The sequence below is a fragment of the Sylvia atricapilla genome, chromosome 21 (genome assembly GCF_009819655.1).
Source record: "Sylvia atricapilla isolate bSylAtr1 chromosome 21, bSylAtr1.pri, whole genome shotgun sequence".
In the NCBI taxonomy this organism is placed as follows: Eukaryota; Metazoa; Chordata; class Aves; order Passeriformes; family Sylviidae; genus Sylvia; species Sylvia atricapilla.
The window spans coordinates 5,944,659-6,016,747 of NC_089160.1; the positions used below are offsets into that span (position 1 = coordinate 5,944,659).

The window sequence follows — 72,089 nt, forward strand, 5'->3', positions numbered from 1 at the left end:
GACAGACTTCTAGTGTGATCACATATAACTAAAATTGCAGAAGGAAAATGTGAATAACATTGTGTTTCATTCTGGTGCAGGGTTCCATGTTATTTTTCACAGGGTCATTTTTGCCATGAACTTCCTTCTCTTCCTTTCCGGTTTGCCCAGCCTGGTCTTTAGCTGATGTGCCCCAACCCCAGATTTTTCAATGGGTTTAACACGTTCATATTATAGCATTAGGAGAGTTCTGGATGAGGATCACCATAACTTTAATATTCCATGCTTATCCACCTACTGTGACATCAAAACAATGGGTAAAGAGCACCCCAATTACTGCTTTTCCCCAGGCTCTCAGGGCTCCTTGCTTCTGATAGTTTTTCATAGAGAGCATAAGAGCTCCTTCCTTCAAACTGAGCTCTGTTGTTATTTCAAGTTATCACTTTGGTATCTGGGAAATAGAAGATGAAATATCAGCTGTCAGTGCACTCAGTGGTAGGAACGGGAATGAACATTTCCCTGTCCTTCCTTGAGGATGATGGGAAAAGGCTCCTCACACGGCCAACCACAATGACTATTGCAGTTCATAAGGCCCTTTTTAATAGAAGAAATTGCTTTTTGGCAATGCTGCTGCCTACCTGGGGCATTTAACTGAAGCATGGCTTTTCCATTAGGCAATGTAGGCAAGAGTCTTTTATACCTGAGCATTATCTCCCTGCATCTCCCAGCTGTGCCATAAGTCCTATGCACAGGTTCTGCCCTTTCTGTTGGCTTTTCCATCCCGTATTTGCCACACACATCTTGTGTGTTGCTGCTGGATCAATTACCTTGAATATGAAAATGTTTAAAGCTTGGAGAGTCAGTGAAACACTGAAAGGGGCCTGGGCAAGAGTGCACTGCTAATGGCAAACCCAGATTCCAGGAAAGTTTCTAGAGGAAAACAACTTTCCAGAGGAAAGTTGTTTTAATCTTTTCATTTTGACTCAGCTGATGATCCACTCAAGGTGGATATTGAACAGCTGTAGCCTAACAGATAGAAAAATCACCCCCTTGAAAAGCAGGGAGATGGAGACAGCAGGACAGAGCATCTGTAGGCACACTTCCTTTGTAGAGGGACCTCCCTGTGGAATTTCCATCCTTCTTCCCACACTGCCTGAACTGTCAGCTGGCACAGCCAGTGTGGCCTGATAGTTCTGGGGCTGAGAGATTTTAGCCTGCTGGCAGCTGCTGACTTTTTCCCAAGGAAAAAAATTCTCAAGGAAACTTCTTTTCAAAACAATCTTGGCAAACAACTCTCCCTTCTCAAAACAACCTTTCTCCAGGTGGTGGTTTGCTGTGTCTCTGGTTTAACCAAAGGGATCAGAGAGGTGTTGTTCCTATTCACCAACCATGGTCAGTCTGTGTGGGAACACCTTATAAAAGGTAGTAAGAATTAGACAATAAAAGCCTTTTTTCTGTGCTCTTTGCCTTCTGGAGTCTTTAATTTGTATCCTACAGTGACAAGCCAGAGCTTCAGAGCCACCAGGACAGAGGTGATGGTTGATGCTGGAGAGAAACAGATGCTGCAGAGTGAAGGGAAGCTCTACTGCATTTACCTGGACACAGAACAAAACATACACGTGCTCAGAGGTTTCTCCACTGGGGTGGGACAGACACACAGGACGGTGAATTCTGTGAGGGAGCAGTGCAGAAGGAAACATGGCTTTTGTGAAGGGGCTTGGAAACAGTACAGTGAAACTTAGATTAAAGCAGTACAGCTGTGGACAGTTTTCCCCTTTCATCTGGCTAAAACCATTTTTTCTCAGTGTTTTGTTAGAACGAAAATGTTTTGGAGCACAAACACCAGAAGGAAAATTGAGTTGGACAGAATCAGTTGCTCCACTGGGACCTTACAGGAGAACACAAAACACCTTTTCCAGAGGGACTTTTACACTTCATTTTAGCTGTGCATCCAAGCCTAGGTCAGCAAAATCATAGCAACCATAATATTTAAAAATTATATCCCTTACATGGAAATAATTTGGGAAAGTATTTGTTGACTAATGAAGTACATTCTTCTCCCATATCTGCACCACCTGGCATGGCATGGATCTCAGCTGGGTAAAACAGGTCTCAGAACTGAACTTCAAGCCTTCAACAATACAAGTTCTCCAGTCACAGAGATTTTGCTTAAATACAATCCTGTATTTGGGCTTGGATTTTCGAGCTTTGCAGTTCAAACCTATTCTCTCATCCCATTGTATTTATTTTTTACATTCAATTCTCATGACTTTGAAAGCTTTCTAAAGGTCAGGAGAGAGAAACACCAGATATTGCCACAATCGCCCACAATGAAATGCAGTCATTTCACATGGCTTTAAAGCTTTCAAAGAAAACCATGGTGAGTTTTCATTTCAGGGAGTGTGGCTAAAGAGGGAACAGAAAGTGAACCGAATCCTTTGCCTTCAGACGTGGTGCAGGCTCTGGGTGCTGTGATCAAAGAGCTGTCCTGCTGTCCCTGTCACAGCTCCCATCTCTGGGGCAGCAGCATCCACTCCTACACACAGCTTATCCAGCATCAGGCAAGTCGTTTAGCCTAGTATTTATTTAATCTTTGTGAAGATAAAGAAGGATGTTCCACTGAGAGCTCTTTTGTTTCACCCTCTATCAGTTCAATAGGAGGGAGAGCAGAGCTAAAGCCACAAGCAATGGTTTGTGTATCTTGTAAGTCTTCTAAAGCCTTGTCATCATAGGCTGTATTATGTTGTCTTTTTTACTGAGTGACCATTGCTCTATTGTACACCATCTGCCTTTTTGTGACTTGATGAACCACACTGTAAAAGGCAGAAATCAATAAAGTTCTTCAGAACCCAAAACCTGGGCAGGAAAAAAAAATGTTTTCCTGCAGCACCATCTTGTGGTCCCCGATTTTATGTCCTGAAGATGTCCCTCCCTCTCTCTGGGCCGGGAAGGTTTTTCTGCAGACTTGGGAACCACACCCAGCTTTCAGCAGCTTCTCTTTTAGCCCCAGAGGTACTGTGAGGAGCCTGGCAAAAATGATTGCTCCTTCATGTAGCTGACCTGGACCCTCATCGAGTTGTTGGAAGGGATAGAAGGGACAAAGGACAATTGAGTTTGGCTCAGAAACATGCAGCTTGATATACATGATACAATCAGCAGCCCAGGCACTGGGGAAAAGACAGGTTTCAGTTAGATGTGAGGTAACCCCACGATGAAACTGTTCTGTAATATGCTTAGCTCCAGGAGCACAAAAACAAGCAAATAAACAAAAAAATTATGCAAGGGATCTGAATATTCAAGTGTAAGCAGGCAACAAGTCAGCTGATCAAAGCATCCACCTTCTTGTGACACTGTCAGTGCAGTTTGCATCACACACAGGCCTGTGATAAATATCTGTGCTTTGGCCCTAAGGTGGCAATCGTGACCTTCAATAGCAATGAAATAGCTGTTATGACATTCTAGGCACAGAGAGCAGTTTTTAAAGGAATACATGGCCTGAAAGCTCTTAATTAAATGCATTCTCCAGCTAACTGAGAAATTAAAATGTAAAATCAGAACTTTTGTCTTCTTCAGCTGAAAAGCCAAACTCCCAGGTTTTTATACCTTTACAGCAAAGCTGCTGCATGGAAAAGGACAGGCCCACGTTTGTGCACTGCGCTCTAAGAGGAGCACAAACCTGCCTGTGACTTTTACATCTCACCTCCTCTCTAACAGAACATTTTGCTTATGCTCCTCTTGTCCTGGTGCTGCCAGATCCAGCCACTGCAGATGGCTCACTCTTACATAAAGTGGTTTCTTCAGAGTGTCCCTTTGTCAGGATGTTATGTGACATTCAAACCAGTTGTGCTGCCAATGATGTGGCAACTGGAGGAATTTATTGCCCTTCAAACCAAAACCATGGAGCAGCACATGAAAGCCCAGCTTCCTCTGGAGCACAACTCTCTGTCCATATTCACCAGCCACGAGGATTTCTCTGGTTTGTCACCTGCACAGTTCAGCTGTGAGAGTGCCTTGGAATTCATGCAGCAGGAAACTGTTTTTTTCTTTGTTAAAATGTCTATATACATACTTCACCTTCTAATCTTTTCAGATTTAGAAAGCAAACAGTGCCCTGTTCAGTTTCCATCACTCTGTTGCTCCACATCAAAAAGAGTGTAACACTTTTGCTTGCAAAATTCTAACCAAATCATCTGTAACACAATGCTTCTGGCAATGGTTGCAATGTAGGGCTTTAAACTCCTGCATATAGTTACATCTGATCATCAGCAAGCACTCCAACACCTTCCTGAGATCACCCATATGCATATTCCACCCACATTACACTTGGATTTTAAGTGATCCCCTTTTTAGGACTTAGGAAACTAAGGAAAATGTTTTAACCAGGGAATTCTGAAAGAACAGAGTTTCTAAGAATCACTCATAACATTTACACTCCAGCTTGGGACCAAAGCTCCATTCCTAACAGTTGTAGCTCTTGGAAATTCTGCCACATGGACTTCACAGCCCCAGAGAAATATGACAAGTGATTGTGCTATTATGGGTGATACTGACTTCTGCTGACATTCTTTTAGGTGCTCACTCTGCACTCAGCTGTCGAAAAGTGTTACACATCTGTTTCTTTTATTTTTGTTACACTACAGAGAAATGGAAAGAAATTGCATTTTGGAATCACCTACTTTGGGAGACAGGTCAATAAAAGATCAACGAAAGTGTGGTGCAGTGATACCCAGCAGAGAGAACAACTCCAGAGACAACACTCTCACAGTTTCCTTAAGTACTTTGTATTTCTGGCAAGAATACCTTTAAAGCAATTTCCCAACAACAGATTTCCCAAATCCTCTGTAGCCTAGGAGAGAATTAGCTGTTCTCCTCACGCTGTGCTATGGAGCCATCCAATATGGAACCAGAGCAAGCTTCCTCTCCATCCCAATTTAATGAGGGACAACCCTCCCTCCAGCTTTTTCTAAGGCTGACCCCTAAGTTGAGATGGACACATAACTGATATCTTTATATCCCTCCACAGGGATGCTGCTGTGTGAGAAAACCACTGCCTTTACTCTTCAGGGGTTGCCATGAGCAGTTCGCCTTTCAGTGTTGCCAGTTTGGTGTTTTTTTTTTTTTTTTTTTTTTTTTTTTTTTTTTTTTTTTTTTTTGTACAGGAGGTGTGGAGTGAGTGCAAGAAACTAGAATGAAAAAAACCTTTTACTGCAAAATCAGTAATATTATGGAAGGTTAATAACTTCGTATTACTTCAATGCTAAAATAAAATGCGTCATTTTCTAGGAGGTAGTCAAAATAATCCTGGTGTCTTCTGCTTGATCTTCAGGATCAGGTGGATGTTCCTGTACACCAAAGGGAGAAAAAAAATCCCAAACATGAGTATAACTTAATTTAGGGCCACCTTTACATTTCTGCCCAATCAATACTTTCACTGAAACATTTTTTGTTGTCTAATGACCTCCCTGACACTTTTTTATTTCATTGTGACCTTTAGTAGGCTATAGTTTGGTATGGTGACATGAAGTAAATAGCATTTCACTCTCAGATTAGATTTATTTCAGTAGTCAATTGCTCCTCAGCATTGAGGAGGAATGCCAAGAATGCCAAAGTGTGGAGCTATGGGAATGCCTCATCTACAAACCACCCCTATCCATGCAGAAAAACAGGCAGACCAGCTTTTCAGTGCCTCTAAATGGACCTGCCTCTCCTGAAAGCAGCAAACCCATTGCCTTTCCACTTCCTCATGCTGCAGTTTGCACATGAGACAAGGAACACTCCAGTGGCAGAGGGCTTTAACCTCAGACTGTCCATGGCTCTGCTGTCAGTGGCAGCCCAGGACAGCAACTGAATTCTTGCAAACTCATTACCTGTCCCACAACAGCAACTGAAGGTGATCCCTTGTGGGCCTGATATTTCTAAATTAAAAAATTTTAGCCTGCTAGCAGCTGCTGACTTTTTCCCAAGGAAAAATTTCTCAAGAAAGCTTCTTCTCAAAACAATCCTGGCAAACAACTCTCCTTTCTCAGAACAACCTTTCCCCAGGTGGTGTTTTGCTGTTTCTCTGGTTTAACCAAGGGATCAGAGAGGTGTTGTTCCTATTCACAACCATGGTCAGTTGGTATGGGAACACTTTATAAAAGGTACTAAGAATTAGACAACAAAAGACTTTTTTTTCTTTGCTCTTTGCCTTCTGAAATATTTAGAGTCTCTCATCTTTCGTGTCCTACAGCAGCAATCCCTGACAAGGAGTGCCTTTGTACAATGGGCACTGCACTGGCAGGCAGCAGGTGTTTGTTAGTGGATATCTTCAGAATTCTACACAGACTCAACAGAACAACCCTAAACTCAGAACAAAAGAATACCCCAAAGATATTTTACCTTCTTTTTTTTTTCATCCTTTTGGTTCTTCCCTCTTAAGTCACTCCAGTAAGTGGCGATGGATCTCCTCATCTTGAGTCCTTTCATCACGTGCTTTTTTTTCCCGTGCAACTTTCTGTACTTTTTTACTTATTTTTCGTAAAGGATTGATGCATGGACTGCAAAATATTAAAGCAGATGGAATTGGTTGAGTTCCAAAGTGGGAATTTAGAGAAGGTCACCTAGACCTCAACCATGAAATCCTAGCTCCAGTGAAAAACCTCAAAAAGCTATGGTTGAATTCAGGGGTCACCATAAGGTTTATCACCAGAAGAAAGATTAAGGCGAGGAGAAGCATTTCAATGCTTTTCCCATTTCTTACATTTTCCTCATGACTTCCACCTTTTGGCTCATATAGACTCACAGAATCATTCAGGATAGAAAATACCCTTAGGCTCATCAATCCCAACCATTAACCCAGCAGTGCCCAGTCCACACAAGGCACACACGGGGCTGGGACACCCCTCACTGCCCAGCTCTTCCTGACAGAGGAACTCCTGCAGTTCTGCTTGTCTCATCCCCAGCAGGCAAGGACAGGGAGACAATGCAACCATGACCAGAAATTTCCCCAGTAACAAGCCAACAAAATTCTCTGGGCTTCTTACCACAGCTGTTCTAGGGATGTAGTGGGCAGGAATGAAGACTTCTCTATTCTATTTTTAAAATCCACATGATATTATTCAAAGTAGCATTGTTTAAGTGCACCTGCATTTTTCTAACATTTATGGTTTTAACCTCCTTGTCCTTGCATGTGGTTCTTAAAGAGGACTAACAAAACTGAGAGGAGTAAGACAGGCTGGCACAGTTATGGACATAGCAAAACCATCAGAGAACAGTTCTAGACAGGAGACACTGTGCTGATAGCACACAAGGGAAATTGCCAATTGGCAGGGAACAGATGTGTGGATTCTGCTTCCTGCATGAAAAACACCATTGGAAGGAGGCAAACACATAGTTTGTCCATGGGGATGTGGAAAGTAACAAAGCCTCACTGGCTTGGGAAATTAGATCAACTAGAATTGATCAAGTGTGGCAAGGAGAGGAGTACTCAGCTCCTTCTAGCAATTTCACAGGAATTTCATGTTCCTACATTTTCTTTGTGTGCCCATGGTGTAGAAACCTTGCAATTTGCTCTAGAGGAGGCACAGTGGAGTTAAACAATTATCCCAAATTTCATCAGCAAAGTCAACTTGGGTTTTTTGATAACTCTAGAGAAGTGTTTTTACTTTTGTGCACACCAGTTGCAGTACAGATTTGGCATTGTGCATAGGACTCTCTCAACAATGACTGCATAATGTTGAAAACAAAAGAATTTCTATCCAGAGAGGTTTTTGGCTTATTAAAAGAATGTTTCTCAAAGCTCTATCAACTGTCTCTAAAACTGGTAAAACTCAAAGTTACAGCACGATAGAATTGCACCCTTCATCGAACTTAAATATGTGATGTTGGAAATTTGAACCATTTAGCATCTGCTTAGTTACTGCATTCAAAGACAAAGCAAAAAACCAAGCCATAGGCACAAGAGCAAAATTCCTAGTTTCACTGGCTATGAAAAACTAGAGTAACGATCATTTAAACACTAATGTGAATTCTCCCAAAATGAACACATATTAATTCATTTTCCAGAAAATTTATGATAATTTCATGTTGATTCTTTGCCTCCTGCTTTCAGAGTCACTGATGACTCAGTGCAGCTATCTGTATGCTGTGCATCAGCTGTTGAGCACAGTGTAAGATGTAATGCGGAGATTTTCACAGCAGGTTTTGTCAAAATGTGGAACTCCACAGCCAACAGCCATCTGCCAAGCAGCCTCATTAGTAAAGTCTATGTGTGTGTGTGCACATGCATGTCTATGATCCCACACAGACTAGATCTTAGAAGAGCAAAAGTTTAACGCTTGGAGGAAAAAAAATCTTCACTAAAAAGACAATTCTGTCATAATAACCAAGTTGTAGCAGCAGCCATTCAATGTGAACTAGTACCAAAGGAGAATAAAGCATGGTTATGTTAATTCATTCCATCAGTTCAATGACCTTGATGTTGTGGAGTTTACATTTTCCCTGGATCCTGAGAACACATACACAGGCTGAAACTCTTCACACTCTCAGACACCAAACTGCTTGTGTAGAACTTGAGGCTGTGAAGTGCCCTATACATTAAAAACCCCACGCTGCATGTTAGAAACATGTTAGAGATAATTTTTTCCCAACTCACAGCCCATCTCTCTTACTCTCTTCAGGCCTCATGTTTGTTCTTCCTTTCTGTGTCTTACTGCATATCCTGGAGGGAGACTGCTTTTGTGTTTTATGTGCAACTTCCCAAGCAAGTGAAGTAAGATTAAGTCCAAGTCTTTTATATCCAGGACTTGAGAAAGAGTACTGGGGCATTAAATAACCCTTTTTTCTTTAAGCCAAATTGACTCTCTGTTTTATGCAGCTTCAAAATAGAAGGATTCTTCTTTTATGTTTGAACTTTAGTTTCTTGCCCTTTTTTCCCCAATCTTTTCTCCTCTCACCAAGTTAAATTATGTCAGTTCTCCATATTTTCACCATTTAGAAACAATTTTAAATAATTTTGGTCGGGTCATGCTCTAACTCTTACCATCTCTGCAAAAAGGCACAGCAAACGATGGGTAGAAATCCCAAAGTCAAAAATCCTCCTCCGGTAAGCAAAATCACTCGAATGGCCAGCTGCACATCTGTAGAGGCAGCAGAAGCTTGCATTAGTTCTGAATAATTCTGAATAATTCTGATACAGCCACTGAGGTTCAGGTGACAGAGTCAGCCTCTAAGACACAACTTTGCTGCCATGAAGTCACAGCCATGCTGCCACTTGGCTCAGGCAGATGTTTGTCAGCAAAGCTCACACCTAAAGACTTCTGTAGCCTTGGTTTCATGCCTGAGATGTTTTAATTTCTGAAATTCTTTTCTCAAAGAATTTCGTGTAAACAAGAAACATGTTTTTGTAATTGTAACTTTGTTTTCATTCTTTTCCCTAGGAGGGACTTCTTCTTGATGTCCCTCTGCTCTGACCAATGTGAGTGAAGAGGTTTGTCTTTGATTCACCAATCAAATCGGTCTGTGTTAAATAGTATAAAAGAAAGACATCCCAAAAATAAAGGAGTCATTTTTAGCCTTCTGAACTCAGAATCTGTGTCGTTGTGGTAAAACAGCGTCAAGACTTCAGAAAATGCCAAGGAAAATTGCCATTTCTCAGATGAATTTAAAGCTGGGCTCACTGGTCACAAGGGTCTTTTCTAACCTAAAGGATTCCATGATTCAGCAGCACAATGGCAAAAAAGTGTTAGAAATGAGCTCAGATGAGAAAGAACTGGTCTCAAATTTCACTTGAGTGGGAAAAGCATGAGTGTTTGTTTAGTTGCAGAGGCAGCCAGGGTTTGAGTGAGCCCAGGGCCTGGGGCACAGTTGAGTGGGGGGAATAAAAAATAGCTAAAAAACCCCAAAACCCCTTAGAAGCTGCTTTAAGAATGGAGACAAAAATCTTTCAAATGAATCCTATTAGTCTACTTCATAACTTCTGCAGCATTTTCTTAAGGCCTCATTTTACCCCTCATTCATTCAAGACAAACCTCCAATGGGAAGAACCATTCAGCGTACACAGTCTGTGACCAGCTGACAAACACAATTGCTACAAATCTAAGACCTGCTAAGTGCTTCTATTTCGTCAACAGATTTGCTACAAGGCAAACAGTAAGTGTTTGCATTGTCTTTGGACATATGCTGTACATCCAGGAGCATTCAAGGAACTCATTAATCTATGAACAAACAATTCTGTAAAATGGTCAGCCCTTGATATTGATGTCCAAGCAATAAAAGTCTAACTGAAATGAGGAATCAAGCAGTGGCAACTGAATAAGCATTTTTAATTTAAAAATTTGCTTCAGTATGTATCTTAAAAATGAGCAGAGCAGCTTAATTTTCACTGTACAACTTTTCTTCTTGCTGTAGTGAAGTGTCTTTTATACAAAATATAAAGGCCCAAGCTGGGACTGAATACTATTAAAACCAATAATTTCTGTCATGTGCCCCTAACTAACGAAGAGATTCTGATGGGATCACACTGGATAAAACTTTCTTCAATCAAAAATTATCCAGCTGGTAGTAACTACAGCTGCCCCAGCACTGGAATGTGGAGCTGATCAAGCACAAGAAAAAATTTTGACCTCAGCTTACTCCTGAAGAAGCACAAACAAGAGAAATTGAATTCATGTTAGCTGACAAGTAGCTTTAGGGTTTCACATCTGTATTGAGCCAGCTCATCCTAAAAATTTGGCTATCAGCCCTGAAATCAATGGAGGTATACTGAATTATACCAGGAAGAACCAAATCATTCAGTTCTGGATTATGGTTTCCTTTCAGTAACTTAAACCCCACGTTTAACAGGGTTTGTTGTTCTGAGGCAGCAGCACGTCACCAGATGGACACAAAACTCCACTCACCCGTCAGGTTGAGAAGCAAGAAAAAGAAGAAAGCTTTATTTTGAGATTCTGACTTATATTGTCTTTGGAATTTGGTCAGGGACTGGGGGACGAGGTTAACACTTCTCTGACCACACTGCTCAACCCAGAAGTCTATCAATTTGTCCTTCCTGAAAGGAATGTATTATTTACCAAACACGAGTTTCTGTTTGTTTTACAAGTGTGAGAAACATAGAGAAACGTAAAAAACCTCAGAAGGCTGAAAAGTCTTCTCACCATCTCTCACTGGCATGTAGCACTGCTCCTCCTGGCCAATTTTGAAAGGACAGCAGTGAATTTTGGAGCATTCAGACATGTTCAGGCCTTCTACAGGACAAGGAGTTAGAGATTGCTCACTGCTGAGCCGGCAAGCTTTAAAAAAGAAAAAACAACATTAGATGAGATGTCCATCCTGGGAGCAATGTGAAGCAGAAGGAAGTCATCACTTGGGTGTCTCTAGTATGTTTTCATTAATTAAATCTGCCAGAAAACAATATCATTGACGTTCATGTATGTTCTTTCCCAAAGCCCAATCAATTTTTATATTGAAATTAGCAGAAAAGCGAAATCATGTAATAGAAAATCTTTCATAATTTGATTTGTTTCTGTAAGGATCTATTACAAAGCTGAATCTAAACACCATTGTGACACTTGTTTGTATTTAGGTTTGTGAAGTGAGTGAAAAGGATAAACTAAATTTTCTGACTGTTCTGTTTCTAATTAAAAACCAGTAGAAATTTAAGGCAAGCAGCTGAAAATCAGCTGCCAGGAAAAAAACAAACCCATGACATCCAATACAGTTAATGGAGAACACATTTAAGCCATTTTTGAGATTTCCTATTTTATAGCAGATTCATTGATAATCATGAGCTACTCTGTGGAAATGGCTTAAATGTGTAAGATATTTATAAATAGTAGATGTCTCTGTATATTTAATTCCTATAACACATCCTATCTCATCCCTTATGGTACCCAGCAGCTGCAAAGCATCATTTGGTTCCAACAACTCCCCCAGGACTGGCTGTATTGTCAGCCTCACATTTATCAGAGACATTACTGGTAGCCAAATTCAGTTTATTAAAGGGGGGATCAGGATCTTCATCAGTCCTCTGTGTTTATTTAGGGCTCCATGTGAGCAACAGTGGTGGAGGCACACAGATATTAATGCAGAAACATTCCAAGTGAAAAGCAGCATTTCTCCTTCTCCTTCCTATTGGTCCGTGGTCTGGTTATGGAACGAGGCTGGCAGTTTTTATATAGAAAAAAATCTTTTCTGTACTCATATTATTTTGCTTTTGGATATTAGCAATTTAGCATTGTGATTTCTGGGTCAATGATTGTATGAAATAAAGCAGTTCTTGTAATTTCACTTCAGCAGTCCAAAGGTGAGTGGGTCAGGCTGATCTGACAGGCCTGAAGCCTTCCTTAGCCAGCAGAAGTGGAAAAGACACCAGTGAGGGACAAAATCCTTCTCCCATCTATGTCAAATTCTCTTTTATCTCTATGTGTGTGTGGGAAGACTGGAGAACTAGTTCAGCTGTGATCCAACAAAGGTATGGTGGATCCTCTGCCAAACCTCCAGCATAATTTCAGCATTTGCAGCACAATCACATCACTGGCCATGGAGGGTTTTGCAGGAGGGAAGCAATGCAAACAGATCTGTGACTGCCCCAAAGAGGCACTGAGCAATCCCATTTTCAAGATCTCTGGTGAGTTTTACAGCATTGGACCGAGGGTTTTAACCCATGAAATGCTGACAGGTAGGGGAGGGAAGGTGGCACTGAGGCAGAAGTGGGGAGGGAAGAGAGGAACAAGGCTGCAGTGGTGATGTGACACTTACTCACTGGCCTGAAGAAGCTCAGGAAAGATCCATACACAGCTTTCATTGTCATGTTGGGTTTGCTGGGTGCCTCTGCACTCTGCTCTGAACCAGGCTGAATCGGGGCTGCAAGCACTGAAAGTTCACAATGATTAGCTCATTACCATCCAAACTATCCGTAATTAATTAAGGCAATGACATTTTCATACTGATTATCACTCATTAGGAAGGCATTTACAGTCATCAGGAGCTGTGTCTACTGATGGCTAGCAAGGTTAAGCACAGGTGTCTTTCTGTTGTATTCACTTATATTGCTTTAAATTGCTTCATGAACCACAATGAGTAAAGAACTAAAGCTGTAAAATTTAAATTAAAGAATCCATTCAGGTGGAAACTGTCAAGGATAAAAAGCCCTGCTGCTCACCTGTGAGGTGTAGGTTACATGAAAACACTTTGCTGCATCTCTAGTCATATTTCTGCCATGCACACAAGCAGAACTTTCAGCTTTTTAGATAAAGACCAGACCTCAGTTAAAACAGAGAAACATGCTGAAAGGCATCTTTATCAGACACAACCAAACATGCATCCATCTCAGCTTCCTGTTTCAGACAGTGACCTGCTGCAGTTGCATGAAAAGAGCAAAAAATATAGAAGTACTGCAGTGTTTACACAGAAGCTGCTGATTTCTTACTCTGGGATTTCCCAATCGCCTTTCATATACACTATTGTAAAAAAAATATGGGATCAGTAAACCCTGCTGCCTCCCTACATCTCCTTTTCATTACACCAAAAGTGCAAATCACAGCACGACTCCACTGGCAATCAACCACTCCCCAATGAGGGGGGAAAAAAGGAGATCCAGTATTCCCACCTGCTTGCCTTTTTTCTCTCCATGAGAGAAACTCTCACCACTCCATCACCTCTTTAAAAGCTTTCAGTGATGGAGTGTGCTGAAAGCCATTTCACCGTGTTGGAGCCCCTGTGAACAGAAGTGAGATCACAGACTAACAAAAACTAAGTATTGAACAACTTCAGTCTTTTGGATAATTCTTCAGGTAACAGCATCGGGAGCATAAATTAGGGAATTAGGAAATTACTTGGGGCACAACTTGCCTCTTTCTGTGCCACACAAAACTCCCTTGGCTAAAAAAAAGAGAACAGAGCAGAGAGAACTGAAGGTACTTTCAAAACAGATAATCAGAAATTATTGTGGTAACAGAAATGTGACCACCAAAGCTCACACTGACAGTTGTGTCATGGGCTCCCTCTCCCTGCTACTAAACAACATAGAGCAGAAAAATTTAAAGACTGTAATGATTTCATGGGAAGTTCATGAGATGAGGTTTCCAACCTTCAGTTTGGTAAGAATGATGTGAAAACCATGGCTGCCCCACACATTCCTCTCTTAGGTGAGGGTTTAAAGAGACACATTTATACAGATTTAATGGCCATTGCTGTAGTTACATATTCCTGTCTCTGTCAGAGCTCACAGCCACCCTGACGCATTTATTGCACACTAACTGCCAGCCTTTCACCAAGAGCTGAAAAGGCTCTGAGCTCTGGTTTCTCAATGCATTAAGGATCAAATAAAAACATCTTTGGATGGATCCTTTATAGATGTCAGATGACCAAACTCAACTTCAGTTAGTGGAAGCAATCAGACAAAAACCTTTCCAACTACTTTGAGTCATCTGCTGTAATAAGTAAATACATCAATTCTCAACAGACTGTAAGAACACCTTTAATAGTATGCTGAAAAAGAAGTCAAAGTGGGGGAAAAATAGAAGAATCCATAAGTGGAGAAAAAAGAAGAAAAAAAAAATCTATGCTCAACTGAGAAATAAAAGCAAGTTGCACTGACAGGGATGAAACAAGCAGCATTTATTTCTTGTACAGATGCACAGAGGAAAAGGGAAACTACAGTTGCAGGAAAAAATATTTTGCTCTATTTAAGTATCAGAATGGATCAATTCAATCTGAAGTAATCACTTGTAATATTTCTCAGTATTTTCCAGTCATTTCCAAGACAAGAAACCTGCTCAGTGGTAAGAGCACTTGGCACTTCTCTGAGTGGTTTTGCCCTTGCAATACTCACGTGAATGGATGCTACAAAGCAGGACCATGAAGACCCACACTCGATGGGTGCCCAAGGGCACCATTACTGCAGTAAAACCAAGAGCAAGAATGAGTACAGGGTCCTGCATAAAACAAATTATTGATCTTAATTAATATTTATGGATTTGAGCAAACCTGACAGTTGATTGCTGCACAGAGCAAGACTGCCTTTTTTGCAAGAAAGAGGCCAAAAACTCATTGAAAATGTATGTGTATATATTGGGAATAAATGATTTTGAAGAAATTGCTGATTTAAAGGGAGTTTAAAAGAAGGCATCTTGTTAACAGAGAAAAATATTATTATTAACTAGCCAAAAAATTATTTTTCTGAAGGGTCCCAGAGCTGGCCACCTGGCACTTAAAAAGATAATTTGTAGCGAAAAAATTTAATCCCGGTTCAATGAGCAGAATCAAAAATGAAGAATGAGTAATTTTTGAAAGCTTAAAACTGAATTCTAGTTTATATAATTGAATTCTTCACTCTTTTCACAACTGGAGCACATGAAGAGCTTTGGATAATTTTTAAAAGGTGGTTCAAAATGATGTTGTGGACGAAAATACTTTTAGAAATCCCCGTGTGATTCACAGTAATTTAGCAGCAGGTTTAAGCTGGGTTTTGTACCCCCAAGCAGCCCCTGATGATGGCTTTGGCAGATGCTGTATTTCACATTGCCTGCCCCTCCTGTTTAACCATAAAAAAGGGCTTTTTTCAATTATTACCACTTAGTTGTAAAGACAATTTGTTAGTACTGGGGAGGGGAGAACTCCATTGTCTGAAGTGCTGTACAGGGAAAGGACTGACTGCATTTCACACAGGTATTGCCCTTCGAAGGGTCAGCCCTTCCTGCCCTCCTGCTCAGTGAGGAAACCTTCCCTGCCTTTGGAAGCGTCTGTGCTACAAAGGAATATACAAATATGTTCTGTCTCATGGAGAAACTACCTTGGTAACGTGAAATTATTTAAGAGGACAGGAATCATGTTTTCTTTTAAAAATTTCATACCATTCATGACAAATTGGGAAAAAAAGAAGGAAAACAAGATAAAGAGAAAAAATCTTATTCTTGCCATTACTTACTTCTCCTGCTGTGTCCTCCAGCCCTGTCGGAGCAGGGCATGAGCAGCTCCCCAGGGTGCAGCTACTGCAGAGGGGCCTTGACAACCGTGGAACCAAAGCACGTCACAGTCACCACCCCAGGTCAGGTGCATGGGGCAGCATGGAGCAACAGTGGCCAGAAAAAGCTCAGTGTGTTTTGGGAGAAATCAGACTCTTGGAAAGCCTCTCAAGTCTTCTAATTCACCAAGTTAAAAACGAGTTCATACTCTTACCAGGTGCACTCCAGTGTGCAATACTGAAACATGACCTACCAGTGCAGACCAGGCAGCAGGTAAGAGATCAAAACACACTCCTCTCAAATCAAAAAGTTCAGTTAGAATGCTTAAATTAGAGCTTCTCACTAACCCATGAAAGGTGAATTAATTAGGTATTGCTTCAGCAAATACTTGCACACGTGAAGCACAACCCTGACACACATCTTTCTGATACCCCCAAAGCCAATCACGCCCTGGGCTGCACCAAAGGGAACACGGCCAGCAGGTCAAGGGACATGATCCTGCCCCTCTACTCCACTCTCTTGACACCCCACCTGGGGTATCACAACCAGCTCTGGAGATCTGGCCTGATTTCAGCTGGGATGGAGTTAAATTTTCTTCTTTGTAGCTGTCACAGGGCTGTGCCTTGGATTTAGGATGAGAATAATGCTGATAACACAGTTTAGTTGCACTCAATCAAGAACTTTGAGTTCCCAAGCTGTGGCAGGGAGGATGTGCACCAGAAACCAGGAGGGAGCCTGGCCAGGACAGCTGCCTGGGCTGGCCAAAGGGATATAGTCCTCACCATGGCACAGCACACCCAATATATAAACTGCAGAGCTGGCAAAGAGATGGCAAACTCTGCCAGGGATGCGCTGGGCATTGGTCAGTGTACTGAGCAATTGTATTGTGCAGCTCGTGTTCCTCTTGGATTTAATCTCTCTCACTCCTTTTCATTACAATTATTACTGTATTCTATTATCTTTCATTGATTTAAATTATTATTCTTTTATCAACCCATGATTCCCATCTGCACTGGCAGGGTGGAGGGCGAAGGGGGTGAGTGGGTGAGTAGCTACCTGGTGCTGCTGGCACAAGTTCCCTCCATATGAAGGACTTGTCCAGAGGGTCAGAAAGGTGACCAGAGGCCTGGGACAGCTCTGCCCTGCAGACAAACTGAGACCTGGGCTGCCTCAGCCTGGAGAAGGCTCTGGGGACACATTAGGGCCCCTCCCAGTACCTAAAGGGGCTACACCACAAAGATGGGACAGACTCTTTAGCAGGGCCTGTGCAATAGCAGAGAGTAAGTTTTAAACAGGAAGAGGCTCAAATTAGACTAGATATAAAGCTGTTTTTCACAATGAGGGTGGTGAGGCCCTGGCACAGGCTGCTCAGAGAAGCTGTAGATGTGTCTGGAGGCATTACAGGCCAGGCTGGATGGAGCTCTGGGCAACTTAGGCTATGGAAAAGTGTTCCTGAGCAAGGCACAGGTTATAACTAGATTATCTGTAAGACCCCTTTCAACCCAGAGCATTCTACGATTCTACCACTTCCATTCTTTTTATTAAGGAAAGGCTCTGAATAAACTAAGAGCAGTGTTTTTAAAATACACAGAAGTCTGAAGTAAATGCAGATGCCATCAAATCAGCAGTTCCCCTAACAGATGAGCTGCCTAAAGCAGTTGCAGTTTGCTACAACAGCCATCTGAACTGATAAGTGAGCCTGAAAAAACTTATATACCCACTATTTTTCCCCTCCTCATTTCAGCTAATTGCAAAATGAGTTTAAAGGGTGGATCTCTTTAACCTCATTTGTATGCAGCACTAGCTTGCTTAAATAAGCAACAGTACACCATATCCTCAGTTTCATTGTTTCACTCTACACCCAGACTAGACTCAGTCACTCTCAGCAGTTCAATTAAGGAGATACTTGGAAATGTCTAAGCCCCAATCGTTCCTTTTCTGAAGCACATGATTTACATGAAAGTGAGATTTTCCACGCTGATTTATCTCACGGAACACCCCAGACAGCGCGATGCTTTTCTGACACGGGACTTTTCAGGCTAAGAATCAGAGAAAATTGTCTCTCCTATTTTATACAGAACACTTAATTGATTTTACTACATTTAGGAGCACCGGTATCTCTTGCTGTAGTCTACACCTGAGGCTCAGCCTGAGTGCACCATGCAAAAAAGCACATCCAAAACTCAAGCTACATCTAATATTTGCTATACCATTTCTGCAACAGTCAAGTTCTCAGCATTCACAGACTACATCCATGTGATTGGGTTTTTTTGCTTTAAATTAACTGCTTTTATTGGAAACCAGTTTTCTGAATTCAGTGCAAAACTGTGAGCAAATATTCTCCAAGTGAATTTTTAGTAGACACACAAAATTACCAGTGATTGTTGCTCTTTCTTATAATCCAATTCCATACAGTACCCAAAGCGCACAAAAATGACTGCTTTAAATTCTACTGTAGTTTTTAAACAATGTAAAAAAAAATAATTATGGCAAACTGACTCATCCAGGTTTAACAGCAATTATCTCTATCACACTGTCTGAGATGAATGACCTTGGTAACTGTGAAAGCACAAGTGACAGATGTGCAATGCATTTTAAAGAATTGTTTATAAAAAACCCAGATTTATCCCGATGGAGGTAAAAGATCCCCAGTCCTCTGTCAGGGACTCAGACTGCCAAAAAGTAAAGAACTGTTTCTGTAAATCACAGCATAAAAACATAATGTGAAACCCACACTGTGCTTAAGTCTAATGAACTCTGGCAAGGAGAGCCTTGTGATCCAGGAGGAATCTATCCAGAACACTAAGTTCAGGTCTAACCTCACCTTTCCTAACATGTATTAAGCTGCCTTAATACCTTTTAACAGTGCAAATGTCCCAGTCACCCCAATTTTCACGGATGTCTGTGACCAGCATCTTTTAGGATGAAAATCTGTCAAGTTCAAGTGAGTGACAAACAAGCTCAGTTTCACACTACTGTGGAAACAACAAAGCTGAGCCTTGAAGCATCTTAAAAAACGCTTTTAAAAAAATCTTTTAAAGTAGCCACCAGAGCCAGCTGCACATCTCCCCCACCCCTTAACACAGGTATTCCACTGCAGGTCTTGCTGCTTCTGAAAACAGACAAAACCTTTAACAATCCATGACAAAAATATTTGACACCCATCTTGTCTTGCAGATTAGCCGAGAATTTAGCAGAAATGTACAGCAGAACTCCTCAAATGAGAAATTCCTGTGAGGAACATTCACTGAAGATAAAGTTCTCCTTTTTAATATTTGCAGCTCAGGAAAATCAGCTGCCTTTCACAGTAAAAGCAAGGTCTACACTCAGTCCCACACTCACAGCACTTCCTGGACATGCTACACAATATTTGATATTAGGGGCAAAGAAGAGCTGAAACAGCTCATCAGTAATTGATTCAAATAACTTCTGTATTTATGAAACTAAATCTAGTATCTTCTTGAATTCATGAGTGCTCAATAAAGAGATTTTTATCTCCTTAAAAACAAGCTGAATAAAGATTCTTTTCCTTGACAAAGTTTTAATAACAACTTTGAAAATCTTAACTCCCCACCATCATTAACAAAAATGCATTCAGTAAACAACAGAAACACAAACTCTATTTTTTTAAGCATTTGTTAATTCATAGGCTTTGAGCTTAACCTTACTGAATTTAGACTTTGGCATGATTCACAAATACCTCTCACTCTTTCAAAGAACTTTATTTTAAAAATAATTTTAATTCATTAGACCATACTTTATAATAGTTACCAATAGGACGGACCTGAACTCAGGCATCAGACATTTGTTGCACTTTCAAGTTTTGTAACAACATGACTTTTCAAAATAAAAGTGTACATTTAGATTCACAGGTTAATTTGTTGAAATTTAATAACTTTTAAAAATCACTGGAATATGAATGAAAGGGATCTATGTCAAGTACACAAATACTGAAAAAGGTCATAGCCCCAAAACCCACTTGGAAATGGAATGCAGCCAATTAGCCAGACTGTGGTTTGGTGATTTCACATTTACCCGGGTTAGCACCTTAGTGAACTCAACCACTGGATGTGAGGAATGAGTGCATGAAGTGTGACCACTCAACACGTACTGTACCATTCCATGAGGAGACTGGGTCCTCTTGAGCATTTTGTGCCATTTTTTTTGAAACGTGGTAATATTTGAGACTTTTCTAAACTGTGTAAATAAACATTGGCTACAGTTAAAGTCTAAACAAAGAAATACTTCCTACTTTCTGTCAGTTGAGATTTTTTTTTAAAGCAATCATTCATAAGGATTGCATCAACATCAGTTAGCAGAGGAAGATCAAACTTTATTGAAACTGCTTGCATACAAAATATATTGCACTATAACCAAACAAATGTCAACATAAAATCCAATCTGTTGTAGCTAATATGTACAGAGAATATTGCCCAAGAGCAGTTACATTACAAGGTCAGTCTACCTTGGTTAATTATCTACAGTATTTTAAACCAAACAGCTTACAGATGATGTGTGCAAGGTACCAATTTCTGTTTTCAAATACTATACATTCCCAAAATAAATAACTAGAAATCAACATTAATGTTTGGCAATACTTTTTAAGACATTTTTATATTTGTTAAATCATGTGCAGTTCGTTGCCAGTTTTAGTATGCTCACCTGTATGCAAGGAAAAAAAAAAAAAGAATGAAGAAAGCAAAGAAACAAAACTCACAAAATACATCAGAGGCAAGGTCAAGTTTGTACAATTCTGTACATAAACAGTGGCTCTCCTTCTGGAGTAATCTGAACAAAAATGGACTAAAATGAAGGTCCTTATGCAGTTGTGCCCAGTAAATTTAACGTGCGATCAGAAATGAAAGAAAGCACAGCTCCTCCCACCACTTCCCACCCTTCCCTGGTGTCCAGCTGTACTTTGGATCAAATTCTGACACCTTCATATTGGCTGGGAATTAGGACCTTGCAGCTCAAAACACGAAGAACTTCTGTTTTACCTTCAATATTTTTAACTACTGTATCTCTACTTGCCAGGGCATGACATGTGGTGACTGTCTTCTTACCCCTCCTGAAATAGCCCCCAAATTAAAATAAGCAATTCAAAAAATTTGGGAGGATGAAAACCATCAATGCTTTAGGCTGGTCATCTGGCCAAACAGCAGGCACACATTACTAGCTTGTGAACATGTTACACTTGTTCCCTCAGTAACAATGAGTTTTTTAGTTTTTCCACAATGGAAAGATTTTTTTTTTTAAAGTTTTCTTTTTTTAAAAAAAAAGCTTCCGTACTGCCTACAAAGAAAAAAATTACACCCCTTTTTCAATAACACTATTTGCCAAATCTTCAGTGCAAAATAAATTTCCTATTCTTATAACTGCCTAACTGAATGTTTATGTAAGGAAAAAATCATGGAAAGCATGCACTTGTCTATAAAGTACTAACGTCTGACAAGGATTGCTACATATATTTTACATTTAGTGTTACCAACTCATCTTCCCTGATTTCTGCATCCAAATATAATATTCCTACCTGCCAAGATATAAAAAAGGCACAGATCATACAACTTTTTTGCTAATGAAAATGACAATTGTTACATCACACAGATTTCAGGGTCCACCAAAATATTGAAAAAGGTGGACCAGAATGTGAACTGACACAGGACATAAAACGACATAGCATTTCATGAAGAACTGGTAAGTTAGATTGAAAACAGAAGCCAATTTGATTACTGCAAACACTATTTATTCTGAAAATTGAAATTGAGCAGTGAATTTGACCCGATGTGTTAAAATGGTACAACTGAACAGAAAGTTTACCAATGCACAGCTCAGTATTTTTTAAAACAAACAAACAAAAAAGAATCTTTCATCGTTTGAACTGCAATATGTACTTGGAAGCGATTTTTCAGAAGTTCAGGTATTTTTTTTTTTATGCAAATATTTGAATAACTTCTTATTCTGAAAACAACTGCATACTGTTGATGTTAAAAAAGGCTAACAGAGAACATATGTTCATTTCATGCCCTGCGCCGTCTTGCCTACTATTTGTCTTTGGCCTAAACAAGTTTTCTCTAACATGGAATAGGAATTACTGGAACAGTATAGGAAATGTGACTTCAGAGTTATGCAGTTTAGGGGACTCCGTTGACCAGCGGCTGTTGGGTGTCCGCGCTCTCCGTCTTCTCCTTCTTGGGGTTCCGCTCCTTGCCCGCGCGCAGCCGGCTGCCTTCGCTCGAGGTATTCTGAAAGGTTTTAGTGTGGACACTCCTCTCATTACTGCAGTCAACTCTCACTGGAACAAGTCACAGTTAGATAAACCATTCTCCTCTTTTCCTCCACCCCAGGGTATTCTGTACCTTGGCTCCTTGGGAGGAGCAAACAGTGCCAGCCCCTCACGGCTTTGTTAAATGGATCCAGGTGTAAGTTCTTTTCTGTTCAAAAATGCCACATACCTGTGACCCAAAAAATCCTCTCCCATCTACTACCTAGCCTTGGAAGCTAAGAGAAAAATTTCCAGTCTCTGCACAAAAGAGTAGAATTAATATCAGACGGATCTCTGAAACATTATTTCAACTTCTAGTAATCTGACTTCCTACTTTTTGTATGCAAAAAGACCCTAAAAAACAGTGTCTTTTCATGGCAGCTTTTCTGAATCTCAAACAAATCTACTCAGACCTTTTTTGAATCTGAAGAAAAAAAGATCCACTTAATAAACCCAATAAACAAAAAAATCCTCTCCCATTTACCTAGCCTTGGAAGCTAAGGGAAAAAAAAATTCAGTCTGAAACATTCTTTCAACTTCTAGTAATTTGACTCCCTACTCTTTGTATGCAAAAAGGCCCTAAAAGACATAGTGTCATTTCATGGCAGCTTTCCTGAATCTCAAAATAATCCACTCTTTTGAATCTGAAAAAAAGATTTTTTGAATCTGAAAAAAAGATCCACTTAATACACACAAAAAACTTCTGCAGCCTTTTTAAGAGGTCATAAAAAATTTCAAGAGAGTCTATTGAAAGCAGATTTTTATGCTTGTAAAGCGGGTAAAATGCTTATTCCTTGATATATAACAACATTTTTATAACTTGATCAGCCAGATTTCAGCAACATGCAAGTACTTATTTTCTTGTAACATGTCACCGCATCCAAATCTTGGAGCAACAGATAAAACCCCCCATGATTTAAGTGCCTTATGGGCTTTTTTCAGCACCACAATTCCCCACTGCCTACTTCAAACTGTGTAAGGTAATTAATTATAAAACTCACATGGCCATTATTTGACTTTTTGTTTTACCAAGTTAATTATTTGCATTTCAGATGCATATTCAATTACTACACCTTTAAGTTCAGCACTCCCATTTCAAAAACTAAGCATCTGGTCACTTGTTCTGATTTGTCCCTTTCTTAACCAGGCTTTCTAAAAACCAAGCCAAGAGTCATGTCTGTGTCCCACTGGAGCTGTGACTCCTGCTAACACCACACAGAGGCAGCAGCTTGTAGCTGCTCTTTGTTTTCTTCCTCCCAACTTAACTCATCCAATGCAGTAAGAGATGGTAGAAGGTTTGCAACCTACTATTTGAAAAAATCAGTTTCCACGTAGGGAAAGTTAAAAAATATACATAAGGTATCAGCTTGAAAACTTAATGAGATAAAACATTAAAAAAAATAGAAATATCTTTATAAAAAGCTTAAAAATATTTATGGTTACAAGGTATTTCAAATCTGTTACTTGGAAAAATAGATGTTCATTTTTAACTTACTTTCTAGACTGAACAGCCTTCAATTGCAAATGTTTCATTTTTAAGTGATGGTAGTTTCTGAAGTTTAATCTGTCTTTCTCCGAGGATTCTGGCTCTTTTTATATAGTGTTAAGGATTTTCTTCCCTCAGGTGCATAGAAGATAACAACAATACAGAGCAAGCAATAAAAACTAAACCAAAGCACTAATAAGAACAGACTGAAACCAAGCTGGTTAGTACATCCTTAGGACTCACCAGACAGAGCTAAATGGCATTACAAAAATCACATCTTTACACAGCTGGATAAATTTGGAGTCCTGAGCATCTGTGCCATTTTGTAACACTACTGCTGTAGATGTAATTAGGGAGTCAAAGAACACAGAATCACAAGGCTACTGTGTCACTCAAGCCTTACTGCATGACAGGATGCAATTTGAACAGTCCAGACTTCCCAAATGCAAGAGTTACCTCAAGAGACCCGTCTGCTGTCCTCCCTTTTGCCTCTCTCGAGTTGCGCTGACGGTTGTCTGTTCGCGACTGTTCATCGTTGCCTGCGAGAAGAATTAATCAACTGAGCTGTTTAACAATGACATGATCTTCTGCCACTTCAATTTTACACAAGCACAGTAGGGAATTCAGAATTTTCCATCTCATGAATAAATATTATTACTAACATTTAACAGCAGTTCTTAAACTATGGCCAGGAATCACTAAAGAAAATGTTCTCCAGTGATAAGGAAGATAAAACCTCAGCGTTTAAAAGTACTACAGTTTAAAAAAGACTGGCTACTGACTGAAAAAAACCCACTTCTCAAAATGATTAACCACAGAAGAGAAGCACACCATCAGCAGTGTTTAACACCCTCGCATTTTTCAGTGGCTTATAAGCTTCCTAAATGATACATTACCCTCTTACAAAAAAAGTCTTAAGCAGCATCCGTATTTTGAAAATAAAACATTTTAAGAAATAAGCAGAACTGCAGAAGAAAGTATTTTAACAAATAACTATAACAAAACATCATATGTAAACAAATAAATATAATGAAACAACATATGTTGGAGTACATATATTTAACTTCTTAAAGTTCTCCCATCTTATTTTTGCCTGATCCTTTCCACTGAACATATAATTTACAGTATTAGCCTGTTCCACAACAATCAAATACTAGAAGATGCTCATATGGACTGCAAAATGAGCAATACTGATTTGAAAAGATTTTTCTGTATCTACTGAAAAACCAGAATTTGATTCCTTGATGTCCATGTGTGATGGCATAAGCCACCAACTGGCCAAATGCCACAACAGGCCCCCAAATGCCAAGAGGCATTTTAGGAAAACAAATGACAGGAAAAAGTCCTCCACCATAAGGCAGGTGAAAAAGAATTATTCTCCTCTGCTCAATGCTCAACACATCTGAAACAAAACACTCCACTTAAGGGACTGACAGAGAGGTTAGGAGTCCCACCCTGATCTTTTTCAGCCTTCTGATGTTTGCATTTTTGTAGTGGAGTTTCTCTCAGATTTTCATGTAAACAAAGTGATGTTATTATTGTAAATGTCCTTGTTTTTCATTCCTCTCTTGAAGAGAGACAATTGATGGGCTTCTAGTTTGACCATTGTGATTGGAGAGGTGGCTACCTCATCCTCCAACCCGTGGTCATTGCCCAAAAATCTATATAAACTGAAGTAGAAAAATGAACTACTCTCTTTTTGCCCTGACGACTTGACTGTGTATCATTTGCTTTGTGCCCTAAGCGGCACAGGAGAGGCAGGCAGGTGGGGAGCCGGAGCAGACGAGGAGAGCAGCAGTGGGGTCTGGTTTACCTTTGAATCCCCCGCGGCCCCGGCCGCCCTGGCCCCGGGTGCTGCCGCCGCGCCGCCGCCCGTCCCCCCGGCGCAGGTAATTGTCCCGCTCCTCCTCCGCCGGCGCCGCCGACCAATCGCTCAGCTCGTCTCTGTGGTCAGACTCTGTTTCAGAAGCATTTGATGCTTCAGAATTAGTTCCTATCAAGAGGATGAAAAAAATCCAAACACGCCAGTGTAGCTTAGCATGAAATTACTAGAGTAGAATGCAAAATGTAGATGTTTATAGATTTTTTTTCTACTTTTTTTTTTTTTTGTTAATAGACAGTTTTGGGATGTTTTTGCCTCCCAAACACAGTCTATAACATACATAACACAGAAACGTGGATAATATATTTTACTTCTTCAAAATGTAAGACAGACTAATAAAAGTTATTGTTGTGTTTTAGGCTAAATAATTAAGTTGCCATATGCTTAAAATTGGTGTTATCAGTATATCAATAGATTGCTGAACATACTACAAAATGTAACAAAAGTCTAGTAAAACATGTTTAATAGACTAGACTCCTTCATATTTCTACAGCTGAAAGTTCTGAATATAACCTGTCCTGTCTCCTCTCACCACTGCAACTCATCTATGAAAAGAAAAAAATTCCATCACGAAACAGCCTGTAACAGACTACAAAAGCAGAGAACAAAGTCAAATAGCTAGAAATGTATCAAATCAAATAAATGGCCAGTGCAATTTTTCCCATTAACAGATGACCTTTATTGACAAAAGCTTGTTCTTTCCCCATTTTTCCTCCCATAGCCCATATTATTAGCAAGGTGAGTTCACATCCTCTAAAAATAGTAAACACCACAAAACCATTAATTTTGTATTATGCAGAATGTAAGCTAAGATCTTCTTAGAAAGCTCACACTTCACGCCTTTCAGTCAGGACAAACAGCAGCTGACCTACATTATGGATAATGAAGTAATAGATTGCTCTGAAGAAGCACAATCTGGAAAACCATTCACTAATGAATTATCCAAGGTTTCAAAGAGTAACACACTGTTTTGGTGACTATGGTCTTCTACTAAAAACATAAAAGTTCAATTTGATATGAAGAAAATAGCTTTTCTGTAAATTGAGCTACACAGTATTTTCAGCTATAAATATTTATATTAGGATAGACTCTCACAGATTTAAATGAAAACTGAGACTTCATTGTCAGGAACTGTTCAAAATACAGATATAATAACAATCCTCACCCTAAGGAGCTAGGGAATGACTAGATATGCTCCATAATGTAGAAGACAGAACCATGCTGTAAGAAGCAGGAACTGCACAGAAATCAGTGTAGATTACAGGAAAGCTCTACACTCCGAAGGATTTTCTTACAGGATATAATCTTTAAATATTAACACTCAATATCGACTGCATTTTAACAGCCCTAGTGCAGTTTTTCCAGGCACTCATAGGGCCAGGAGGGCAGCGTGAGGAGCGCAGTGTCCCTGTGGTGCCTACCTGAAGCGTAGCCCGGCCCACGGCGGCTGTGGCCGCGGTTCCGGTAGGGGCGGCTGCCGCGGCCCAGGCCCGGCCCGTCGTCTGTCATGTACCCTTTGTCCTTGTCCGTGCGGTTCGGCGGGGGCCTGGAAGTCGCTCCGATCTGTCGCAGTTGCTCGTCAATTTGCAATCTTTCCAAACGCAGCTGGTCCACTTCCTGCGCAAACACAAGCCCGGGGAGTCAGGCAGGAGCACGGTTTAGCCACCCGCACGTGTGACGGAGGAGGAACCACTGACACCGAAGGGTCCAAGCTTCAGTACCTTGTTAGCCAAAAGGCTCCTGTGCCTTTTCTATGGAGCCTCCCATGGGCAGCTCCACACAGCTCTGGCTCTCTCTCCTCCTGCAGTTCTGGCTGCTCCTTCCTGTCCCTGGCACAGCCACCTGACCCCATCTGTCCCTTGGATGGTGTCTGACCCTTTCTGTCTCTCACATGACCTCCTGTCCTTCCTCCTCACAGCACGGCCAGCAGACTATAGCTGATCTCTATCATCTAACTCTTTATCACACCATAGATGAGGCTGCTCTCACTCTTTGGTAATTAACACAGCTGCAGTATACCAGGGGCAGGATTGCCTTCAGCACTGTCTGTCTTCCCACACGTGCACACATGCAGGTCTCAGAAAGAAAAAACACTGAAATATTGCAACTGATCATCTATTTAATACTCAAACAGCAACTCGGCTTTGAGAATAACCTGTTTAACAGAAAGACTTTCAAATGTTCAAATCCATGTGCAACCAACACAATTCTTCCTGGGGCACTGTTGACAAGTTCAGGATTGTTTAAGTATCAAGAAGAAGCACTCAGATCTGAGCACAAGCTCTTTACACTGCTGCATGTAACAAACACCAAAGTTATTCAACACTTCTGATGTAACTGTATTGTTTCATAAAAAGGCACTCTTACTGTTGAACTCTACATAAAGACAATGAACAGCATGAGGAATGGGAGGAAACATAAAAGCATGCACTGTTAGCATCTACTGATAGAAAAAAAATCAGTGCTAAACCAGCATCATTATACTCACCTTTAAATAATTAAGATGATAATCCAGAAGAACAGTTGCATTAGTGATGCTATCCTTGGTTCCTACAAACACAAATGGTACCATGCCCTAAAACAGTAACAATAGGCTTTGGTTATTGATTAGGAACTGAACTGTGAAGAGAACCAAACTTTTAACTGTGAAACTTGAAAACAATTCTTACACCATGCACAAGCAGAAATTAAAAAGTGAGAGAATGGTGTATTTTAATTCTGGTATTGACTACACCATTTAATCTAATTCCCGTTATGCAAAGAACTTTCTTAAATAAGCAGATTTAGATCATTTGCATCACGATGTCAATATTTATTTTTCTGAACAAGTGGAAAAGAGTCAATTTAGAACACTTTGTTTCCTCCCTTCAAAATAATACCACCTTTGCTGATGGCATCCATTCTCTCACACCCGCTGCTTTTGGTCTACCTTTGATCTTTTAAAAATCAAATTAACACTGTGTCACAAAACAAAACCTGACCCTTCTTGAAGATCCACAGTTGTAAAAAAATTCAGGAAAGAGTCATTACTTCATGGTGATGATTTCTAATTTAGAGTTCTTCTACCCTTCAAGCATGTTAAGCGATCCAATAAACACATGGAAAATACAAATCTGGAAATACTAAAGTCTCAGATTATGACATCAGGAGACAAAACACCTGAAGATTCACCTAGGCAGCCAAAGTAGGTGAAAAAACCCAATCTATCTAAAAGGCCATCACTGAGTGTGGATAACAAAGTAAACCTCAGCAACACAAGGACAACTTCTACACCAAACCTTCTGACACTAAGACAGGTCCATGCAGCATTTGAGGGGTGTCAGTGCAGCCCACACAGGCCCCAGGAGGAGGGAACTTGACTGTTCAGCAGCTGCAGCATCACCTGGGCAGGAGAAGCTTCACTGGGGACTGCAGACATGCACCTGAGCATCTCCAGCACCCAGCTGCTGAAGCCCAAGCCACTGCAGAGCAGAGCCTGGCACACTTACTGATTAGCTCCAATATTGTTTTGCTATCTCATCATTACCTTTAAAGAAGCCTTTAACTGTCACTGTACACCACCCTTTACAGAACTGCATTCCAAAGGAAGGTTTGCTGCAGAAGTGAAATGATTTGAGACAAATGTTTTAAAAATTAAAAGCACGCTATACTGAGGTTGCCCAGGAGTGCCAAGTCTGTTATTTGTCTCCACTTTTAAGGTTGTGTTTGTTTTTCTTCCCCCCCTCCCTTTCTCTTAAAGACAAAAAAAAATCTTACATTAGACCTTAAACATCTACATTAAGCAACCAGGGAAAATAATCTACACACAGTCCTCTAGTCCTAAGGAACCTCAACATTAACACTGACTTTCATGAGCATTAGAAATTCTTTAGCCACAGGCATTGTTGACTGAAATGTTTTATTATCTGGGGTATTTTAAGTTTCATAAATATTTTATACAACCTGATAAAGAGCAGTGAAATTTCTACTAAACTGGCATTAACTAGCTCACAGTATCAATTATTAAACGACGACAAGACAAATGATTTAAAAGGGCATTTAAGGAAATGCTTGCTGTTGCTTTTGGCAGTGGATTCAAGGCATAACAATGGCAGCTATTAAGAATATGAGCTGGTAACCACGTCAAGCAATTTCAGCTGTACAAAAGCAGCAAAGTGCTTATTTATTGAACTTTATTTTTGTCTTCAAAGCAAAAGTACCTGTGTTCAACTTGGCTGCAGTGGGGAATATTGAACAGATCATATGTGCATAATAAATTTAGAGATAGAAGTATATATATTGCTGTGACAAACAGTACCTATCTCATTTGAATATATCAAACTCCTGAAGATAGCCTGTTGTAAAATTATGGGATGTATAAAGCTGTACTTGAAACTAATGGGCAGTGTTCTAGCATCTCAGTCACGTAAAAAGAACCAAATGCTGTATTAAAATTAAACTGAACTACTGTTCTACTGCAAGAAGAAGGGCTGCAAAATCCAAATTCACACATGGGAAGAGTATTTGGATTTTGTAGTTTAAATAAAGCTGCATTCAATTTACCAATATTAACTCTTACCTGTTTAAGTCTGATCTCAGGTTTCTGTATTGCACCTGACCTGACACAACTAACACAAGAAGCAGTGCAAGCAATGCCAGTGTTAGAAATGTCATCAACAGGTAAAACAGGAACTATGAATGCAGAGCTTGACAGGTAAAAAAGACCTTTCAAGACAATACTTAAAAGCTGCATTTTGGACAGAAAAATGTAAGCAAATCAGCTTTCTCAAGTCAGAATTAAAAAACAGCCAGACTTACTCCCTGCAGCCATGAGCTCTCTTTTACCCTTCCGTGATTCTCTAGCCTGCAGCAATAGCAGCACCCTCTTGCTTATTAAATTAATTCCATTTTATGCTGCAGGAATTTATCTTCGGAAATGGAATACAACAGATCAGTGAAACCTTTAGGTCTAAATACTGACCATTTACCTTTTCAGACAGATGTAAATCTAGTAAAAGAGTAAAAAGCCCTTAGTTAATTGCTTACCCACTTTGTACACAAAGATGGAAATTGGATTGTGGATTTTCAGGAAGTCTTATAAAAAGGAAATAACCACTCAAGGAAGAACATAAAGGTTCCAGAAACTGTATTTCATAGCTTATTTAAAGTAGGAAAGGTTCTTAGCTGGTACATATTTGGATTTTGAGGTAAATGAAAGGGAGTTCAGTTTTCTTCAAGCACATTTCACATCTGAAATCGCAGGGAGTCTTTTTGCATCAAGATGTTAAAATCTTCATGCTGTAAGGTTTCTTTGCATTCTGCAACCTCGCCCCTCAATGCAGCCCCACAAAGAAGTGCCTGAAATTATAGTGTTTGAGACTTCATTCAAGCCCTTTACAAGGCTGTGAAAACCTGGAGTTTCACCATGTCCATGTTTGTTTTCTCTTTAGGTTACAATTGACAGGCTCCTGTGAACCTAGGTAATATTTTTTAAAAACAGAGGTTTAACATAAAGCAAAACTTGTTCACTTCAACAGAAGAAATTGCTAATGAAAAATTAAACGACGTAAAAGCCTAAGAAATTAAACTCAAAGCAGATCAATGAATGAAACCAGCAAGTTTCATATATATGGATTTATGGCCTAGAACATTCTGGGAAAAGTCATTGCTTCCAACAGGAAGAACATGAAATCTCTAAGACAGTGCACCACCAATAAATTTCACAAACTATTTTTCTAACATAGAGAAATCAAATTTATATAAAAATGCCCCTCAGCATAATTACAAAAAGACAGAATGTGTCAGAAAACACACATTATTCAACACTTTATCTTACCACTACAAAGATACAAGGAAGAATTTATTTTATCATTGGGTAGAATTTAACCAACTTACAAAGAGAAAAATTACATTAACTGAAAACATACCTCTTCTTGTGGAATATTTTTATCATTTTCGGCCTCAATTCTCACTCTTACAACACCAGATTTGTCCACTATTTCTTGAATCAGTTTTCCATTTTTTCCTATTACTTTTCCTACAGAAAGAACATACAAAACATTCCACCTTTACGGTTTTCCATAAAGAGTATTGCTGTACTCTAATTAGACAAGACTATTAAAGTACCAGTGCAAGAACTTGTCCAGAATGCCAAAAAGTTTTTCCTTTGTTTGAGTTTTTTTGCTCAGTTTGAACTTTTTAAAAGACAACAAAATAGAAAAAGGTGGTAGTTTGCATTTTCTTTAGATTAAAAAAAAAATCAAGTATATATATCTAGATCTAAAAATGCCTTCTGCATTTTTAAAGCAAATTACTAGGAATTTCAAAAGCCAAATTACTAAACACAAGCTTATTTCAGACATAACATAGGGTTCAGCCAAAGTTATATTCTAAAGGATCCAGGTCAAGAGCAGAAATGAAAACCTGCCAAAAATATAATTGCTAAGTTCTAAAGAGAAACAGACTTTAGGATTTCAAATTAAAATAATAATGGCAGCCTATCATTTTCACTTATCACTAGTAAAACCAGAAGGGAATAGGGAAGGGAAAACTGCTTTTAATCAATTCCAGAGCTGAGCTGCCACATTTCTTAGTACTTGTCCCACTGCAGAATTTCACACTGCTTCAACACCAGCTCTCATACACTCCCTGAAAACCTAATAAAGCATTTGCTTTTAGAGCAATGTAATACCATGAAGTATTATCTCTGCTCTTTTCTTATCTGCTGAATGAAATCACGTATTTTTGTTTTGTTTTGCAGCATCAAAAGCTCATTAAAAGATTTCTCCACATATACAATGGCTGCATGTGTTCTTAAGGACTTTTCTTTAGTGTTTGGCAATTGGGAGTATTTTAGATTTTTTTTCATCACTGATACCTAACTCCTAGTTCATCCCACAGTACTGTTTCTAAACATGCTGTAAAAGAACAGGGAAAAAAGGCAAATGCAAATCAAAGAAATTATTAAAAATACACTATAAAATATGAGATTGCAGATTTGTTTCTTGTACAGCTGAACTAATCTCTGGACATGTCTGGGGGAAGTAATTGCCAGTAAGTTCCTCCTCAATGACAAAGGCTGTTCTGAGTGTCAAAAACTACTTTCCTGACTACTTTATTTCATTATATATGACTGGAAAATAGAACAGCACCTGACTAAAAAATGTAAAAAAGTTTTATTTTTTACTCTGTCTCAATCCAGAAATTTTTCTGCCTTGTACTTCAACACGAGCACACTGTTTCTAGTTCAGTGCAGTTCTCAGAAGGCATTTTCCTCACTGTCACAGAGGCAGCCTCCAGAACTGACATACCTACTAAATTCCTTGGGACTTGGATGACATCTTCAGCAAATTCAAGGTAACTTCTTGCCTTTTTCACAGCATCTTGATCCTACAATAGAAAGGGGTGTAAGAAACAAGATTCATTTCCCCAAGGTTTGCTTGTTTCCTTCAGTTATTTTCTGAAATGATGAAGAAGGGAACTCACCTCCCCATAAATATGGAATGTACAAGTATCTTCATCAAGATCAATGGCAGTCACTCCAGGGACTTTCCTGGCTTGCTGAATATTGGCCCCATGAGTGCCAATGGCCAAACCCATTAGATCTTCACGTACTACAAACTGTTCATGGAACCGGGATGCAAGTTGCCTAGAACTCTGAAAAAAAAAAAAAAAAAATCTCATGTCAGCTCACTTTGATTGTCTCTCCAGTACACTGCACAGAAAAATCAACATAAATTTCACGCCTATTTTTCAATCAGGTGCTTAGCCTACCTTTTTATTTAATCAATCCCTTTACTGCACTTATTTTAGCTTCAAAAATACCAAGGGGTCTCCTTCAGAAGTCATTTAAATATTAACATAAGGCTGGCCTCTAGCTGTGCTGATACCTCTACTTTGAATTACCCTTTAATAGCTACAGCTATCAGGTGTTACTAGGTAAGACAGAACTCATAAGGCAGTAAAATAGTAACTGTGGTGATTATTAAAGCAAACCTTATGATGTGAGAAAAAAAAAAAAAAAACCTGCACCAATTTCAACAGGTGGATGAAACTGTAATAACTCAGCCACTGACACAAAATTATATATGAAACAGAGCAACTGTGGATATCCACCGCACTTAAAAAAAAAAAAAAATTAAGAATCCGTGCCTGTGCACGACAACACAAAACCTGTTTGAATTCAGAGAACAAATATGCTCAGAACTTCATGCAGGAATCACACATGAACCAAGACAGAAGGGTCAGACTGAGCACTCACAAGTGTGAGCGTAACAGAACCCAGGAAAGGAACAACAGTTTAATGGATTGTGGGAACATAAAGGATTTCCAAATGTGATCATCTTTTAAGGAAAGAGTGTTTTGCAAAGAAGAAACAAGATAAAAGCCAAGATATATAATCCTGTTCTATTCTCCAGCAGCTGTAACTGCTGTCAAGACATACATTAACACACTTCAAATTAGCAGTTTAATGTCAGCAAAATGAGACCCTACAGATGTTGAGAAAACATTAAGGAATTGCCCACAACAAGCCCTATACTGTTCTAGCTAAACTGGTACTGCTCTCTGATCTGCTCCTGCTTAAAGCTGTTGGTAAATATTCCCTGCTAAATCACTGTTTCAAAGAACTGGTTACAGTAGATAGTGGTGTAAGTATCCAAGTGTTATGAAATACTTCAGATACTCTGAGAGCACTGTCAAGTATATGTACAGCTACATTACAGACAACTTGGAAAGCGAAAGTTATTTTTAATTGCTCACATTTCTACATTTCAACAGACAATCCAAATGCTGATTTATTAGTTGACATCTTTTATAGACAGCAAACAAGAGGAGAGAACAGCATGACCAAGACAATGATCAGTTGTGAACTATCTACGACATGCAGAAAAGATGAAGCTCCATCACCACTGAGGACCTTGGCTCTGACAGTCAAACCAGAGTTTCACTGCCTGCACTCAAACATCATCAGCTTTTCTACAAATTATTACAAAGTGTGTTCTATTTAAACATCAGAAATTCTGTATTCTACTTCCCTCCCATATGTTAATAAGAAACACCTATGCAAGTAATGGATAAATACCAACACAGCAGCCATAACTGAATTCTACTTACAGTAAAATACAAACAAGAATGAAATACACTTGCAAATTCAGGCTTTTTAGCATGTAAAGTACATCCAAAACAGGTAAGTCACACTCAGTGGGAAAGAATATAAGCAAAAAATAATAATTTATTTTACTTGGTGCTGTAAAATGATGTTTGAGGAGTAGAGCCATGCAAGTCAAGAAGATAATATGTAAAAAGCAAGGTACAAGAAATAGGAAAGAAAAAACTCTACTGAGTTTTGAGGAGTGGAAAAAACTCCCTAAGAAGCTGGTCTAATGATAATGATTCAAAAGCCAAAAAACTGCTAGAAGAAAAGAAGTGGCAGATTTTAGAAGTTCAGTGATTATGAAACACACACAAAGGTTTATGTGATGAAAATAGTGAGCTGCTATTAATAATGCAGTAAAGTCCAAAGTGTTCACTCAATATTTTTTCTGCAGATGGACATGTGCAGTCTTTTGGTATGTCAGTGTCTCAACAGTAATCATGATTTTTATTATCTGAAGCTCTTCCTTTCGACTTCGGATGAAACTGATTTTATATTTATTCTAAGTACAAAAGAAACACAAATGCCAGAACGAAAAATACCAGCCAAATTTTGTCACACAAATTTTAACTGTATGTATTTATCTCATGATCTTTATTTAAGTACTGCTTAGGTAGAAACTGAAGTTCAACAATGGTTTTCTAGTGAGAACTGAATCAAGTTTGAGACTTCCACAAGCAGCAAAAAGACTCAGTGTTGAAATGAGATGAAGAATCCAAGATTAGTTTGGGAATCAATGACAAAGTTGTTGGTGCATGCATTTGTGGGGGCATGTAAAGGGAATTAGCTCTAAAGAGGCTGTTGTTCTTCCCACCTCCAAAATAATACTTTGCACTTCAAGAGGTAAACTGCCCACACAACTGTCAGTTCTGGAGGATAAAGAATGATGATTACTGAAGAGCTACAGTGGGGTGCTCAGTAAGGAACACCAATGAGGAAAAATTGGTCCACCCTTCATCTTGAGAAAAACCAAAACCCAAACAAAGCTGGATTTCAGCTCCGAAACACAGAAATCAAGATACTGCAGAGAGAACAAAAGAAGCGAGGACTTCTTGTAACAGTGAGTATATTCACTGGATACACAAGGTCTGAATGTGACATCCCACTTCAAACAGATGTAACCCCTGGGAAGGGGGGACGAAACCTCGCCCTGCACAAACACAGGTACAAACCTGTGTCAAGCTGAGGTATAGCACTTTAAGTGGTACCTCTGGCTCTTGACAGTGAATCTAAAAAGTTTTCAGAAATACTGCTATTTTTCTAATTTGTAGATAGGAGAAAAACCACAAAGAAATGTTAATTCTGATGTATAAAGAACCCCTTATTTCCTAGCCTACTCTTTTTCTTTTCTTTTTTTTTCTTTTACCCATGGACAAGTATGACTCAAGCTCCTTGCCAGTCAACACCCACTCAGCAGTCACAGGAGTATCAGAAGCTGTATCTGCTGTAAGATTATTTCCTAACATTTTATCTATAGACAAACCTATCCCTTCATACCAACATCAGTTTTCACCCCTTCCATCTCATTTCCGCTCTGTTATTTTGCTAGACCCAGCTCTGGTCCTATCAGTATCATGGTGTATTCATTCCCATCTATTTTTAAAGCTACCAAATACATGGCATTATTTGTGCAATGATGGCTAACTGTTTTATGCTTCAAAGTATGAAAGGAATACCTGTGGTATGTGTGTCTACATAGTTGTATTAAATCTCCCACAAAAACCTGCTGATAAAAACGAGTCTTTGAAAGAACAGGCCCTATAACTGCAAAACATCTTTGTTGGATGTCACTTCCATCTGCCTTTTTTACCAACTAGATTATTATCAGTACATCATTACTTTCACCTCAGTGCAAGTCCTACCAGCTAAGAAACGCACAAGGGAGTTTTTATTTTTTTTTTTTTTTAATCATCTGTTTCACTTCAATTACTTCAGGGAAAACAAGAACGTACCTCCAGCTGTTTGCTGGCTTCTTCATTTCTCAGTATCAGGGATAACTTGGTGCGAAGACTCCGAAAGTGCATATCAATCAGCATGTTGGCCCTCTTCGTGGTCACATCATTGATTGACTTCATTAATAAACACAATAAATTGAATTATTCATAAACACAACAGTGTTTTTTACACAGGGACTCTTGAAACAAACCGCTGCCAATGGTACAGTAAAACCTTTGTACTTACCAAAATAATAAGCTGGTGGTTTTCAGAATCATATGTTACAGAAAAAGCTCCAACTGCCTTTTTGAAGTCCTTATGTGCAGATTCTTTGGCACACCTAGGAATAAAAATGGAACTAAGTTAAACATAGTAACCGCTGCATTTATGGTTAACAGCCAAAAAAGTATAATTCCTTAATACAAAGAATGTAAATAAAGATTTCCAAGCTCTCCCTTTCAAAGCAGGTGTTATTTCATTCTGTTATCATTTATATTACTCATTTTTCTTTCATTTGTTTACATGAGTAAGATTAGAAATATTTCAGAAATTTTATGCATATGTATCTGTGACATTACAAGTTAAACAAAACTACATTAAAAAGCTCTAATCACTATAATCAGCAGGTTGAGGATTTCAAACACGTCATGAACCACTAAAATGTGTGATTTCATTGTAACCCCTGCAGCATTCTAATGACCTGATGCTCATCCCATGCTGTGCTTGGCTTCTCCAGGTTTCCTGTGGCCACTCAGCACCAAGTGAACCGGTGCATGCTGTAACACTAACTGCAGAAGTTTAAATCTAACCTGAATTTATAACTCATTCCACACTGAGGCAATAAACTTGCATCTCAAGGAAAGCAGAAAGTGACCTGAAGGTAAACAAGGGGAGTCAGTATTAATCTGACTTTTAGAGCTTTATCCATATGAGAACAACACGTCCATGGTCTAGGAGAAAGCCAGCTGGCTTTGTATCATATTCTGTGAGGTTTCATTATTCTTTAACTATTAACAGAGCCATCATAAAACAGTAAAAGTTGACCAAGAATGGATTCAGATTAACCTGTGCACATCACTGAACAGAATAAAAATCTAAATCTGTACCACACACAAACCTTAAAATTTCAAAGAAAGTGGTTTTTCCTCCAGGACTAAACTGTAATTCAAAAATCATCTTTTCTATTTTTGAAGCATGACCATATAAATATTTGCACTTTTTACATTCTTGTATTTCAAAAAGTTAATTTAGAGTGGTAAAAAAGCATTTTTATTTCTCTTGTCTCAGGCTTAAGCAGTTACCCACATTCTGAAACAAGTTATAAAGAAACACTTGTACTTACATTTGCCTTAAATCTTCAGGAACTGCCAGTTTGATTTTATGAAAAGTATCTTTTGTTGCGGGTTTATTGGGGTTCACGGATCTCAAACGCTCAATTGTGACAATTTCGTTGTATGTAGCATCACAGGCTGCATATTCTATTACGTAGAACTGATATAAAAATAATAAAATCATCCAAGCCACATATTTTATGACATGAGTGAGCATTACACTATTAAGGAAAAGGTACTGCTGTTAACTGTGCTAGTCAAATTTGACTTCTCAGGTTGAAGTTAATGGTAAATTGCAACTATCCTACTCAAGAAACTCTTAAAAAATGAAGAGAGATTAGTTTAAACCACAGTGCACACCAATATATAAACAGAAAAGAAAGAAAAACAAGTAAATATAATATATATATATGTATATATGCATACTCCTACCTCACCCTTTATCATTCTCACTTTAGCCAACCACCAACAGCAGGGTTCTTTCTCGTTTGCCCTGGAATAAACCTGAACAAAATACATACATTAAATTCTTAAAAGACATCACAGAAGCTGACACTAATATGATCAGGAACTCCATGGGAATTAAATCCAGCAAAACATCTTGGTACTTAAAGCCTCTGAGCACTACACAGAAAGCATGTAACAGCAAGACTGTACAAGACTGTACAGATAAATAATAATAAATAATAACACAGTGCCCAATCTACTGGCATGTGCTACTTCAGTCTTGCATGCAGTCAAAAGACAGATAATTCAGACTTTTACATCTATTAATATGTAATCAACAGTATTTCTAAACGAGTCTAGGTCTGATGAGGTCCTACCAGTGGGCAAGAGGGAGGTCACGCACTTGCAATTCTTTAGCACATATATGCTGTCAGCCACATCCATATTACAGAAGTTTGGCCATTTTCTCCTCTTTCAAATTAAAAACTTACAGAGCATGCAAGCAAAATGCAAATCTTGAAAATTCTTTAGATTAATTACAAAAGTAAATGCATACAATTTTATAAAATAAGGAGGTTTTTAGGAATATGGTGCTTTGAAGTCAATCTCTTTGCATATACATTCAAATATTTACATAGACACATATATTTCTATGCCTTTATGTATACACACAAAAAATGGAAATTATCTGATTCAGCTTGAAGCTTTGGTAACAGAGACATTATTACCTTACAGCTTTAGAACTACAGCTCATCACCTATTTCTGAATTAATCCAGCCCTACAGAGGACTGGATGAAATCAATGCAACACTGATCACGTTTGTCAATCAGCCCATTTGTAACTCAGCACGGAGCTCACTGTACATGGAATTGGACACGGCCTCGTGTGGTACATGGAATTTGCACAGTTTACTAGTGACAAACTCTGGGTTTGGTGAAGTGCCTGACACTGTGTTTTCTGCAGTACTTGGAATCAGACAAGGTGGCATCATCTAACATGGAAGCAAAGCCTCCAGGGGCTTGGCTGACATTTTCCACACTTCCCAAGACAAGAGCTGTTATTAATGGGGCATACACACCTCTACTTCATCGCTTTCATTGATGTCTTTATTATAGCCTGCAGGTGGTGGGAACCTCACATCATGGAATGGGATTTGTCTCTCTGGTTGCCAGCTGCAAATAAAAACAGTGAATGGTCTAAGTATTTTCATCTTCTTCGTAAACAGAAATCAAACATTTTGAATCCATTAATGTTACAGTTTCAAATTCTGTGGAGGTTTTGTGCATATATGAATTAAAGGAAATGTGACCCAATGCATACATAATAAGAAAAAACACATCATAATGACCATTAGGCATTTTCAATGAAACCCTGATGTCACCTGCAGTCTTTTGAATCTTCTAGTACAAGTTCTTCCTCTAGAATTTATAGGTATGGTTTTCAACCCCAACATTAGAAACACAAATTATAAAACATTTCATAACACATTTTGAAGGAAGTGAAGGACACTTCCTTTAAAACAAGCCTGTATCTTCTTTTTCTCTGGTTCTACTACAGGCTATGAGAATTTGATCAGGATCCAGTCTGAATACAGTTTTAATTTTCATTTTCTTTAATGGAGACTGGATAAATTCGGTTTCTAGATCAGAAATTTGTACTCATATCTTATCTATAGAAGAAATTTTGTAATAATGTCACCTAAAACTAAGGCAAGACATTCACATGAGAAAGAATCAGTAATGGTACAACTGTTGACTTACTCAGACAAGGGTTGTCATCATGCAAATTCACTAACAACATGATTATCTCCCCAGCAAAACCCTACTATTGTTTTCCACTTGAAATTATTGAAACCATTGAAAACATTTATACAGAAATGTCCCAAAATAGTTGATATGAAATGTAACTTTAAAACATGCCAGCAGCACGTTTAGTGTATCTAATATACACTACTCTACATATTTAGGTCAATCAAATGCAAGGTTGATACTCTGTCATTTACAGGTACAACACCAGCAATACACTTACTTGTTTTCAAATGAAACTGTTATTGAATCTTCATGCACATCCTTTACAAATGCCTGTCAAGAAACAAAGTATAATTACGGTATGCTTAATGGACAGTTCCAAAAATAGTTTTAAGCCGGCTTCCTTTCCACAAATATTAATGAATATCACAATAAAAGTATGTTTTAAAGTCAGTCTTTTAAATTTTGCAGTAGACTTCTATATAACACATACTGAAAGCTGATAACCTCCTTGGGTTCATGACTACCAGTGCTCTGATACACAGACAGAATGCCCCAGCTATGAAGACATTATTTCTACTTTTTAGAAGCAACAGGAAAGGTTAGTAGGAAATGACAAGATAGTTCAAGAGTTTAAAACGTTTGATTTTATAATCACATTTAATGTATAGACAGGCACAGAAATAAACAGTATTCCTCAAAAAAATCAACGAAACCAAAGCCCAAGAAATCTTCAAGTCCTGCCTCTTCTCTCTTTACCTCAAAGTACATTTGAACATTGCACTAACAAAACTCATCTCTAACAATCCCAGCAGAATCTTCCCCATATTTAATTCACCACACTAAGTGTGTAGAGCACAAACTTTACGTAAATGCCCTGGGGTCTTCCCTTTTTTCCTGAGGCATGGACAGCAGTTGTGCTCTCCATGCCACCACAGGGCAGAACCAGAACTCAGCACCAAGGGCTCCTCCTGCCTTATGCACTCAACTGACTGGTTTTGATTTGATCAATGTTTAGCTCAACGCCCCAAATTTCCCCCCCCCCATTCCCTACCTACAAAACAGCAAGACCAGCACTCAAACAATTTTGGGATTTACCAATGAATATGTTTTTCTTAGCCTGAAACAATGGAGGTCACAGGTTAACCGGGATGATAAGATTGTTGAAGTGTTGTCTTTATTTTTTATAAAATATGTCTATGAACTTCTGAAACAAGCAGCTGTAGTGCTGAGTATTCCACTAATAGTCCACACATAGTATCATTGCAAGGCAGGTAGATAAAAGCCCACGAGCAAGAAAGAATAGAGAGGTTTGTTCCACTAACGGAGATCCACCTTAGTAGATAAAAATATTCTCAGTAAATTGAAAATAATTTAGGAGCAACCATCACTTTTGTAGAAGAATTAGTTAATGAAATAGAGAACATTTTATTATCCTACATTTTATTATTCTGGCCTTGCAGGTTTCCAAGACAAGAAGAGATCTTATCTCTCACAAGAAGGTAAGTCTCCCTTATAAGGAACCTAAATGGTTTTAAAAAAATTCTTTTGCTATTTTTGCTTTATAAAGTATTCCAAAATATTTCCTGAGTTGCAGCAGTACTTTAGTATCAAAGAGGAGCAACACCTGAGGACTAATACAGAGTTCCAAGAACTGGCTACACTACAGTTAAGTGGCACATGCACATGAATGTCATCACTCAGACACACTCAGGACAAGTAAGAAACCATCCCAGCTGATAACTGAAACATAACCACTGTCACTGTGAAGAGAAGTTGAAGGAAAGCCACAGTGACAACAACAAAAAATTATTTTGCACCTTGTGCCCCTTTCAATATTCTTAAGAACAAGACTTTATTATTGCCAGCAAGCCAAGGAGACTTAAAAAAGTCTCCAAATGTATTCATGTAATTATGAATTTCAAAATTCCATATTTCTTCAAAGGGGATTACAAGCACAGCTGATGTTTTTCAATGACATGGTATAAAGAAGACTTAAGACCACATCTCAAGATCATGTTCCCAGCAGCACAGAAATGGTATTTACATAAAGAGCCAACAGAGCTCTCAGTTGAAAATTATGGATATTGAACATTTAGCTTATGCTTCATATTATGGTGCATTCTGCAAGAAGATTCCAGAACTGGATATGCATTTAAACAATACACTGGTAGTCCAGACTCATTTCACAACACTACACACATCACCTTCAAAGTTCCACCCACATTTCTTCCAATGGTTGTAATGTGCAACTTAGAAGCACCTGCTCTTACAGATGCAGCTGAAATGGAGGCCTTTAATATCTGAAAAACACTAAGATCACTATCAGATATTAGGTATGGCTCCTCCGTGCCACAGACTGGACAAGGCTTAATAGTAATACTTGACTATGTAAAAGCAGAGATTATTTTACAAATTCAACAGAAATGATATCAGCAACACTTAATAGCCTTCAGGAGAACAGGTAAGACAGCCCATGCCCTGAGAAAGAATTTGTTGATACCTAATTTTCTCATATTTATAAAATGTCAAAAAAAAAAAATCACCTTTCCTTGTACAAAAGATACTTTGGGCAAAGTCATCATGTCTGTGGTGATGAAAAGGTGTCCTAAACAGCACTCTGAAAATATGACAGAAAACAGCAGAAAAACTCACAAGCACAAGCAGCAAAGAGCAAGACTCCACCTCATATGCACAGAGAGAGATGGGAGAGGGCTCCTAACATCCAAACCCCTTGAGCAGAACCCAGCAACGTACCTCACTAAAGGTAATAATGCTAAATCTACCCTTAATCAGTAAACCAGGATGTGCAACAAATAAATCTAGAGTTAAGCTGAAGACTAGCATGGACCTTTAGGCAGTTTAGCAATTATGTTACCTGGAAAGAGGAAAACTTGAGAGACACAGCTGGCTAAAGAGGAATAACTACACTGTCCTGTTCCAGCTCTCCTCAAACAGTTCCTCCACACTGCTTTGGTCACAACCCAGAAACTGGAGGGAACCTGAACCAGGAACACGAGTTAAACTGCTGACCTAACACAGGGAGCATCAACACAGACACCGCCAGGGAAAATGACAAACCTCAATTTCTTCAGCTTATACCAAGTTCAGAAGAGTCAACCACAGAAACAGATGAATACTTGGTTTGCACTTCAGTCTGGCCAAAACCACTGATGTCCTAACACTGGTGGTTTGTCTTTTCATTTATGGTCTTGCAAAATTACAAAAGTTCACTGGAATACATTTTAAATTAAGTACAAAGTGAACAACGCCCTGTCAAATACTTAATTTCAAGTATGGACTTGTGTTTCACGTATGTATTTCAAGTGTATTTCATGTCTTCCAAGTGTTTCATGTATGAAACACTTCTGCACACCTCTCTGTGATACTCATTATGTTTAAAAACAACCACGCAAAATATATTAATGACTGTTAGTACAGTCCTTAATATTTGGTTGTCTAATCCTATCTATCCAGAGAAATGGGGTTTGCCTTGTTTTTCAGTTACCTGTAACACAGAAAAATGTCAGATACTTATCTCATCAGTTTACCTTTACCTGGACCCCAGCATGATGTGAATTTTCCTCTAATATAAATATTTAAACAGATCTGTAGTACAAAAATGTATTTGGACTCTCCAGCACCATATATTTCAATTTGTAAACTTTAAGGTGCAAACAGAAAAGATATGAAACATTTCTAAGTTTTCCTTTAAAAAAACCTAGTATTTAAGCACCAATGCCTTTGGGAAAACCAAAATTAAAACTTATCTGAAGTGTTTGGTAGTTACTCTTGTTTTTGTAATACTTGTGAAATTACAGACAATGCTAAAGAGGAATGAAGACACTAAGACCATAATCCAAATTCACAGACACAGGACAGGCCAGCCCCAGATGTCAGTAAAGACAGAGAAGAGGCTCTGATCTCACAAAGTATCACAGGAAATAAAATAATCATTCATCAGCCTTTTTTAGATAAAGAGACTAAGTAGGCATGGAAATCCAAACATAAAGGTGCAGATATGTGAGATTAAAATGCACCCCCATGAAGGGACAGAACAGTGGCTCTGGTCAATTTGGACACAAAGATGAAATGCCTTAAAAACAAAGTGAAAGTGGACAGAAGCAAAATGAGGTAACAGGACAGTTAAAGACTCAAGCAGCTGAGACACCACTATTGCTAGCAGGAGAAATACCAAGAGAGAGCACACAAAAAATTGTCTTTGAACAGAAGCACATTTGATAATGGCAAAGGTTGATTCTTCTTCTCTAATGCGGAAAAAAAATAATCAAATGTGGTAAAAGTTTTCTACACCAAATTTGACTCTGAGTCACATAAACCATTTCATTTCTCCCCATGCTTCACATATAATTAAGTAAAAAAGTTTACAGCATGGCATTTCTCAAACACATAAGCATTCACATTCCAAGAATGGTTATATGCTAAATATATGGTCTAAATTTTAAAAAATATTTGTTAAAAAAAAAAAAAAGAATTATTGGAAACACCAGAGCATTTTTTTTATTTTTATGCTAAATGGAATGATGGACACTTCAAAGTAATAAAAAAAGGCTTCAGCTGCCATGAAATTTTGCTTTTTTTAAAGTCTGCTCACATCATCAGATGTGAGCATTGCCAACCATTTTAATAAAGGAGGATAATAAACTGTAAGAAGGGAAAGTAAAGAAAATCAGCTTTTTAACATAAAAAAGCTATGCTGATAACAAACGTGCATCTACTGTTAGTGTAACAGTGCTGTAACATTTCATACCTGTTGGAAGGAGAATGTCAAAAGGGAACTCGGTGGATAATCAAGTCTGAGAAAGGCTGGACATACAAAGGAACAGAATAGGGAAAGAAAAATAGTCACAGAGATGGTCACCAGATGAGGAAAAGGGGTACAGGCAGTCATCCTCAGGACTGAGCAGACAGGCTCAGGAACGGACAAAGAGACTGCAGGTATTGGCTGAAGGTACAGTGAAATTGTCTGCATGGAACAGTGACAGAAAAAAAAAATGGACACAGAGGGCCACAGGAACAGTCGCTAATAGTGAGACCTGGAGCAGTAAAGTAGTAAGGAAAATTAATTATTATATCAGTTGTAGCTTCATCTATAAAACCAAGCAAACAACAGCAAGGCACTGAAACTACTTGGATAAAGTGGAAGATTTTCACAAGGTTATAGAGCAAGAAGTGGCAAAAATTGGGTTACAGACAACATACAGATGTTAACAACAAACACCATTCCAAAACTGACTGCCTCATAAACAGGATGCTTCCCATCTTTAGTAGAGGACACAAGAGAGAATCACTCCCAAACTGCAAAAGAAAAATCAATCCCATGTTGGAAAGGCATCCAGCATGGCCCCTTTCAGAGGGAAATACCTAAAGCTAATCCCAAAAAGATGAGGCAAAGGCTGTCTATTAGTCCTCTGGGAATGAGATAAGAGCTTCAAGACTCAATTTACTACTCCTATACAAGAAAAGATACGAGAAGATATGTCCTAATCCTGCACATCTTCAAGATTTAGTTACTTGGCTGTGAGCTGCAGAAAGGCAGTTCCCTCCCCTTGGATTCACAGTCCTGCTGGTTTGTTGGACCAGCCTCCATAAAACAAGTAAGAAAATCTAACATTTTCTTTCCAAGGATTCTGGGCCCAACCACACAGCAAGTCATGACTAAGCATCTCTAGGTACCAGATTGTCAATTATCCCTGAATCATGCCCATTTACTGCACTGTGCTTTCCATGGAATAATTTATCTCAGGCAAGGAGGGAAAAAAAACCCCACCAAACCATCAAAGTACCAAGTATTCACTAAGCAGTATTTTAATTCCATTCAGAAAGATTTAGCCTGCACTACAGCAGTGACATCAACACACTCCAGTACCACAGTGCACCTCACCAGGATGAAATTTTAATTCAAATCTTACAGCTGCCTATGAAGGCATCCTCAAACCAGCTCTGTGTTTTGTCCTCTGGATGTTTCTCAGAAAACACTGGTTAATTACTCTTGGCAGGGCTTAGGTGGGCAGTTTTGTACTGTCAAGATCCAGCTGCTGCTGGGTACACTCAAAAATGCTCAGGGAGACCTACAAGGAGGCTCTGAAAAGCTGAAGCCACAATTAGGTGCCACTTGAGCCACTTTGTCCCATCCTGACTAATGCAGCCTCATACTCCTCCCCCTTCCATGTTTTAGTATCAAGAGAGGTGTATTTTCCTAAAAAAAATTTACAGTTTCATTAACTCAGAATTATTCAAAGCCAAAGAAATCTTCACCAGTAATCAGTAAATCATGAGATTGGATAAAATAATTGTTTTACTTTTTATTTGTTTGAAGCATTACTACTTTAAATCACTTCTCAGGAGGCTGCTTAAAAGAAACTTTTAAAATGAAAAAACAAAACTGTCCTGCAACTAAATTCACACTTGACATCATTGCACACATCTTGCTATGCTGGGTCAACATTCATTTTTACGACCTAACTGCCAATCTATAAGATGGGCATAAAACTCACAAGAATAAAAATGAAATATATTACTTTATAACAGAGTCATACTCAGACATCACGATGAAAGAAAAATCTGTAACTAGAATTCAAGTAATTCAAACTAGGGGAAAACCAGAGGAAAATTGTTGGTTTATACTGAATGTTATCGTATGAGGGCACAAAACAATTTCCACTTTTTTATTTTTCTAAAAAAAGTACGTTGCATTTATCTTAAGTGTGATCCTCCATGTAAAGAGGTAATTCAGGTGAAGACAGATAAATCTATATGCCCATTTTTCCCCTTTAGACAATTTAACTAAATCTTCTTGGTTAGTGATGAAGAAGAAGCAAAAGAAAAAAAAAAATCTGTCAAAATTCTAAAAGTTGAACATAACCATAGTGCTTGGGGCAATGTCTGTGTTAGAACTTGGGTACACTAAATCATGAAAAAACTCCATGAACAAATGCTCAAATGAAGCTTTCACCTACACACAAGGGGGACAGGGCCCCATGGGGTCAAACCTGAACATAAACAATAAAAGTTTCAGAAGCTTTCAGTTCTCCCAGGTTTGTTCAATAATGTTTGTCACTAAAGAATGCACCATGTCCTTACTGCCATCATCTCTTTCACACCATTGTGCAACTACTCTAATTTGATAAAAGCCTCATTAAAAGTTCTCCTGTGAAATGCATTTACTCCTTCTGCTTCTTTCTGACCAAACACTGTACCTTTAAAAATGTAAAACTGACTTTTTAAAGGGCTAGATTATTTAATTCCAGGAGGCAATATACAGATATGGAACTTTGACCACAGGATGAACTCACTCACAGGATGCTTACTTACCACTGACTTGTATCACATATTTTTTGAAAAAAAGAAAAAAAAATTATTTCCAGAAAAGGACGCTAGCACACCTATTCTAAAAATAAGCTTTCAAGAGGCCTTTTTTTCTTAAGAAAAACTCGGAGGTGTTGGAACTGTATCATCTGGATATCTCCCTGGCTCAGCACAGGAACATGTGAGTGTGAAACTCTACCCGGTCCTTCATTGCTGACATAAATATTGGATGTCGCACAATAACTAGGCCCAATTTTTAAAGTCCTACGAGCATTTAAACCACGGGAGACTTGCAGGAACTAACCCATGGCTGCTCCTGGTATGTTGACAACAGGTCAATGAGAGTAGGCCCAAACCTACCACATCCGAATATTATTTTCTGTAAAACTACGAATTACACCCTATTAATAAGCTGATTAATACAATCCAACTCATGCAAAGCCACACAATACTACACGGGATTAATTAAACATATTCAGTGCTCGCATGTTTCAGGCTCAGTGATGGCTTTACAAAGCACAAGGGCTTGGAAACAAACATGCAATGCCACTAAGTCATTTCAGTAGGAAATACACTCGATATCTACACGTATTTAGATACTCAGCACAGATATACTCGGCCAAGCAACGCTGCCTTTAATATCACCAGGCAGCTTCCCCTGCCATGGCATTAGGAGCAAGAATCCAGCACAGCCTTTCATCAGGAATGTGTATTAAGGAGGGCCCCTCCTCCCCGCCTTGCAGGCCGTGCTCATGCAGTGCAGCTCTCCGGGAAACCTGGACGGCGAGAGGGACTTTCCTTAAGTAGCGACAAAAGCTGAGGATTTAGCCATTAATGCCCCATCCCGGAGCTGATCCTCGCTCAGGCCGGGACAAGGCGGCCCCGGGCGCCCCTTCCCACAAAGGGCCGAGGCCCGAGGCCTCCCCGCGCTCCTCCTCAGCGGGCCTCGAGGCCCCTCGGCGCCGGCGGCTCCGGGCCCGCTGTCCGCGGCCACCGCCGGGGCCCCGCCGCGGCCTCCCCCCCTGCCTGCTTCTCCCTCCTCCTTCCTGCCCCAGGGCCTCCGCTCTCCCTCAGCGCGGGGAGGAGGAGCCGCCGCCGCCTCCTCCTCCTCCCGTTGCCGTTCCCGCTCCCTCCCCTGGGGCCCGGCCCGGCCGCGAGCACCCGGTACCTTGTAGAAGGCCCCGTTGGAGCCCCGCACCTCCACCACCAGCTCCTCCATGTTGTGCGCGGTGCGGGAGACCCGGGCCCAGCACCGCCTCCCTTCCCTTTCTCTGTGCCGGCGCAGGCGGGGGAGGAGCGGTGTGTGTGTGCGGGGCGGGGGCGCTCGGTTCACGCCGAGCCCGGGGGGTGTGGCCGCCCTGGGCGGGAGGGGGGAGGCAGCGCCGGGGGGAGGCCGCGCTGGGCGCCGCCGCTCCGGGCCCCGGGGCCGCCGGAAATGAAACCGAAACGGCGGCGGGCGGCGCGCGGGGGAGGGGCGCGCGCGGGGGGCGCCCGGTTCGCACGCGAGCGCTCGGGGCCCGCGTCACGTGACCGCGGAGAGGGGCGGGGCGGGAGCGGGCCCGGGGCCGGCGCGCGCCGCTCGCTCGCCCACCCGCCGCCGCCGCCTCTGTAACGGCCCCGCGCGCGCGCAGCCGCAGTGGCGCGGGGCGCGCGCGAACCCGGCAGTTGCGGGGTCGACGTCCCGCCTCCTTCGCCCCGCCCCGCCCGTCGCGCGCCGGAGTGACCGCCCCGGTGGCCAATCGGGTCGCGCGGGGCCGCGGCGCGCGCCTGAGTGACCGGCACTGCCGGCCAATCAGATGGCGCGGCCTGACCGGCGCGGGTCGGGGCGCGCGGCGTCTTCAGACAGGCCCATATGGCGGGGGGCTGTGTGTCCGTGCGTGTCCGCGTCCCGCTGTCCCTGTGCCCGGCCCGGCCCGGGGCCGCGCTCCGGCACGGCCGGTGCGGCCTTTGCTGAGGCCCCAAACGGCGCCGAGTAACGGCCCCGGGCAGCGGTGGCGGTGCGGGGCCCGGGCTCGGCGAAGGGAATGACGGGCCGCGCGGCGCGGGGGCTGCTGGGATGGAGGGGGACGCGGCGGCGGGGCCGGTGCGGCCCGGGCTCGGTTCCTCAGGGGCTGCTCTGGGTGAAGAGGCTCAGCCGTGCAGTGGGGTCTGCGTGCCTGGCCATGGCCAGGGGGTTTACAGTAAATGTGAACTGAGCACACACCTTGAGCCCTTTGTGCAGTTGTGGCCACCACAGTATAAGAAAGATCTACAGCTCCTGCCCAGAGGAGGCCACGAGGCCGGTGAAAGGCCTGGAGGGGAAGCCGTGTGAGGAGCAGCTGAGGGCGCTTGGTCTGTTGAGGCTGGAGGAGGCTGCGGGGAGAGCCCATCGCAGTCTGCAGCTTCCTCGCAAGAGGCAGACACTGCTCTCCGTGGTGACCCGTGACAGGATGTGAGGGAATGGCCTGAGGCTGCTCGGGGGAGGTTTAGGTTGGATATCAGTGTTATAGATGATAAGAAGCCAATTCAAAATAACAGAATTTATTTAGTAAATTTTAAAAATGCCAATTAAAACGCCGCAATAAAATCGGACAACATGGATCGAATGCTGGGTGGGCAGAGTGACAGTAACAACGGCACCATCCAACCTCAGCCACACACACTGGGTCTCGGCGTATAGTTTTTGTACAGTTTATTTGCCCTGAGGCTAAGTTCATTGAAAGTCCAAATATTCATGTATCTCTTTATTTCCAAGCGAGGTTTTGAAAGGGGTTCCCGTAAGTATGAAAAGACAATTCAGGATTCGTTCCTGGATCTCGTCTTTGGGGTGCTGATTTGATCCCCATCAAGATTGATATCAGATGTCGAGGAGCTGTGAAGTGGAGGCCCATCCTTGATGAATGGGCCATCTCCAGTCCCGCTATGTCATTTCTGTTGCAAATGTTGTGGTTTCACAGCTTGCATCACAGGTCTTGGAATCTCGGAGATGCCCTGGAGTAGCTTTTTAATAGACCAAATCTTTGATACACGAATTTATCCATTACATTTGCCACATCAGGAAAAGGCTCTTCACCCAGAGGATGGTCGAGCACTGAACAGGCTCCCCAGGGCAGTGCTCACAGCCTAAAGGCTGCCAGAGCTCAACAAGTGTTTGTACAATGCTCGGGCACGAGGTGGGATCCTTGGGGCTGTCCTGGGTCTGATGATGATCCTTGTGAGTCCCTTCCAGCTCAGGGCTTTGTGTGGTTCTGTGAATTGTGACTCTGGGTTAGGGATGGTCCAGCTCCTGCAGTAGAGGTTCTGCTGAAGGCCTGATGGGCTGAGCTGAAGGGACAATTCCTCCTCGCCCTATGGCAGATCCTTTATTCAACACACAAGCTCTCCACATAACACATATTATTATTTTAGGACCGTAGATGCCATAATGTTGGAAAACATCTCCAATATCACTGCAGCCTTCAGCTGCATTTAAACCCTCACAGACATTTCAACATCACGTGGCACATACAACTCACTGTAGAACCTGATGGTGAGTGAAGAACATCAATGATGGAACACCTGCAGCTTAGAGTGCACTGGCAGAAAAGCTGCTTGTTTAGCTTTACATTAGACCTGCACAAATATTGACATCTTCACGTTTTCTAACATAACTACAAAGAATCAGAGAAGGAAAAAAAATTCCTAACTGTTACCTGCTTATGCTCAAAATTCACCATGTATTACTATGGCTGTGATTTCTCTGAATATGTGTGTGATACTCTCCTCACGTGAGTCGCAGTGAAATTCTGCACTCATTGCGCTCATTAGAGAAGAAGTCACAGGCTGTTCAGTAAACCTCACTGAAATGGTGATGTTTTAATAACCAGATCAGCACTTGGAAGAAGCAGTTACAGTTAATAGAGATAGAAAGATGAAGAACTTTTTAGGCATTGCTTTATGAATAATCAATAATAGCTGAAGGTTAAATATAACCAAAATATTGCAGTTTTATTAGCTTGTCCTGGACTGAAGTGCTACACAGAAATGACAGATACCCCAACCAGGGTGTGGAGCCATGGGTATTCCCACAACTCGTGAAGACAAACTGAACTAATCTAGGGATGATTTGAAGTGTTACTATGTGTGGACAAGAAATCAGATCATGCTATGCCTGTTTGTTCAGTTCTTTAAAAAGTTAATGTGAACTTTCTCTGGGAATGGTAATAAATTATTCTGTGAGGTGGTGTTCACATGGAGAGGCAAGAAAAGCAGAACAATCACTAAAAGACAAACCTGAATACTGCAAAATGATTAAAACAAACAAAAAAAAATGTTTCATTACATGTATTAGGACAGTGGGTAATCTTTAACCTTGTAAAAATGTATTAGTGAGAAGAGACAACTTGACTATTGATTTTCTGTCTAAATTATTTAAGCTGACCTTCAATGAAACTTGACTGTTTCTCTGTTTCTTTTGTAAGTCATTAGTTCACCTCTTCCTCTGTGTAGTAGCCAGGGAGCAGGGAGCCATCCAAGGCTCATTTTTGCCACAGATTCTACTTTAGTGTAGATATATGTTTCCACTATTGGTTTTCACTTTCTGCAGTATACTGTGTCTCCCTGACCTGAATATGGAAAGAAGGCTGAGGGATTTAAGGCTACTTTGTGCCTGCAGTACAGAAGCCTCCCAGTTTCACAGAGAAGAAGCAAAGAAGTAAACACTGGAATTTGAACTTCTGGAGGTCATTAGAAATTTTAGCTAACAGATATAATTTTCTAAAAATATGTGTTTTTGAAATATGACCTATTAAACTGTGAAGCTCTAGCTTAATTTGCTTATTCAAAAAACAACATTGTCATTCAACTCACCTGTGAAATAATAGTCTTGGTGGATAATTTCTTTCTTATTTGCTTCATGTTATCTTATTTGTTGGAATATCAGGTCTCATTTAAAATTAATAGTAATTTCTGCACTCTTCCAGAACAATGGCTGTATATCATGTTGTTGATCCACAACTTTCAGTAGCAATTTCCTTTCTTTGCATGTGAGTGAATTTGAAAATGAACCATGTGGCATTTTGCTGTTTAAATATTCAGTTTCACCTCCCACTCATGAGTTTGCATCCATTTCTCTGGTAACCCCACAAATACATTTATCATTATATTAAACCTCCATGCTGGTTTCTCTGCAGAAGCATGTTGGTATTGTAAACAATTCTTTTTAACAGGCAACACTCACATTCATATGGAAAACTGCATGTCTGTCTACTCAGCTAATTTTTGTTTTAAATCACTGACCAAGTAACATGAGACGAAAGTGAAAAGATTCCCTGAATTTTGTGTGTCTTGAAAATGAATTAATTTAAACAGAAAAAAAAAAACTCAGAAAAGCTGGGATACAACTGTTTAGAATACAACACAAGGGAAATGTTCTGTTGTTTGCAGGTGGTTGGACACGTCCATAACCACCTCTGTGTGTGCAGAGCCTGTGCTGGCTCACACAGCAGCCCTCAGCCCAGGTCAGGGAGTTCTGGTATGAACACACAGCCCTTGAATAAGAGCTTTTATCTCTGAGAACTATCAACTTAATATTCTATCATCATCATCAGTATAGGCATTGGTGCTCTGATTAGAAAGGGATGATTTGGGTGCTTTAAGAGTTGATCTGCCTGGAGTGGCTTTCCTTCATAGAATTAAGAATTGAATCCAAAAGCTACTGGCATCAAAATCGCCCTGATTGTCTTTTCTGCCTGGGGAGGGAGGTGAGGGCAGCCCTACACTGCAGTGGCTGTAAGCAGAACCTTGGATAGCAGAGCAGATGGAGACAGCTGTGCTGTGGCAAGCCACACTCAGAAGGGTTCCACAGGGGTTTTCACTGAGCTTTCAGCCAGTCTCTGTGTTAGATGGAGGCTTTAACACTCAGATGGGTTCCACAGGGGTTTTCACTGAGCTTTCAGCCAGTCCCCATGTTAGATGGAGGCTTTAACACTCAGATGGGTTCCACAGGGGTTTTCACTGAGCTTTCAGCCAGTCCCCATGTTAGATGGAGGCTTTAACACTCAGATGGGTTCCACAGGGGTTTTCACTGAGCTTTCAGCCAGTCTCTGTGTTAGATGGAGGCTTTAACACTCAGATGGGTTCCACAGGGGTCCTCACTGAGCTTTCAGCCAGTCCCTGTGTTAGATGGGGGCTTTAACACTCAGATGGGTTCCACAAAGGTCCTCACTGAGGTTTTAGCCAGCTGTGTGCTGGGTTTGTGTGGGCAGGTTTTGGTGGGGTGTGTGTAAAGGGGATCACAGATGTGGCAGGTGAGAAGCTGCCAGAAGCTTCCCCGATGTCTGACCGAGCCAACGGCAGCCAGCTCCAGGATGGACCTGCCACTGGTGCCAAGGCCGAGCCCTTCAGCAATGACAGTAATGTTTCTGTGATAACATATTTAAGAAGGGAAAAGAAAAAATACTGAGTGGGAGTAATTGTGGCCAGAGAAGAGAGGAGTGTGTGAGAGGAGCAGCCCTGCAGACAGCAGGGCAGGGCAGGGGCAGGAGGGGCTCCAGGGCCCGGAGCTGAGGTTCCCCTGCAGCCCCTGGTGCTGCCCATGGAGAGGCAGCAGCGGTGTCCCCGCAGCACAGGGGGGTCCCTGGGGAGCAGCATCCAGCTGCAGCCCAGGAGGAGCCCACACCAGAGCAGGGGATGCTCAAAGGAGCCTCTGACCCCGTGGGAAGACTGTGCTGGAGCAGGTTCCTGGCAGGGATCTGGCCTCATCACATTTGCCAGCAGGACTTTGACCTCACAGGGGATCTTTTCTGGGGCAGCCTGTGTCTGGAGGACTGCACTCTGTGAGAGGAACTCACCTTGGAGAAGTTCTTGGGGTGCTGTCTCCCGTGGGAGGGAACCTGTGGTGGAGCAGGGGAAGGAGTTCTGATGGGAGACCAGAAGCAGAAAGATTTGGTGATGAGCTGACCATAACCCCTGTTCTCTGTTCCTTGGCATCTTTGTGAGCAGGAGGTAGAGAACTGGGATTAACGTTAAAGCCCATGAAGGAAAGAGGGCTGGAGGCGTTAAAGTGTTTTCAGGATATTTTTATTTCTCATTTTCCTGGTTTGATGTTGATTGGTAATACATTCATCTCATTTCCCTAAACTGAGTCTGCACAATCAGCAACAATGTCAAAGATGGAATTGATGGGCTTAGAGAGTCTACATTTCTAGGCAATCTAAACTAGAAAATTTTCAGTAAAATAGATTGACATTTCTAGAGTCCTCATCTGAGTGTATGACTGGGAACATGGGCATGTTTTTCCCACACTGCTCATAAATCCACTGGGTGACCATCAGGCCATTGTTTTGCTGTGTGCAGGAACAGGAGGCTTCAGCCTTAAGCTGATACAGAGATTTATGAAGGTTGATGACTGCTTCTCTTCAATATACTGTACTTTTAGCTGAAATTAATCTGAAAGCATCACATGGCTCTTTCCAATCCATAGCAGAATTCCCAGTGATGTTGAGGAGCAGTAAGTCTGTATTTCAAGGCTATATATGCCAGTGCATTTATATGGCCTTAATGTTATTTGTATTGACCCTGATGGGAACTGCTATGGAACTACTATATAAAATGTCATTCTCCCGACAGACTGTGATATTTAACTTCCTATTAGAAGCATATATAACTTAAATGATTTGTATTTTCCCACTAAATTGTTATAGAAAACAATGGTGTAATCTGACGCTGTGGCAACAGATGAATTGTGTGTAAAAAAAAAAAAAAACAAACCAAAACACAAGCAAAAGAAAAAATTACCCTTCAATAGTAGTCTTACAGTTATGCTTTTTGTTGTTGTTGGTTTTGCTTGTTGGCTTGGGTGTTTTTTTTTTTTTTTCTTTTTTTTTTTTTTCTTTTTTTTTTTTTTTTTTTTTTTTTTTTTCTTTTTTTTTTTTTTTTTCTTTTTTTTTGGGCCGGGGGATTGGTGTTTTTTTGATAGGTTTGGTTTTTGGTTTTTGGATTTATTTTTTTTTTCTGGCTGACATAGCTGACATTTTTGTCCCAGTAGCTAATGTTTTATTAGTTCAAAACACAGTTTTTGCCGTGCCACTCACAGATTTATATCCTGCCTATAGCTCCGTAATATCTACAGATTTATCGCCATGCTTTCACCTTTTATTTCCCCCGCGTTTTCCTACAATCCCTTCACCCGTGTTGTGTCCGCTCCGACCCGCGGGAAACGCGCGGCGTTGGTCAGCGGCCGCTGCAGTACCGGGCTGCGGCCACACGAGGGCGCCCCAGGACCGGCGCTTTTTACTGCTTTTTATTGCTTTTTACTACTTTTCTCTGATTTTTACTGCTTTTTACTACTTTTCACTGATTTGCTCGGCTTTTCACTGCGCTTCGGGAACAAGACACCATGTCAGCTCCTTAAGTACCGCCTCCGGACCGCCTTGGGACTCCCAGTGTTTCTTAGAATTTCTTAGAATTCAACACTAAGAGACTTTTTTTTTTTTTTTTTTTTTTTTTTTTTTTTTTTTTTTTTTGTTAATAGTAAATTTAGACTCCTACAAAGGATTTTTTAAATTATTATGCTGAATGAATTTTAATTTTGAGAGCCGTGTTACATATCCTGACCTGGAGTATTCTTCCATGACTTTCAGGCACTCAGGAGACCGTCAAGCAGTTGTGCTGTACATGTGTCAAATCTTGAAGTTCCCTTATGAACCCTTTAACTGGACTAAACCTGTTTTACTTTAATGGTCCTGTTCCTTTCAGCTTAGAATTCTTTTTCGTTTTCACAGCCTTTCGAAGAAAATTATATATACTGAAAGTGGAGAGCGAGGTTGTGCTTTCTCTGGTTGTAAGGAAAACTCAAATAAATTTTCTGATCCAACAGGAACAACTTTGGTGCTGTACTCTTTACTCCTTGAAAGGCTCCGCTTCAATAATGTATCAGTTAACCAAATCAAATGAGATTTTTAGCAAACCCATCAAGATATTAAAGGGAAGGTTGCCAAAGCAGAGTTTTGTCAGAACTCATTTGTCTCCCCGCTTTATACATCTTCTGCTTTTGTTAATATTATGGTCAAAACATTTAGTCCTGTACTAGATGTTAGATTAACAGTTCACACCTTTACCAAAGCTTTGGCAGAACTCCAATGTTTAGATGTCAGTTGTGATTATTGATTTGCATTTTGAAGGGGTGTGATTCACTCGATGCATCAGCTTTCCTTTTGTACACGTAACATATTTCAGAAGAGATGGAAAACAAGACTAGTATATTTATTTTGTGAGTTCTCTCTGGATCTCTTGGAATAAGAAAAGTTGCTGAGCCTGGAAGCTAGTGAAAGGAATGTTTTAACTGTGGAAGGAAAATTTCAGATCTCAGTGAGTGAAAGGCAGGGGTGTTGCACAGCACCAGCTGCAGGGGCTGTTTTCCTGTTGGCTTCCTGAGAGCCTGGGCAGTTTGGCATCCCCTGGTCTGAAAAACAACAGCTTGGGCTGGTGACATGCAAAAAGTCCCCGCTAGGAAGCACAGGTTATTTTCTCACTCTAGAGTCAGCAGCTGCACCTCAGCCCCAGCACTGAAATCCTGTGACAAGGTGGTTTTGGTGCAGAATTACCCCAGAGCTTTCCAACTGTCCAGTGAGGTCAAGGCTCCTCCTGTCATCTCCTGCTGCAGTCTGCAGCATCTGAGCTGCCCAGCGAAGAGCAGAGTGGCACTGCATGACCTTCAGACATGCCTTCCCATCTAAATTATTCTGTGATTCTCTAATGGTGCAGTAATTCTGCATTTCAGGCATGTTCAGATATTCAGGCTATTTGATGGAACAAGAAGTGATGTCCATGTCCGGTGTTCATTAAATATTAAAGTGCCACATCTGTGGTTAAAAATAAAGCTTAAGAGGCACTATTTTTCTTCTTTATTGACTCTTTCAGTGCCTTGTTAAAACTCATCTGCTGAGTACATTGCAGCAGATGTCTGAGTCGGAAAATATACCAAAGAAAGATTGGAGTGTGGACACAGGTTCTGCCGCACAGGATTTATTGGGATGTCAGGTGTTGCTGAAAAGTAGCTGAGGAACCTGGAAGGATAAAATAACAGAAGACACAGTTAACCAACTGCTGAGAAAAGCATCTCTGAACAAAAGCAAAACGTCTCTGAAATGGCTGTCTAACATTTCCCAGGAAGAGACAAGCGTTATCAGTTAGAATCACAAAAGACCAATTGTTCTCACATGACATGATGATGATAGGCATCCTACTCCCTGAAGGAATTTGTCTTAATGAAATAGTGTGGCTGTTTCATGTAAAACAGCTTCCAAGTGGTATAAACACAAATTGTTGTACCAAAATTTGTAAGAACAGAAAACTTCCTATAGTAAACAGTAAAGTCTATCAAAGCCTTTGGTTATGTCACTCATAAAAGGGAAGAAAATGAAGGTAGTCAAAGCTTTTGGCCCACTGGAAACTCATTCTGTGCTTTACAACACCCTGAGGAAGAACAGCAGGACTCTGGTTACTTGAGGAGGGGAAATGAAACAATATTGCTCATCAGGTAGTTTCTCAACTATTTTTTATTGATTGGGCAAAGAATAAATAAATCTCTGCCTCTGGGCTTAAGCATTAGGGAATATGACTCTATTACCAAAAGGGTTGTAAGAGTTCTACAGACAAGACAGAAAGAGCTCTGGATGATGCAATTGAGAGGAGAGAAGATGTCACTGAAAGAGAGGAAAATCTGATTCTGTAAGGGCAAAGAATGACGTCCTGGTGGTCAAGCAGCTGTGTAAGCCAATAATTTGTTGGTGGCAAATCTGTAAGGAGTGAAAAAGTCAAGATACTCACTGAAAAGAGCAATGGCAGGGAATCTGTTTGCTCATTCTCCCTTCCCCGTGTCCTGCAGGAGTGCTGGGGAGGAAAAGCCAAAAGTGTGGTCCTGCTGGAGGAGAGCAGGGGTGGGCAGCCTGAGGGCACAGCATCTTTCTGACTCCTCTCTGATAAGTCTGGCTCAGTTAAGCACTCCAGCAAGACAAACATCAGCAAAGGATGGTTCCCAGTAAGGTCAAGAGGAGTTTTGTTACCTGAGGAGGAGCAGAGTAGAGCCAACAACCTTCTGTGTGTAAAATAGGTGTGTCACACACCAGCACTGCTTGGCTGTGTATAATTAGCTATTGCTGAGGGAATGACTTGTGTTTGATTTTACCTTTGGCGGGTTCCCAACATGAAAAGGAGTTACTAATTCAGAGATTGAGTCAGTCAGAGATTCTGGTTCGTGAAAAAAGGTGGTTGAGAGGCTGTTTGTGCCCCTGTGGTTGACAAAACGGTGCATCAGAACCGATCAAGAAGTATCCAAAGAGAAAAGTGAGGGTCTGTATTTAGATAAAAATTATATAGGGCATTAAGAAGACAGAGAATGAAACACAAGTGAAATCTCTCTTTTAAGCCTGTTTTCAGTCTAAATTAATTGAACAGTGATCAGAATAACATCTTTGGTCCTTCTACTGGTGAGACATCTCCAGCCTGAAGCACAAGCTGTGCAAACCATCCAACCCTCTGAAAAACTACACATCTTCTTTGGTTTCTACAGACAGGGAGACAAATCCCAGTGATTTTGATGAAAACTAGAAAGACATCGAGGAAAAACAAAAAAGTGGAAAAATAACTCAAACTTTACCACATAAAAGAACAGAGTGTTAGGGTTTGGGGAGGATTTTTTGTTTTCAGGATATGAAAACTTCCATCTGTATAGATGGAAGAGAATCAGTAGGATGTTTTTAGGGAAATACATGTGTTAATACGAATCTGGACCTCCCTGAAAACTTTACTCTGCTCGGCCTATGTCAAATTAATCACCATTAAGAACTTATCCAAACTGATTAAATTCACAAAAGTGTGTCTGTCAAAACATGAAGCCTTGTATTGTTGGTCCCTTGGAAAATGGGTTCTTATCAGACAGGTAACATTCTTAATAAAAGAATAATAGGTACTCATTTTTAACCCTCCAGCTACTACGCAGAAGACTGAAAATACAATTTTCCCAGGAAAGTATTTGCATTACAGTTGTTTGCTATCACCTAGAACTGCTTGCTTGACCAGCCATTCTTGTGCAAAGAGAAAAAGAAAAGATTTTTCAGCTAGAAAACAGGATTAAATTTTCTTTTTGGTCAGTGCTATGAAACGGACCAGCTTACATTAGTTCCCATTTTCCCTTATCACACCATAGTTTGAGATGTGCTATAGTGTAAAAACATCGGGTTTCCTATCTCAGTGTGAAAGCCTGTCATTAACAAATGATTATTCAATTTATTTCTTCTTTTTGTTCCCCCTAAAATACAGCATGAGCCTTTTAATCTTTCAGTCACATAAACCAGAATAATTATAAGTTCTTTAGAAGCATTGCTGAAGGTGTTTTGTCCCATTTGATAGGCTAGGGGTGATTGACACTTGGAGGTTTGAGGATTTTTTTTTTTAGAAGTTGGATTAATTTATGGATTTTTGGTCACTTTCCACTCTGGGCTTTGATAATACAGGCTAAACACAGGAAGGTTTTATCCCTGCTAGGACTAAAAAATGTAAAACAGAATTTTTTCTTTTTATTAGAGTTTCTCTCTCTAAGCCAGAGGCTACAGTAATAGCAATAACTGAGATAATTTTGTAAGCATTATCTGTAGGAAATGTAATAAAATAGCTACAAGAGGAAATGTGTTTGGAATTATCTTGTTGAAAATACTATTCAATATGTTAGAGATTAGAAACAATAACATCTTGTTTCCTGTGGTAAAAATGTGCTAATAAGAACGATGATATTAATAGCATTGTTGCAGGCAGCCTGTATTGTTGGAGTTTGACATACACTAAAAACACCCTGAGTTTTTTAGACTACTTATACTGAGTTTTTACCATTGGAAGAAATAATCAAGATTTCTTCCTTTTCATCCTAGGTTTTCATTGCAGTAGGTTTTGAGAGCCATGAAGGTTGAGATTTCACTTTGCAGACTCTATCTGTGGTTTTCGTTTCATTTCTTTTGTTTTAAGGACCGTGTTGTTTGACCTGTTTGATCCCACCCAAAGGCTTCAGGAGCTTTCACTCCTATGGAGCACACAGGAGACTGGGTGGGTGGGTGTTAAAACCCTGGAAAGTTGGATTTTAGCATTTTAGTGTATGGTAATACGTATAAAGCAATATGGAGGATTTAGGGTGTAGACTAAATTCTTCTGTCACCTTCCTCTTCATGGCTTTGGGTGGTGTTGTCTAATTGGGTGAAAAGATCTGCATTGCACACCACAGGTGGTCAGTTATGGGGTTAAAAGTATAAATAATACAGGTGTCATCTCATTATTGGGTAATTAGCACTTAAAAGACCATGGAAAGAGTTAGAGAGGAGCCATTTTCTGCCTTGTTAACTGGAGCTCACAACTTGTGAGACTGTACTTTTAGATAAGAATTTATCAACATCTGAGTCTGAGCATGAAACCTGCATCTCCTGTGCTTTAATCCCAGCTCTAACGGGAAAAAAAAAGAAGATAAAAACCTTGCAGGTGTGTGTGTGGTGGCCCTTTGCTGTGCCTGTAACTCCAAAATAATTGGAGAACAATAGAGAATTTCTCATGGGTAACCTAAAGTCCATACTGAAGGTGAGGGCTGGAACTCACCTCCTGTAACTTTTGCCACGTAGCTCAAAGCCCCACATCTCCCCTGTACTAAAACTGCAGCACTCCCTGTTTGTGTGGAGTCAAACCAAACCTGAGAACTCCTCAGCTCATGTGTGGTAGGTAGGAGCACAGATGCAGTGTGAGCATTCTAATCCCCTAGATCAAACCCCCCTGAGTTGGCTAAAACTATAATTGAAGCTGCTTCTGGTTCAAACACATCAAGCAGTGCAGGTTGCAGGTACAGCACAGCAGGTAGCAAGATTGGCAGCCAAACTGGTCTTGTTGCTAAATGGTGCTGTAGATTTGAAGCCAATGAGTGGCATAGCAAATTAAGAAGTCTCTTAGATATTCTGTTTGTGAAGGCCCAGATTGAAAAATAACTAGTCTGAGCATCAGCTTGTTTCTTGGGCTGAGTGACATGTTTTGAAATTTCCTCTGTACACAGAAAATGGAAAAAGCTGACTAAAGAGTTCCTATTGACCTGTAATGCAGAGATGTTTCAGGCACTAAGCGACTTGCTTATCTGCAAATCCAAAATATCTTCTACTTCATGAATTGTTGAGCTTGTCCTAGAAGGCAAAAAGTAGCAAGGTGTTTGGAAGTATAAAATTAAACAGGTCCTAGAGATTGACTGCCACACCACGTGTAACAAATGTGCCTGTCTTTTTTCCAAGGCAGGAGGGGCATTGTGGATTTCAGGGTGATCCAAGCCAAAGATGTTTATCCAGCCTTTATGTGCATGGTTTTATGCATACAAATCTCATATCATCCTGAATTTCCTGCTGGGTTTTGGTTTCCTCCAAGGAAAGAGAGCTAAAGCTGTTAATTTTAAACAGTGTGCATTGCTCCTTCTGATTTTTCACTGAAGGGCTAGGTGATTATTGAAAAGAACCTATTTCTAATTCTCTTCCCAATACGAGCAGGCTTTGGTATTCAGACACCTGTAGAATTCAGAAAGACTCTGTTCAGTAGGATTAATCCTTATATTCATTACAGCAGTTATTTACATGAATTGCAGTCTTCTAAAGTGACTGCACACAGAGATGCGTGAAAAGAGCACCAAAAGTCACTGCACTGTTCCAGCTTTTATTGCACACTTCTCTCCCCCTTGCTTCCAAAGCCAGCATTATTCACAGCCAGTGGATTTTTATATGAGCACGTGCCAGAAGCAAGCAGCAGTTCCCTGCCAGGCTCTTTATGCTTCCTCGCCCAATTTTGACATCTCTCAGTTCAAAATTGTGCCTTGTGGGGGTGCTGTGCCACCTGAAATAAATGGCATTGCATTACGCTCTGAAAGGCTTCCATAGATCAGAATAATATAGTGACACGTATCTGAGAACATTTCCTTTCCATCCCCCCAAGCACCCTTCAGCATATTCTGTTCTTTTATTTCCCACAGGATTCTAAGAGCAGATCTACAACTGAGTTTCTCTTCTGCCAAAGAAATCATCAAATAAAAAATAGATTTTTTTTTTTTTCAGAATAAAGTAGCACCTTTCAACATGTAGGTGAGAAACTTCTTCCCCAGGTGAAAAAAGGAGAAATGTGTACTTCATGAAACAGACTTTTCTAAATCATACCAAGATAAATAGTCTTAACAGATTTCAGAGAATTTACTCAAGATTTACATCTGCTTGTGTGATTAGCATCCAGCTCTACAAGATAGAAACCCAAAAGTAGCTTTGATGGTACTTTTTTAGGACATTATTTGAAGTATTTTGCCACCTTTTTCCAAGTAATCTACAGTCTTCTTCTGTTCTAGTGATAATTCATAAGGAGTAAGTCACACTAACAGTTCCCAGGACACTTTTACTTCTTAAAGGCACCAAATAGAATCTGTGTGACTTATAGATTTTCCTCCATCATCAGGAAAAGATGCAAGTCTGCTACAGACCTTAAAAACACAAGCAGATACTTCAGTGACAATATTTATCTGTTTTTGATACATGTGCTGGTCAAGAGTGTGCTCATGCTCGGAGCTGGAGTGCTCTATTGATTTGGGAACTATATTTTTTGCCTTCAAGAAAACTGCAAGAAAGTCTTTTTTCTGTTTTTTCGCTTGAATCCTTCTTGTTTTCTTCCAATCTTACCATTTGAGCTGAACTTTCAAAGCCAGGGTGAATGAATTTGAAGTCTCAGAAGAGTAATTTAGATGCTCTGGAAGAACAAAACAGAAAGCAGGATTTTTATTTAGAGGACAATGAGGTTGTATAATGCTTTGTACAGTAATTTTCTCCCATTAAAGTACATTACAAAGACTTACAAAAAGCACTCAAAATCCAGTAAATTTAAAGTCTGAGAAGGAGAAATGAGTTTTAGTGGGTACAGGTAATGCCTCCCTAAATGAAATCTGCTTTCTACCCTACATGCTGAAACTTTGTACAACTGTTGCTTATTTTTTGTTGTTTGCTGCTAACTTCAGACAGGCAGAAAAAAATAAAAAAATCAGGGTTGATATGTAGTTAAGAACTGCTTTTTGAACTCAGGAAGAGAGATCTGTATTTCATTCAAAGCACTTCCTAAGATTTTAAACAGAAAATAGTGTCTTGCTGCTTCTGTCATGTCACAAGGGCTTCCTTTGCATTCTCTCTCAGCAGCCAGGGAGAGGAAAGCTGCTGGTTTCAGATTGCTACTGTGAAATGCAAAGACCTTACTCAAAGCAACGTTCTGAAGAAATGACTCAAATTCACTGAGAAAAAACATGCAAATAGAAGGAATATGTTTTGCCATAAGAACTGTCATTTAGAAAATATAGGAGTGAAGCAATTTAAGTTTTTTATAATATATTATTTTGATAATCTAGTCTTAACATAAACTGAGAAATGCTTTTGTCTGTTGTCCAGGCAGAATTATTTACTGGATTTAATAGGAATTCATAAATAATTTTGATCCCTCAAAGCCCAGTAGCATAGGACCACAAGGTGTTTCAGGCAGGAAGGGATCTCAGGAACTCATCTAATCCAGCCTCTTGCTGGAAGTGGGGTCAGTTGTTAGGTCAGACCACACTGCTCAGAGCAAATCAAAACCAGGCAAACCTGACATCAGATTCCTCAATATCAACAGATTTCCTGTGTGTAACTAAATGAATCTGAGTCTACCTGATAGCACTGAGCTTTGGATCTCAATTCCCAGCACAGCTCAGCTGAAGAGCCTCTGGAGCTGGGGAGCTGTGTCAAGGAGCAATTCTGGGGCAACACACAGAATTTAACCCAACCTATTTATTTATTTAATTTATTTAATTCATTTAATTTATTTCATTTATTTCATTTAACCCAACCTGTGCCCAACCCTTGGGGTGCTTTGGGGTGCTGGGTTTGTTTCTGGGCTCCTCACTGCACACCAGGCTGGGCCAGAGACTGTATTAGCTCTGGGCTTCCTTTGTTCCTGGAGTTTGATGTGCAGCTACCAGCACATCCTGAAAAGCTGTTACTTTCACAAGCACCCAGATTTACGGAGAAATCTGACACATGTGAGTGCACGTTCTCTTCATTTTTTAATGGGAACAGACATTCAGACTAAGAATAAGGAGTTATCTGTCTCAGCAGAGTGCGAGTCCAGTGAGTGTGTGTCCATGAGGAAGAGTACAGTGAGAACTATCCCCACTGCAGGGTGGAAATCCAGCAGGGGTGGAGGAGCAGGAGGAAGAGTCTGTGGTGCTTTACCTGGGAGCTGATGGGTGGCACCAAAGCAGATAAAGCAGATCCAGCCCCACTCAGACCCAGCCCCACTGAGAGCCTTCCCATTACTGCTGCTGTGTGCAGGTCTGCTCTGGAACAGAGCACAATGCAAATTAGCTTTGCTCTTCCCCCAGCAGCTCAGGGGCAAATTGAGCAGTCAAACAAAGTTTCAATGTGTAGGCTGGAAAGCAGATTTTGTTTAGGGAGGTAATACCTGTACAGTCTAAAACTCATTGCTCCTTCTCAGACTTTAAATTTACTGGATTTCGAGGGCTTGTTGTAAGTCTTTGTAATGTACTTTATTGGGAGAAAATAATTTCCTTACTTTCTTAGATTCTCCAGGAATTAAATGTCCTGCAAGAACTGGCCTTTTGGTTTTTTGGTTTGGTTTTTTTTTTTTTCCCAGACAATGCCTGCTGCTTTCACTATCTCACAGCACATTTGTTAGACATTATTAAGAGAAACACCGCTGGAATGGTAAAGAGCTTGGAAAAAGGAACAAAAGTATTTGCTCCTGGAAGACAAATTTCAGGCCTTTAGGAATCAATTTTTCTACCTCAAAATTCAGTTTTCAGTGCTACAGCACTTTGCTCTGCCAGAACTTGACATTACCTGGTGGCCCAGGTACCTGTGTTTGTTTGGCTGCGGGTGGAAACACCTCCACAAGTGCCCCATGAGCATTTTATTTGAGAAGAGCTAATGAGCATCCTTCCTTTTCCTTTTTTGTTATGTGAAAGAGCTAGTGATGGGCACATTCAAGAAAATCATTGCCCCTCATTAATGGGGCAGGCTCCATTAATGTAGAATATGAATGAATATAGATTCAGGCTCCTTGGAAGGATGAAATGTGTTGTTTGTTTGCTATTTCCTACCCCAGACCCTAATGGAGCAAGTTCAGCTTGTATAAATTAGAGCAGTTCACGATCCAATGGAGCAGCAGCAGCTCAGTTCAGGGATCAGCCCTCAGGTACTTTGAAAGAAATTCTATAGGAAGTTGGATTGGTGCAGAACAGCACAGAGAAACAGTTAAAAATCTAAGGATACAAGATAATTAGAACAGGAATGAAGTCTCTGATTTTTCATTTAGGGCCTCAGTGATTCTCCCACCAAAGTGAAAATCATTGTTTCATAGGATTCCAGTAGGTGGAAGTAGGAAAGATACCCTAAAAGCAGAGTGAATGCAAATGAGTATTATTGGGTTGAAATCTCTCGGAAAAGCAGAAGAGTGAACATAAACAGTCACACACCAAACCACAGAAGCACTGAAGAATTCCCATGTGGATTTTAACCTGAGAAAAATCCACAACCTTTTTGAGAAACGCTGCTATAAATTAAAGATGCTTTTTATCCCTAGAAATGAAAAATTTCCCTTTGCTCCACTGCAAGTTCATCACTTCGGTAATGGAGCTGGTAGAGTCTGAGGAAAATGTATCAGTGTTTGTGTCTCAAACAGAAACAATCAAAAGCCTCTCAAATCCAGTTATTCATAAAACAGTGCCTTGTGCTTCTTCCAAACATTGGTATAACCATAAAAGACTCTGCATTTAGTGTTTTTAAAGCAGCCAATGGAAAACACATATCACTGAAAGCCCTCAGATGCTTGTCTTGCTCTGCTAAAGCTCAACATGGGAATTTTGTTATTTACTTCGTCACTTCTTTCATTCCTTATCTTCTTTCTCTTAATCCACTATCTCTTTCATTGAAAAAGCCTTTTTTTTTTCTTTTTTTTTGAGTACCTGCAGAGAATGAGAAATATTTTGCACTTTAGTGTTTAGTGATCCAAGCACTGCTTCTCTTCAGAGGCAAGTTTTTGTTAGCAGAAAACCCACAACTCCTTCCAGATGCCCTAAGCAGCCTCTCCTTTGCCTGTGGAAGTTTGGTTTTGGGGGGGCTGGGGCTGATAGGATGAGCTGCTCAGTGTTTTATTCCTTTCTATGTGCTTGTTAAGGGCAGAGTGTTAATTGTACTGAGATAAACCCTGCATTCAGTGCATCTCCTGCCACGCCTGCAGCAGCGATAGATGCAGACTCTACCTTAGATGTCATGGGAGAGGCAGACCAGGGATGTTCCTGGGTTCTGCCTCCCTGTGTGACCACCCTGTTCCTGGAGCACCCAGAAGAGACTGCAGGGTGAATTTTGTTGGTGTGATTCTGCAGGTTTCCAAAGGATTGTACAGGACAAAGTCGGCTGAGCTTCCTCTGAGGGCACAGCTCCATGGGGAGAGATCAGCTGGCACAGTGCAAAGTCTGCAGAGCCACAGAGGTGCAGTGCTGGGGGTGGCCTCTGTTGGTTATCACTGCTGCTGCTTCTTACCCCACCAACTGAAGCCAAGTAATTGCCTGAATTAGTTCTTAAACTGTGAGTTTTGCTTTTAAGCTGTTTAAAACCAACACCTTTGTGTAGCCTTTTATGGCAATAAACCTCTGAAAGTTTCCAAACACAGGTCATGAACTGTTCAGTCAGAAACATGCTTTCAGACAACAACCATTCCTCAGGGCTTCCTAGAAAATGGACTAATATATTTATTAACTTCCCCCATGATCATAGGCTGATATTCTTGGGATGTGTTGGTGTGTAAAAGTTGGAACACTCTCAGATCAAGAGATTTGATTTGATTTTAGCTCTATTGAAGGTCGCCACTTCAGCGAAAGGACAAAGTAGAAAAGCAGGAGAGGTTCTGTAGGCAGCAGCTTTTCATATGGCAAGTGTCTCAGACTGAGGAGTTATTTTTGGCCAAAGAAACAGAGTTTAATACAGCACTTAGATTATAAGTGCCCCTCATTCTATCAAGCATTCATGATCTCTGAGTGGTTTCATAGGTAAAAGATCAAGCTCCATCTCTTTCTCTCCTGCCAGTGCAGCTTGTGCATTGTTGAGCTGCAAACACATCCTAGACTTTACAGCCCCGAGCAATCTCAACAGAATGGTTTTTGAAACTATTCTCTTTTGCTCATCAGATGCACTTGGTCAGGTTCTGCAACTTGGTCAGGTGGCCTTCCTACAAATGCTGTGTGTCTGTGTCAGCCAGGCTTCTCTCTGCACTAAACCTCATTTTCCCTGTCCTGCTCTTGTGCTCTGACTCAGTCCTCAGTGTTTCCATGAGTGAGGGGCTCTGAGCTCATGATACTCCACCTCTCATTCCAGCAGCAAGTTGTCTCCCTATAAATAAGTAAGATACCAGAGCACATAAATTGTCTGTAAGAAGGAATGAAAGGAAAAATTAAAATTCAGATCAAATTGGAAGAGTTTTGGATGAAAATATTGTCAGATGGACAAAGTTATGGGGTTTGTATTTTGCTTAAAAAAAGTTGATTCATACATGAAAGTTTAAGGAAGAGTTAAAACATTCCAAATGAAGGTCTGTCAAGTCAAACAGTTCATTTAATTAATGAGAACCTTCTTCTTCATGCCCCAGGTCAGTTATTTGCATAGATCTGATTTCTTTATTTACATAGATTTGTATTCTTACAGCTCCTTCAGATTCAGTGTTATCTCAATGATATACATTATATAAATAAAACCCCCTGGAGTTTATCTGTGTCTTGTCTGGCTTTATTTAACCAGCAATTTAGGGATGGTTCAATATTAAGATATAATCAAGCTAACAGCTCCTGCTCATGCAAATAGTTCCTAATCTCTGGAGAAAAACTTGCTGACATGAAATCTGCATTTCTGTGTTTATATATTTAGTCTTCATAGAGGAAAAATCCTTTTCTGTGAAGCAGATGGTAGGAGATACTGTGAAATTTACCATTGAACAAAGTGCATGAACATTTAACATCAAAATTTGGAGAGAAAAGAGCTTTTAATAGGGTGGAAAGTTTTATGAAAAAAAAACAAACCCAATCTCTGGAGTAGAGGCTGACAAACAAGACAGAGCAATTTTTCCCTTGTCTTTGGCAATAGATTTTTTGTGGTTTTTTTGACTGCTGAAGGCACAAGAAAATTTGTTTTCTAGTAACTAGATAAAAACCTCCAAAGGTACTGGGAAGAGTTCAAACAACTAAAAAAAAAAAAAAACAAAAAGGCAAAACTAATTTGTTTTCAGAGCAAAAAAATCCATCCAGACTTTTTCCTAATGACTGCAGCTCTATCTATTAGGCTGTCCTTCCTTGGGAGAGCAGCTCTCAGTGCTTGGGGAGGCTGGTGAGACTCAGTGATGCTGTTTTACACCACAACAACACAGACTCCAACTTCAGAAGGCTGAAAATGACTCCTTTATTTTTGGGGTGTGTTTTCTTTTTATACTACTCCACACAGACCAATTTGATTGGTGAAACAAAGACAAACCTCTTCAATCACATTGGTCAGAGCAGAGGGACATCAAGAAGTCCCTTCAAGGGAAAAGAATGAGAACAAAATACAGTTTACAAGAGCATTTCTCCTGTTTACAGAAAATTCTCTGGGAAAAGAATTTCAGAAGACCAAAACACCTCAGGCACAAACCCAGAGCTACAGCTGGAGCCAGCTCTGGGGGTGCTGTTCATGCTCCAAGGAGATTATGAGTATTTGCCCCACCTCTAACCTGTTACAGCAGCTTCAAAGCCCTGTTGTAGAGCTGGCTGTGCCTAATGAGAGCAAACTGCAGGATGGACACACCAGGCTCCCCTTGGCTTGTCCTGCCTCATCACTCTCTGCCATCTCTCATCCCATCAAAGCTGCTGTGACTGAGCTCCTCCCCCTGGCACAAAGAGAGAACAATCCAGGACAGAGCTGTCATGGGCCTGCATGGCTGCAGCCAGCCCTTGTGGGCTTGATATTCTCTGAGCTTGAGAAGAGCTAACTCTTCCCAAAGGAAACTTTTCAACAGTTTCCTTTTTCCCAAAACAACCTTGTGTGAACAATATTCCTTTCCCATGACAACAGGAGTTGTTGCTATTTCTGTCCCTGAGCCAATGGGAGAGGTGTCAGCCCCATGGACCAATAACGTGGTTTTTTAGTGCAGTGTGTTATAAAAGGGCTGAACGAATTGTAAATAAACCTTCTGGTTTCTACTGCCTCCTGCCTGGAGTCAAACACTTTTATTTCGTGTCCCTATCCCCACAAGCTCTCTGCAGGACAGTAGAGGGCAGATTTACCAGCCGCTCATTCCTGCGCCTTCTTTTCTTGCAATTAATTCACCGCCCTAAAGAGGGAGATAAGAAACTGGAAAAAATCACAACTTACACTCCTTTAGTGTCAGTGATAAAAGCTCCTTACCCCACCGAAAGTCAGACGTGCCAAAAAGTTGCGACAGGACAAAATTCATGGGCAGCAAAACTTTTCAACGTTAATGCAAAAGGTTCTGACGTGGCAGAACAATTGGAGCAGCTCAGCTCCTGGAGGTGGACTGGCAGAGCAGACTCCTCTCGGATGCTGTTCCTGCTGTTCAACAAAAGCACTGGTTTATGAAGAGATGACATGAGATATTAGCTTTAGCCTCCTATTTGTCATTGTGCTTTAAAATCATTAGAGGACCAACAAGGAACCTTTGTAAAAAGTAGTTATATCGTGCAAGCTTAATAATTCACAGTGAATCCATTGAATTTACAAAGGTATTTTAAAAAGCATCAAGGAACCACTCCTAAAACACAAGAGAGTAAGAATTGCATGTAAAGAAAGTAGTATTATGACATCATAGTAAATGATGAGGATTTAAGGTTTTTTGAGTTGCATTTTAATATCCTTGGCTGTGTTCTCACTAGTGTAAAACTTGCATGAAAATATAATATTTTTAAACACAGCATGGGGGAGTGAAGAAACAGCAAGTTGATGCTGGTCTGAATATCCCATTTAACTTTGTGACTTTCAGTAGCTCTTTTAGAAATAAGAAGATTTTATTGTTGGTCAAAATACTCTGTTTATGGGTATATGTATGTGAGTAGTCACAAATCCCCAGTGTACGATGCAGAATTTCTTCATCTGAAATTGCTAAAACAGAATGCTTCAATGGACGTGTGAGAACTCCACTCTAAACCAGAAAGAACACAACATTTTACACTGTCATTTTATCCATGTTCCCCAGCTTCCAGTTTGAAATGAGCCTTCTCATTCCCCTCGATCTGCATAAAGAGCTTTATTCACACTGCTTGCCCCAGCCAAGGAAGGAATCCCAAACAGCACACATGAGACTGCTGGGTTCACTGGGCAGGTACAAACTGCTGGCAGTGGGTTTTAGAGAGGGGAAAAGGGGCTGAGGACGGAAAGAGCAGAGTGGCACAGGCTGTCAGCTTTTCCTTTACCAGAGCCTTGCCCTCACATTCTGATTAAGCTGAGCAGAAGTTTTGCTGCTCTGAGATTTGCCCTCAGCAGATAATTTTTCCCAGTTGCACCATGGCTCAGGGTGTTTGCTGTGCCTGCTGAGGCTGCCCCGGTGAGTACAGAAACAGGGTAAAAATCCAGCCTGTCATTTCCTTCTAAGTGCAGCTGACAAGTGACCTCTAAGTTCCCATGTGAAGCTGTTTTGAGAATGAGAAGTTCCTTTAACACAACAATCTGTTCTGAGGGTGAAAAACAAATGCACCTGTAATAACAAGGGATTTGCTCCATGAGAATCAGTAAAGAAAATATGTAAACAATCTCAGACTAAATAGATTTTATGGACAAATAAACTGTCATTTACTAACCAATAGAATAATTAACAAGAAAGCCATTAACCAATTAGAAGTTGCCCTCGAGGTTTGTAAAAACTGTATAAAAGCCAGCATGAGGCCATGATAAAGAGCCTGCTGAACTTTTGTGGTGTCACTGTGTGTGTCATGACCATGCCAACCACAGGTGAGCCCTGCAGAGGTGCCTGGGGCAGAGATGCTGGGGGCTGCCTGAGAGATGCTCTGCCAGGGCTGCACTCACAGCTCTCCATATTCAGGGCACGTGCCTGTGTTATGCCTCCCTCCTGCCAGGGCACTTTGGTTTCCGTGAGTAAAGCAGTACATTCAGCTATCAAAGGGAGAGGGTGAAGGCAAAGAAAAGGCCAGGAAGTTCCCATGTTTAATGAACCTTTCATTCAGTATATACAGCTTCTCACGTAATCCCGGAGTGTGGAGGGATCCCATGGAACTCAGACCAGGCAGTGTGTGGGCTAAATCGTAAGTAAAGAGTGTAAGAGGCTTATTTAGTTATCAAATTCAGTCCTTGTTGCTTTGGGCAATCCTATCCTGTAATCCAATTCAGAAAATGATGGTACAGATTCACAAGGATTTTGTAGTGGAAAGGAGAATGGGGCCAATTAACCTGCTCTGATTTTCTGTGTGACCTTGGCATGAAGGATGAAAAAGAGCATGATGAGCACCATTCTTCTTTCCTCCACTGTAAAGTTGCATGATGTAAATGCTCATCAGTGTAGTCTTCTGAAAGCATGACG

The 72,089-nt window shown here is 40.5% G+C and overlaps 1 protein-coding gene and 1 long non-coding RNA gene across 5 annotated transcripts; both read right to left on the reverse strand.

Moving 5' to 3' along the window:
• Window positions 1-9,004: 9,004 nt before the first annotated feature.
• LOC136370584 (uncharacterized) lies at window positions 9,005-12,866 on the reverse strand. The gene is made up of 3 exons (XR_010745202.1): window positions 12,715-12,866; window positions 11,112-11,246; window positions 9,005-9,095 (listed from the first exon to the last, which is right to left on the reverse strand). It is a non-coding gene; the product is annotated as an uncharacterized lncRNA (long non-coding RNA).
• Window positions 12,867-19,623: 6,757 nt separating this feature from the next.
• On the reverse strand, window positions 19,624-48,825 carry FMR1 (fragile X messenger ribonucleoprotein 1). 4 transcript variants are annotated; one of them, XM_066334075.1, is made up of 15 exons: window positions 48,643-48,825; window positions 40,426-40,478; window positions 39,476-39,569; window positions 38,382-38,453; window positions 37,961-38,109; window positions 36,865-36,958; window positions 36,636-36,752; window positions 33,015-33,185; window positions 32,840-32,918; window positions 31,457-31,566; window positions 28,039-28,125; window positions 26,972-27,167; window positions 25,482-25,625; window positions 24,133-24,207; window positions 19,624-22,221 (listed from the first exon to the last, which is right to left on the reverse strand). In XM_066334075.1, exons 1-15 carry the CDS (start codon window positions 48,691-48,693, stop codon window positions 22,052-22,054), a joined length of 1,662 nt encoding a protein of 553 aa, XP_066190172.1. In that variant the 5' UTR covers window positions 48,694-48,825; the 3' UTR covers window positions 19,624-22,051. The 4 variants fall into 4 exon arrangements, with proteins under 4 accessions (XP_066190172.1, XP_066190171.1, XP_066190175.1 ...); XM_066334074.1 differs by having other exon boundaries at window positions 25,482-25,661; window positions 48,643-48,824; XM_066334078.1 differs by having other exon boundaries at window positions 20,233-22,162; window positions 24,125-24,207; window positions 48,643-48,822.
• Between the last annotated feature and the right edge of the window lie 23,264 nt (window positions 48,826-72,089).

Bases quoted from the DNA above. Each gene is read 5' to 3' on its own strand.
- FMR1 (XM_066334074.1), bottom strand. From the start codon at position 48,693: ATGGAGGAGCTGGTGGTGGAGGTGCGGGGCTCCAACGGGGCCTTCTAC. The intron at 40,479-48,642 runs GTACCGGGTGCT...GTTTCTTGACAG, and splicing joins CCAACGGGGCCTTCTACAAG to GCATTTGTAAAGGATGTGCA. The intron at 27,168-28,038 runs GTGAGTATAATG...GTGTTTGCGCAG, and splicing joins ATCATCTTAATTATTTAAAG to GAAGTGGACCAGCTGCGTTT.